At 48.1% G+C, this 71,221-nt stretch overlaps 1 protein-coding gene, 1 long non-coding RNA gene and 1 pseudogene across 2 annotated transcripts; all 3 read right to left on the bottom strand.

The window, feature by feature from the left end:
• Positions 1-15,513: 15,513 nt before the first annotated feature.
• RPL11 (ribosomal protein L11) lies at positions 15,514-20,004 on the bottom strand. Its single transcript, XM_059376618.1, has 6 exons — positions 19,899-20,004; positions 18,974-19,124; positions 17,675-17,781; positions 17,144-17,275; positions 16,029-16,139; positions 15,514-15,592 (listed from the first exon to the last, which is right to left on the bottom strand). Exons 1-6 carry the CDS (start codon positions 19,902-19,904, stop codon positions 15,563-15,565), a joined length of 537 nt encoding a protein of 178 aa, XP_059232601.1. The 5' UTR covers positions 19,905-20,004; the 3' UTR covers positions 15,514-15,562.
• A 2,222-nt stretch (positions 20,005-22,226) lies between these two features.
• LOC132001625 (elongation factor 1-alpha-like) lies at positions 22,227-32,161 on the bottom strand (annotated as a pseudogene).
• Positions 32,162-40,188: 8,027 nt separating this feature from the next.
• On the bottom strand, positions 40,189-45,454 carry LOC132001691 (uncharacterized). The gene is made up of 4 exons (XR_009399651.1): positions 45,412-45,454; positions 42,697-42,834; positions 40,600-40,701; positions 40,189-40,483 (listed from the first exon to the last, which is right to left on the bottom strand). It is a non-coding gene; the product is annotated as an uncharacterized LOC132001691 (long non-coding RNA).
• Between the last annotated feature and the right edge of the window lie 25,767 nt (positions 45,455-71,221).

The following is a 71,221-nucleotide window of genomic DNA, read 5'->3' as shown; positions in this document are numbered from 1 at the left end:
GTGCCAACTCTTGGGTCTGTAGAAGAGGTACTCCCAGGGGGGCAATAAATGGTATGAGCAAGGGATGAGCAGAATGGAAATGAGTTAGAGGAGAACTGCAGCCTCAGAAGCTTCGTGAAGCCGAATTCGGGATGGGAGTTTCAAAAACAGGCAGCCCTGTGACCACCAGGGAGGCGGGGAGAGAAACACAGTATTACAACTGAGAAAAACAGGCGCACCTGGGTGGCTCAGTTGGTTAAGCATCTGCCTTTGGCTCGGATCATGATTCCAGGGTCCTGGAATTGAGAGCTCCCTGCTCAGTGGGGAGTCTGCTTGTCCCTCTCCCACTGCCCTTGCTTGTGCTCTCTTTCTCAAATAAACAAATTGCTAAAACAACAACAACAGAGTAGAGCAGTGGTAGCAACCTGTTGCCTTCCTTCTTGCGTGGTGAAGTCTGTGTTCTAACTCATACACTTATTATGTGACTTTGGGTTAGGGCTCCCCTACTATATGCAGGGCTGGTGGCAGGAGTACAAATGGAGGCCCATACTCCGTATGTCCGAAGAGCTAAAAATTATAAACTAACAAACCATTACATATAGCTTCTATTCTATTCTGCTACTTTAATAAAATTTACCTTCATAATGACCTGGAAGGCTAGGTTTAAATCTGGACTTCTCAGAGTTGTTGGGATTATGATGGCACAAAGAAAATTAGTCCCTAACCTAGCCACTTCTCTTCCCACCTGTGATAGGCAGGATAACGTGCCCTTTGCCCAAGGTATCCACAGCCAAAGCCCTGAGGACTATGAATCTGTTATTTCACACAGCAAAGAGGAATTAAGATTGCTAATCACCCAACCTGGAGATAGGGAGATGATCCTGGGTTATCTGGGTCGGCCCAATGCCATCACAAGGATCCTAACAAGGGAGAGAGCTGAGGCAAAAGAAATCACTGGAAAAGGCAAGTATATGGACTCTTCTATAGAGCCTCCGGGAAGGGGCAGAGCTCTGCCAGCACCTGGATGGCAGCCCACTGAGCCCCACTTCAGACTTCTGACCCCCAGAAATGTGGTTACCTCTGTGATAATTTTTTACAGTAACACTAGGAGACTAGTACATTGCCTGAGGCTCTGTCCTGCACGAGGGCCTCAGGCTCACCTGTGGGGCCATTTCAGCCACAAAACCAAAGTCACACTCCCCCAAACAACTGCCCCTTTGGTACCCCTTGGGCCCGGGGGGACACAAACTAGCGTTCTTGGGAGGAAAGACACACAGAGGAGACTCTGGAAGAGGGCTGAGGCTATTTGAGCAAGGAAAGGTGGCTTTTTGGCACTTAGAGTATGGTCTGGAAGAGGTATGGGCTCTGGGTTGGCACAATTTCTGGACCACTTGGCTTTCTCACCCTGTAGGGAGGGACACAGCTCCTAAAGGGGGTCCAGGGAAGGACCCTGTAACGCACAGAGCCCAAGAGCTCACACACAGCACTGTCATGGGTCAAATGGCTTTGCCTCCCCAAGCCTCATCTGTAAAGCCAACCATTCAGATCATTACTGAGTACCTCCTCTGTGCCACGTGTTACGCTTAGCGACAGCTGAATGGTAGGTCAAGCAGCTAGCCGATACGGAGGAATCCCTTGATAACATTAATTTACTTCCCCTCCTGCTTAATCTCAACTGAGTCGTGGGCTTGCAAATTACAAATAGAAACCCCATGCTCAAACTTTTCAGGGGACTTCATCTGCTCCTGGGAGGAACCTAAAATGCTTTGCAAGGCCCTGCAAACCCAATGTGCCCTCCCCACTCCGCCTCCTCCTGTGCTCCTCTGCACAGACCTTGGGAGTCCCCAACTGCACCAAGGGCCTTCCCTGCTCCTGCCTGGCCTTCCCTTGCTGTTCCTTCTGTCTGCAAGGGTGTGTCCTCCACACATACCCACCCCTCTACCACCAATCTCTTTTAGGGCTTAGTTTAAATACCATTCTCTTGAGGAAGCCCTTCTGTTTCCCCCACCCCACTAACTAGAGCAGCTTTTTTTTTTTTTTTTAAAGATTTTATTTATTTATTTGATAGAGAGATCACAAGTAGGCAGAGAGGCAGGCAGAGAGAGAGAGAGAGGAGGAAGCAGGCTCCCTGCTGAGCAGAGAGCCCGATGCGGGGCTCGATCCCAGGACCCTGAGATCATGACCTGAGCCGAAAGCAGAGGCTCAACCCACTAAGCCACCCAGGTGCCCCAGCAGCAGCTTTACCTGCTATCTTCTCTTCCAGGTCCACGTAGCCCTCTCTGGCCCTTACCATGATAACCATCATATGACCATCTGGGTGACTTTTTGTGGTTAACAGAACATGAATCTATTTTTGTAACTTTTCATTTTTTTCAAGACAGAGTCCCAAGGGCGCCTAGGTGGCTCAGTGGGTTAAGCCGCTGCCTTCGGCTCAGGTCATGATCTCAGGGTCCTGGGATCGAGCCCCGCATCAGCCTCTCTGCTCAGAGGGGAGCCTGCTTCCCTTCCCCTCTCTCTGCCTGCCTCTCTGCCTACTGTGATCTCTCTCTGTCAAATAAATAAATAAAATCTTTAAAAAAAAAAAAAAAGACAGAGTCCCAAATGTATTACTTTTTATTTTTACTGTTTTTTTTTTACCTTTCTCCTGGCAAAATAGACACAACATAAAATTAACCATTTTCGCCATTTTTAAGGGTCCAGTTCAGTGGCATTAAGTACATTCATGGTCAAGGGACCAGCACCTCTAGCCATCTCCAGGACTTTTCCACCAACCCAAACTGAAACGCAACACCCATGAGACAGTAAGTCCCCATTGTCCCCTCCCCTCAGTTCCTGGGGACAATGTCCTACTGTCTCTGTGAATCTGACTAGGGACCTCATATACGTGGAATCATACAATACTTGTCCTTTTGTCACCAGCTTATTTCACATGGCACAATGCCTTCAACGTTCCTCCAACTTGTAACGTGTCAGAATTTTGCTTTATCTTATTTTCTCGCTCCCTCTTAAGGCTGAATACTGTTCTGTCGCTGTGGATGTGCGACATGTGTTTATATACTCATCCGTCGATGGGTACTTGGGCTGCTACCACCTGTTAACGATTGTGGATAGTGCTGCCACGAACATGGGCGTGAAGAGTTCTGTTCCCTTGCTTTCAATTTTTCTGTATCTATATGTGGAAGTGGAATTGCTGGATCAAATGGTAATTCTATGATTAATATAGGTTGTTTTTTATCTGTTCTTCTACTCTCCTGGCTCCCTTCCTCCGCCACAGCCTTTAGCCCCGTGAGGGGAGGAACCATGTCTGTCTTCTGGGACCAGCATGAGCCGGTGCTTCAATCAGTGTTTGTTCAGTGAATGAACAAAAGGCAACTTGACTGATTTGGGGGCAGGAGGCCTGAAGCAGATGGAAACAGAAGATAAGGGGCAGAGGTCCCTGACAGGTTTTCTGTCCCAGAGGGCGCCACACCAAAGACGGTGCCCACAAGGGGGTCCGTTTTGTTCCAGTTTTTGTTTTTGTTTTTTTAAAGTTTCCATGCCTTTTTGTGGGGCTCACCCTCCCTCTGGTCTTAAAGCTTTTAGAAGGAATATAAAAGGGAGTTCAAGTATCTTAGCCTCTCTTTTCTTCTTGAGGCAACAGAGCATAATGTGAAAGCTGTTTTTTGAGTCAGAGGAATGAGCTTAGAATTCAGGCTCCCCCGCTTCCTGGTAGTGACTCTGAGCCTGTCTTTTGTCATCTGTAAAATGGGAATATTATACAATTCATAGTGCAATTTTAAAGATTATCTCAAATATGTAAACAGCCTGGAACAAAGGAGGTGCTGTCAATGCTGGTTCTCCCTTATCTCCTTTTCTAAGAGCCACTACACACATCATGTGTGCTCAGCTGGCCGGCATGATAAGCCCTATTTGAAAGCCTTTATGGTTTTGATCACCATGAGGCGACTTCTAAAACAGAGACCAAAGGAACGTATTCTGGCACAGAGGAGCTCATTATACACCATGCGTTCTCTCCACGGAGGCTGAGCCCACAATTAGAGGTGAACTGGTCCTTACTATTCTCAGGTCAAAAACGTTAGGCACGCTGACAAACACTGAACACATCTGAAACGATGACGATAAGAACACCTCAAGGATGCGCCATGCTGGACTTTGCGTGGCACTTCCTCACAGGTTCTCTTTCAAGCCTGGCAGGAAGCAGATGGAGAGCTGGAGGAGTCGTCTCAGGTTACAAAGGCTGCATATGGCAGTGGGGTATAATGAAAAGCATTCAAAAGATCTGGGTTCAAATTCCAACTCTGCCCTTCATTCATGTTGTGATTTTAGGCAAGATCAAGTAAATGAGACCCAGCTCAGAAATGATCATTACTGAGGCATATGACTTTCAGTCATTTGTCCTACAATGCATGGTATTTTGCTTCTTTGAGAGACAGGAAGGAAAAACTGAATACACAGGGGGAAAGGACAGCAAGTTCTACTCAGAGTATGTTTGGAAGACCATCACCTGTGAAATGCAGATTCTCAACCCCATGGCAAATCTACTGAATCAGAATCCTTGGGAGGTCCGGGATCCATGTTTTCATAAGCGCTAGGAAATTTGCAAGCCTGCTAATGGTGTGAGAAGCGCTTTGCTATGCACAATGCATAAACGAATTCATTTTGTATTCTGGTAACTCCCAACTTTATACTAACTTCCTCCACTTGTAACTGCTTACCTGACATCTTCATATAGACATCTCAAATATAATGTGTCTAAAACCAAACTCTTGATTTCTCTCTTTACACCTGCTCCTTTTGTAGGCCTTCACTGGGAACCGGCTCGGCAGTCACCCAACTGTTTAAACCAAGAACCTAGGTGCCAATCTTGATGTCATCCTCTCTCCAGGGTCCCTTTATCCAATCTGATTCATCAACAAATCCTGTCAATCATCTTTAGGTAGATGCAGAATGAAACATCTAGAATACTTCCCTACTCACCACAGCTGCACCACTACCAAGCTGAAGTCCCTCACACTCGCTGAAGGGTCTCCAATCCATCCTCTGCCCTCAAGGCCTGCGGTCCTCACTGCTAATCTTGGAAAAACATGCATGACGATTGGCTCAATCTAGAGACCCTGAGATCCTGACCTGAGCCGAAATCTAGAGTCGGATGCTTAACCAACTCAATCACTAAGTAGCACTGCTCTCTCTCTCTCTCTCTTTTTTTTTTTTAAATTTGACAGAGAGAGAGATCACAAGTGGGCAGAGAGGCAGGCAGAGAGAGTGGGGGAAGCAGGCTCCTTGCTGAGCAGAGAGCCCGATGCGGGGCTCGATCCCAGGACCCTGAGATCATGACCTAAGCAGAACGCAGAGGCTTAACTCACTGAGCCACCCAGGCATCCCTCTACTATTTTTTAATTGAAAATTCTATGGAGTTAATTGCAGACTCACACACAGTCATAAGAAAATGTATATTTTTCCCAGCTTTCCCCAGTGGAAATGGTTTGCAAAATTATAGTATTACATCACATCAGGATTCTAACATTGATACATCCTCCTCATTTTTGTCGAACTTATTTGTATGTGTATGACTTCTACTTTTTGCAACTCTGTAAGTCTAAAATTATTCCAAAATAAAAAGTTAAAGGGGTGCCTGGCAGACTCAGATAAAGGAGCACACAGCTCTTGGTTTCGGGCTGTGAGTTCAAGGTCCCCCTTGGGGGAAGAGCTTGCTAAAATAAATAAACTTAAAACAATAATAAAAAGTTAAAGAAAAAAGGTAGCTGATGAAACGCCACAGCAGGGGAACCTACATCAGACTTCTTCAATCCCCTTTCCAGACCCACCCTCTGCCACCCTTCCGCCACACAACAAATCCAAAGTCTTGTCTTTTCTTTTATCTTATCTTTTTTTTTTTTTTAAGATTTTATTTATTTACTTGACAGGCAGCACAAACAGAAGGAGCGCGGCAGGCAGAGGCAGAGGGAGAAGGTTCCCTGCTGAGCAGGGAGCCTGCCATAGTGCTCAATCCCAGTATCCCGGCATCATGACCTGAGCTGAAGGCAAACGCTTAACTGACTGAGTCACCCCAGTGCCCTCTGAAGTCTTTTCAACCACAGCCTCTTTTCCTTCCTTTCTCTCACTCTCTTGCTGTGCTTAGCATACTGGCCTTCTTGCTGTTTCTCAAAGCAGCCAAGTCCTTTCTCATGGCAAGATCTCTGTTAGTTACCCAATCGAGAATTAGCGCTGCCCTTGGAGATTCACAAGGCTGCCTCCTTCTCGTCCTTCTTCCGCTGGAATGTAACTCCCCTAACTTCCGAACACCTTCTGTCATTCTCTACCGAGTTACATTTCATACCACTTCATGGTTGTTTGATGTTATACATTTGTTTACTAAATGTAAGCTCCACAAGAGTATGTACACCCAGAGATTAAACAGTGCCTGAAACATAGCAGCCTTTGACAAACATTTGTGAGACGAGTAACGAGACTGATGATATCTGCTCCGTTCTATTTGATTGAATTTGGTTCGAAACAAAGGCTGTTTAGAAGTTGCTGATGCAGGGTGCCTGGGTGGCTCAGTCTGTTAACTGTCTGCCTTTGGCTCAGGTCATGATCTGGGGGTTCTGGGATGGAGCCTTGCATAAGGTTCCCTGCTCAGCAGGGAGTCTGCTTCTCCCTCTCCCCTCTCCCCCTCCTGTTCTCTCAAATACATACATACATACACACATACACACATAAAATCTTTTAAAAAATGTTTACCTTAAAAAAAAGTTGCTGATACTTGTTGGGGACCTACTATATGGCAGACACTATACAGGAATGGTCTTATTTAGTTCTCAATGATCTTGTGCAACAGTATTTTCTCCACTTTTTTGGACAAGGAAACTGAAGCTCAAAGAGGTCAATGCATAAGCTCAAGTTCAACAGTACATGGCAGGTCTGAATTTAAGGTCACTTTATCTTAGTTCTAACTGCTATTACAGCCCAGTAGGAGTCAGTCTTGGCAGAAGCCACCAGTCTGTACAATTATGTGTCTCTAGTTTAGATGAATGAGGCTTATTTAAGATTTCAGATGGTCTAGACACCTTTTATACTTTTTACCTGGAGACCCTCCTTGGATCTTACTCTAATATGTCAACTTCTCTCTTAAAATATAAACCCTCAAACTGACTCGTCTTCCAAATATTCTCTAATTGGGGCGCCTGGGTGGCTCAGTGGGTTAAAGCCTCTGCCTTTGGCTCAGGTCATGATGCCAGGGTCCTGAGATCGAGCCCCACATCGGGCTCTTTGCTCAGCAGGGAGCCTGCTTCCTCCTCTCTCTCTGCCTGCCTCTCTGCCTACTTGTGATCTGTGTCTGTCAAATAAATAAGTAAAATCTTAAAAAAAAAAAAAAAAAACAAAACAAACAAACAAAAAAAAAAACCAAATATTCTCTAATCAGTGGCAAATGCTTTGAAAGACTAGACCAGGGTACTAGGTTAATGTGTCTCAAGCTAAGCTCCCTGGCCTGTAACTGCTTTTCAGAACTACACTCGATGACTTCATTTGTTGTTTCCACTTTGATAACATGAGAAAAATATAGCCTTAAAAATTATAGAACAAAGCCTATCATATCTATAGAGAACTCCTGATATTCTGGAGGGATAGAAGACTTTTGAGAATTCTCCAAATGTATATTTCTATGTAACTGCCTCCAAAACATGAAATAAAGTGTACTGGGAAAAAGGACCATCAGATAACTGCTGATCATGTAAATCCAGGGCTACGGTGCCTTGTAAAGCTAGGAAACTCTCCAACTTTCGCTTGACCTGTTCCATCTCCTCAGATGTGTGATTTTTACACTGGATTAAAAATTTTTTTGAAGATTTTGTTAATTTATTTGACAGTGAGAGACATAGTGAGAGCGGGAACACAAGCAGAGGGAGTGGGAGAGGGAGAGGTAGGCTTCCTGCAGAGCAGGGAGCCCCATGCAGAGCTTGATCCCAGGACCCTGGGATCATGACCTGAACCAAAGGCAGCTGCTTAACAACTGAGCCACCTAGGCACCCCTACACTGGATGAAGATATTGAAAACAAATGGCTTTCCCTCTTTGCTGCAGGGTACACAGCGCTGCCTACACAGAGGCTGAGCCACATCGCAACCCATGTCTTGTTTATTGTCCATCTCTCCTTTAGAATGTAAGCACGAAGGCAGGGATCTTTGTCTCTGTTCATTAATGTATCCTAAGAACCTTAAAACAGTGTCGATCACAGAGGAGGCACTCAAAAAATTATTCAATAAATGACTTTAGGGGCACCTGGGTGGCTCAGTGGGTAAAAGCCTGCCTTCTGTCATGATCCCAGAGTCCTGGGATCGAGCCCCACGTCGGGCTCTCCTCTCAGCAGGGAGCCTGCTTCCTCTTCTCTCTCTGCCTAATTGTAATCTCTATCTGTCAAATAAATAAATAAAATCTTTAAAAAAAAATAAATGACTTTAGAAGGGCACTTTTTTTTTTAGACAGTTATGGATTTATTTTAGCACACTAGAAAGTAATATAATAAGCGTGCAAGCCTGTAGGGTCAGTAGCAACAGGTTCTTTCAGGACCTGTATTAAATAGTATTTCCTTTAAAAAAAAAATGATTTTATTAGACAGAAAGAGAGGGAGCATGAACAAGTTGGGGAGGTGGCCTGGGAGGGGCAGAGGGAGAAGCCAACTCTCTGCTGAGCAGGGAGCCTGACCCAGGGCTTGATCCCAGACCCTGGATCATGACCTGAGCCGAAGGCAGACTCTTATTAACCAACCTGAGCCTTAACTGGTCCTGAGCCACCCAGGAGTCCCAAATAAGAGGATTTCCCAAGTAACCTGAAGATACTATATACAGCAGAGATAGACAAATTTGCTCTCTATACAGCAGACAGGCAAATTCAAATCCTTTGCCAGAGGGACACCAGAGGGACTTCGAGAACAAGAATTGTATCCTAGACTCTTCAGATCTGGCCGTGCATACAAATCATCTAGGAAACTTGCCAAAAGTAGATTCTTGGGTTCTCTAAGCTTTCTGGGTTTGGGGCCCAGACTCTATACTTTAAATGAACGTCTCAGGTGATTTTAACAGTCCAGTATCGGTGAAGGATTAAGTCTTAGGGACTACTGGATCAGATGACCTGGGGGCTTTCCCCCCCTCCAATATTTTATTTATTTGACAAAGAGAGAGAGATCACAAGTAGGCAGAGACGCAAGCAGAGAGAGAGGGGGAAGCAGGCTCCCCACTGAGCAGAGAGCCCAATGGGGGGCTTGATCCCAGGACCCTGAGATCATGACCTGAGCAGAAGGCAGAGGCTTAACCCACTGAGCCACCCAGGTGCCCCTCTGAGGGCTCTCCTAACTAAGAAGTTCTAGCTTTGTTATTGAGACATGACTGACTACACCGCAGAACAATGTTTTTCAGACCGCAGATTTAATGGGTTAGAACCAGCATTAGGAAAAAATTACACACAGACTAAAAATGCGGATGCATGGCATACAGTAAGGGTTATCATTCCTTAAACCATTTTTTCAATGGTGAGTGCATGTACAGTGGTAACACAAAATACATTTAGTTCTTAAGAGAACTGTGGTTAAAAAATATTGGCAAGCCACTGCTGTTGAGAAAAATGAACCTTAACTTTCTATGTAATAAAAATGTGAATTTCTGAGCCCCAATAAGTTCAAGTTTCCGAGTGCAGTTCAGGAATATGTATTTTTAACAGGTAACTGATGCAGATGGCCCTAGACCACATGTGGACTACTGTGTTCTGTGAACTCAAACCTGTCCACAGGACCCAACTCCCCCAGAGCTTTTCAATATTGGGGGCTAGGGTACAGTATGGAATGCCCTCAGGAGGAACAAATCCAACCCTCCTCTTTGTGGTGGCAGTAGGGGATGACCTGGAAAAGCACAGTTAGCATCACTCTGTCATATTGAGCAGGAATCCTATTTTGCTATTTATAACAGGGCAGTGGATTTCTTTTCTACCTGAGAAGCTGGGGAGGTAGGAGGGACATGGGACTTTTTGTCCACTGAGCAGCAGACTGTATCTGTTTGGTTCAAGGCTGTGCTTTTTAAGGTAAGCGCTCAAGCACATGTTGAATGAATGTCAAGAGACAGAAATCCTGAACTGAACAGACAGGAAACTGTAAGTGGTCCCTCTCCAAGTTGCCATCACTCCCAAAACCCAGTTCTTCTTTTTTTTAAATTTTTCTTCTCTTTTTTTTTTTCCAGATTTTATTTATTTATTTGACAGGCAGAGATTACAAGTAGGCTGAGAGGCAGGCAGAGAAGAGGAGGAAGCAGGCTCCCCGCGGAGCAGAGAGCCTGATGTAGGGCTCGATCCCAGGACCCTGGGATCATGACCTGAGCCGAAGGCAGAGGCTTTAACCCACTGATCCACCCAGGCGCCCCTAAATTTTTCTTTTTAAGTAATCTCTACACCCAACATGGGCTCAAACCCACAGCCCTGCCTTTGAAGAATGGCTCCATTACCACCACCGTGACTTTGGACAATTCATTTCCTCCTCTGTGCCTTTCTCTGTGTCTTAATCACTGTTAGCACCTCACAGTGCCATGAAAATGAAATAAGTTAATCGGTGCCTGTCAGAAAGAATCCTGACTGACATCCAAGAAAGCAGAACCCTCCCCTGGAGTTTGCCTCCATGACCTCTCATGGGCCCAACAACCATTGTGTAATCTATCTGCTATCAGTAGAGGTAGAGGAGACACCAGCTGGCAACTAGTGGGGTTCTTCATGGGAAAGGAGCCTATGCTATCCATCAGGGACCTACATGGTATTGGAGATGCTTAGGGGCACCAGGGTGGCTCAGTTCATTAAGCATCTGCCTGTGGCTCGGGTCATGATCCCAGGAGGGAGTCTGTTTCTCCCTCTGCCACTCCACCCACTTGTGCTTGCTCATTTTCTCTCAAATAAATACAAATCTAAAAACAAAAACAAAAACAACAGCTGAGATGCTTTAATTCCAAATTCTGTGCCCTTACACACCATGATATACCACATGTTTAAGCAGAACCAATCTCTAAAAGCAAAAAACCAGAAATACACTATAGGAAAACACTTTCAGAGGCAGTCACCATGGTATTAAAGGGTTAAAAGTCTTGCTATCAAAGCACATTCAACAGGGTAACTGAGGGAGGTCTAGAACAGCACTTTGAATGCCTTTGCCTTCCAAGCTACTTTCACACCCCAGGTTAACTGTGGACATACTTTATCTAAAAGCCAATTAAATTAATAGTGATACATACAATTATGTAACACCTTAAAATCAAATTATAAAAGGTCCTCAACTGATACAATCACAACTCCTCATTTTTGTTCGGATTTGTGAAAACACAAACCTCTGCATCTGTTTCCTGAGCCTTCCTGCACCTGGAGCAGAGTGAAGTTCCGTCCTCCTGGTGGTGCCCCAGGCGCGTTACTCTGGATTCCCCCCTGACAACCACACACTGTGGTTTCCATAACAAGCTGCTTGCAAGTGGTTCTCTACCCCCAGGCACCAGTTAGGTCCCTAGTGAATGGCAGCTTAAACTATCCGTGGGTGGTTCCTGGGCCCTGACCTGGTCACTCACCTGGAAAGCCTGGGCCTTAACCCCTTAGGACTCAGCCACTGGCAGCCTACTACTCACTGTTGTCCTTACCTACGAGTTGGCTGGAGCACCTCAACCGACATGTGGACTTTAACAGACTGCGCCTAGCAGGTGGTTAAACTGCACCAAAAGGCAAAAGCACAAAATCAGAAGATAAAAAGTTCATAAAGTCTCAGACAAAATCTAGCAGGTCAGTCTGCTCTGGAGGGCCAGATGGCTTGCAATTTTTTTTGTTCTTGTCTTTGGGTCATGATGCTAACAGGGCAAGCAAAGCAGAAAACAGAACACAGATGACGTCTCTCCAGCTTAGTGTTCTTTCAACACCACACCATCAGATAACTTGAAGATACTATGCAAGGACCTCACAGATACTGCACAGAGGGCCAAAACAAGAGCTTGTATTAGGGCACGGGGCAGTACTACAGAACTCACTTGGATATTCAGTGCTGGCCACACAGATAACGCAGTATATCCCATACCTCTAAAAGATGGTGTATTATAAAGCCGCCATAATGACACGAGAATATACTTAAGAGGAAAAAAACACAAATTAAAATTATATCTTGGGGGTGCCTGGGTGGCTCAGTGGGTTAAAGCCCCTGCCTTTGGCTCAGGTCATGAACCCAGGGTCCTGGGATCAAGTCCCACATCGGACTCTGCTTGGCAGGGAGTTTGCTTCCCTTCCTCTCTCTACCTGCCTTTCTGCCTACTTGTAATCTGTCAAATAAATAAAATCTTAAAAAAAAAAAAAAAGCCTACAAAGTACAGCTCTGTTTGCTAACTAGTGTTTCTCATAGAGGAGGAGCACCTACTGTCCCTAGACCTGCAATCATCACATATCTTAGTTACTGGGCACACAGTCCTACGGATTGGTATTTCCTACCAACCAGCTCAAAATAGTAACATATCCATGTACACACACTATTCTGAAAAATATTGGATCCCATCTTTAAAAAGAACCCTAGACTACTCTTACCTGGATTGATCTCCCCTTTGCCCAGGGGAAACTTAAGTAGTTTCCCCATTTCCTTTAAAAATCTATCTTACTGCAGAAGCAGTAATGGCAGGTTGTGATGTGGCCTCTCACTAGCCTGATCTGATCTACTCTGGACTTCCACCCTTGCTCTCCAGTTATAATCTCCTGGCCGTTTGTCAACCACACTGGTTCCCTCCAAGCCTTCGCACAGCTAGCTGGCCCCACCTCATTACCTGCTCGAGTATCAGTGACCATCCTGTACCCACGCACACAGCGACTCACTACTTGCGTTATTATCCTGAATCCTAAAATGTTTGACACCCCTGACCTATAGGCACTAATACAAACAGCAGCCCTAGTTAAAGAAAAAATTGAAAGACATCACAAAAAAAATTTTAAATACCCCAGGATCGGGACAGATTATTGCCCCAGACTGAGAACACTGTCATAGAGGATAGTTGAGGAACTAGAACATTCACTCAGCAAAGTAGCATCCAGTATTTTCTGGGCCTGGTACTGGAATAGATGCCTGCTGGAGCACTACTGTATTCTGAAGACAACCATGTGACATGGGGGCAGAGGGTGACCTAACACTGATCTAAGTTTTTTCATGGATAATGCTGAAGTAATGAGAAAAACAGCCACACAGCAAGAACTTCACAAAACTAAATTTATTAAAGAAATCTCCATGGGTATTAGGTCTTCCCTCCCTGTTTTAGCACTAGTATGTAGGTAGTTTTTAGGCATTGGTGTGTGCACACAATTACCTATGGATCTCATTAGAAAGGCAGATTCTAATTCAGTAGACCTGAGGTGAGGCCCAAGAATTTTAGCTAAACCCCAGGGGACTGTATCCACTTAGTAGCAAGTGAATGGATGTAAACTCAAAACGAATGTCCTTTAGAAACCAATGTGAAATGTTTGGAAGTCATGCTTCTAACCAGGACAGGAGGCAAGCTTTCCTGGCCCTGACCCCTCTGAAGTGGTTAGGGAAGTCTCCCATTTGTTCCAGGCTCCAACATGTTTCAGAACTCACCCAGACTATCACTGAGAGGTAGGGCTGAAACCCAGTCAGATCACCAAACTCCCAAGAGTTCCTTTTTCTACTAGGCCAGGAGCCCAGGGAGTTTAATTTTTAAAAATGGGGAGTCAGGGGCACCTGGGTGGCTCAGTCTTTAAGTCTGAGCCTTCAGCTCAGGTCATGATCCCAGAGTCCTGGGATTGAGCCACACACTGGGCTCCCTGCTCTGCAGGAAGCCTGCTTTCCCTCTCCCACTCACCCTGCTTGTGCTCTTGTTCTTGCTGTCTCTGTCAAATAAATAAATAAAATATTTTTTAAAGGTGGGGAAGGGAGTCAACTCAACTGAAACATGACATGGCAGGACCAAATGAAGGATAGGGAGGTTCATATTAAATAGGAACCCAAACAGAAAAAGATACAGATAACAACAAATGGCTGCAGCAGTAGTAAAGGGCCATTCACTTTCTACACTTACTTCTGAAATGCTTTAAACAAAATGAGCATAATGCTACCTGCTCTGTACAATATACTGACTCCCCAAGGCAGCTAGCACCCGCCGGCAGAAGTTATATATATTCACCAACAATTTGTTCTCACGTGTATATTCCAGTTGTAGTTGTTACTGTAATTACAGAGGTTAAGACAAGTCAAGTACCCCCTCCCGCCATGAAGCTGAACCACAAGAATCACTCCCACACAAGTTTCACTCTGTTTATAATGTGATAGTGCTGGCCCTACAGTCAGACTGGAAAGTGAATGCATGCTAATATTTTAAGTGAAACACAAAGTATATGGTAATACATTTTATAATTCTCCCCTTTAACCAACTGTATCTGACCTCTCTGGGTAAGACTTCATTATCACAAAGACAGAAATGTCATATTTCCATAACAATGAAGGCACATCAAAGAGATTTCTGGGTTTTAAAGTAACTACAAAGGCAGGCAAGAAATTAGAGAACCATTTAATGGCAGTGAAAAGGCCGCTTGAGAAAAACTGAACTCATTAGTCACAAGTGAGTAAATTATTGAACTGAATTAAAAGGTGTTCAAAATGTAAACCTTAAATGGAAAACTATGAACCATCAGCCAAGCACTGTGTCCAATGGCCAGAGAAATGGTGACTTTTGAATGTCACTGGTTCAGTGACAAGGAAAAGACAAGAAGTTTTACTTTCACACCAGAGGAAGAGCTAACTATTAAGGGTAACATTTCTCATATACTAAATTAGCCCACAAAATTAGCCCCTTTTGAGCCCTACATGCCTGGCACAAGTCTAAGAATTCTGTAAGTATTAAACTATTTAACCTTCTGAGGGCTATCACTAGTCTCCATGATACAGATGAGAAACTGGGGCAGAGATGAACTTGCTTAAGGTAGCACAGCAGATAAAGAGGAGGACAGGAATCAAATCCAGGAAATCTGCCTCAAACAGCATGCTCTTCTAAGCTTATTTTTGCTTCAACAATCCTATACATTCTCATTTTAAAGGAAAACGGAATCTGAACAGTTAAATCAAAATTTAATCCCAAACATGACACGCTGAAGCCTGTAAAATTCCCTTCCTCAGACACAAGTGCTGGTATAATCTCTAGTGAAAAACAGAATTACTAAATAGAAGGGAGCCTCCTGCAACATGGGAACACTGTACCCCACCTTTAACCAAAGCGCTACATTCAAACCCCAGCACTATATTCATACCCTCCCCTCCTCTACAATCAGTTTCCATGTGACTACTGCACCGCCACAGCCTAACGACAAGAGTGTGGGGAGCACAGGAAACGCTGCAAAGCTCACGCTTCGATCTGCCAGGAAACACTGGCATCCAGAGGACAACAGGGTCGTTACCAGCTATTCCCATTGAAGCTTTAAGTGGCTGGAGGTCCAGGGACTTGAATATGGCCAGGCTCCTTTCACAGAACACACAACGGTAATATACATTTCACTGAAAAGTTTTTATTGGCCTTTTGGATAGAAACGGGAATTTATTTGCCAGGAAGGATGATCCCATCATACTGAAAGAGAAGAAATTTTATTTTTTCACAACAGGAGGCAACAGCAAAGATGGCATCAATGGCTAACATTCGAGAACTCACATCTGATACATAAATTCAGCTCTGAACCCCACATCCCTTCTGAACTAAGCAGGAAACTGGCCAGTTTTAACAACTGCTACACTGTGCTAAACTGCACCACACCTTGAGGAAAGGGGGCTCCTATTAAAGACCTATTCCTCCCCTTCCAGATATCTATATATGTGGGGGTGGGGAGAAACCCTGATTTTGGGTGTCTGAACCGCCAACCCTGGAAGCCCACATTTGCCAAGGTGCCCAAATACTCTATCTTTAAAGAAACTACCCACCAAATGGTGCTAGATTTTGCACCCCCAAATCCCAACTCCATTCACCAACACCACATTCCACCAGTTCACCTGAGATAAATCAGCTTTACCTTCTGCTGGAACCAGCGCATGGCCTCCTCTTTGCTGATTCTGTGTTTGGCCCCAATGCAGCCTGTCCTGCGCTTCTTGTCTGCGATGCTGAAACCTGGCCTACCCAGCACCTGTCCCAGGAATAACCAACAGTCACCTAGCCAGCTCACAGTCAAAAGTAGACGGACAAGACTCACACATTGGAGATTGATCATCAAGAGTCACCTGGTGGCCCAATGATTTCCGGAACAAGAGACCCATGATCTCAGGGTCTAATAAACCAGTTACCAGCATCCTGGACAACACACAACACTAGAGGTCTGCTTTGGAGGCTGGAACTTGCAGTACCCCCCACTTCCCTGCCCAACTTCCGACAGGAGCTGAGGAGTCTCCATCACTGCTCCCCAGTCTCCAAAGCACATTATAAAAGTAACATTTAAAAAGGGGGGAGGAGCTTACTGTAATATGTGCATTACAGAAAACTTAAGATTCTGAGAAGCACAAAGAAATAGTTATTCTTCTCTTCTGCTTCAGCTCAAAAGTGCTTCTTAAAGGCTTGCTGTTCTCAAACCCTATGTGAGGGTGCTGCCATGACTCGGTTCCACACTAGCCAGGACTTCCGGTTTTTGCTGCATGGCTTTACAACTGGGCAAACATGATGCAGTAACACAAATGGTCATTTCTACATTGAAATCCCTATCCTGACTGAGCAGACAGACACCTCACCCAACTCACATCTACGTCCTCTGGATGGAACACACGCTACCCCCAAGGTCTAAGGGAAGGAGCTGGGAAAGGAGCAGCCTCCGTACAGCCAATCCACACACCACATACAGCACCAAACTCTCCAATTTTCAATTCAGTGGGTGGAAAAGTTCTTCCTTCCACTTATTAGCCACACTGGTGCTTGCTAGATCCCAGACATAAGCTTCGTGATAGCAGGATCTTGCTTATCTACTCAGTGCTGCATCCTGCCACCTGCCACAAATGAGGCATATCTTCCCAAGGGGCAGAACACAAAGGCAGACAACACTCCAGGCTTCGATCCAACATCAAGGCAGCACGCACAAAATAAAGGAGTAGCAGATCCCACTCTCCTCACAGATCAGGAGTAGAGAAGACTAAATATTCGTACCACATAGAAGTCCAGGCCGTAGATCCCAATGCTTGGGTCATACTTGATACCCAGATCGATGTGCTCCTGGATCCCAAAGCCAAAGTTTCCAGTATCAGAGAAGTTATTTTTTCTTAACTCATACTCTCGAACCTAAGGAGAAAAATACAGCAATCACACTCATTGTCATCTCAAATAAACCCACATTACTAGCTTAGACCTCAACACTCAGGACCCCAGAGATGCAATTCAGTATAATGGATCCTAAACAGAATCTCATCATTTCCCCAAGACACCAAATCACATCCCAACGATGGATGTCATAGAACTTTCCAAACATCTAAAAGCCATGGAAAAATCCAGAGAAATCATGAAAAACAGTTTAAATCTTGCTGAGTGCAGGAAACACCCTTTAGAGATTAAAAAATAATAAAATAAAAATTAAAAAGCCAAGGCACCAAAGACAGTACATGAAGTATAACCACCACCACCATAACTATCTACTTGTTAAGTCGACACTCTATTATTATCCCAGGATGAGATCAGCCTCACCTTTAGACCTTTCTCCAGGATTTCTTCTGCCTTGGCCCCACGGACTGTGCAGTGGACAGCAATCTTTTCATTTCTCCTGATACCAAAGGATCTAACCGTGTATCTAGCTGCAGGCAGGAGGAAACAAGGAGTCAGGTATCACACTCCGACTGCACTCACCTCTTCCCCGGAACATCATCTCCATAACTCCCAAGAAACATTAAATATCTACCCACATCCCAAGTGATGGCATTCCAACCAGTATCACCCACATCTTGTTTCTTCCATAACACAGAAAACATATTTTTCAACTCCCAAGTCCTCAGTCATACTTAGACAATTAAGAGCTCAAAGGAAACGCTTGGGTGCCTGTCAGTCAAGCTCTTTCTACCTTTGGCTCAGGTCATGATCCCAGGGTCCTGGGACAGAGTTCTGCTTTGGGCTCCCTGCTCGGTGGGGAGCCTGCTTCTCCCTCTCCCTGCACTCTCCCTGCTTGTGCTCTGTCAAATAAATAAATAAAATCTTAAAAAATAAAAAAATGCTTGAAGTCATAATGTCTAAGTCTCAGGATGGGCCAAGTTCACAGCCAGAACAGGCCTCTGGAAAGAAACAGGATGACTGTGTTCTAAAGAAAATAAAACATTAATGAAAACACCTAAGATTCTCTAAAGCGTTATTCTAAGGTTGTCCTCATATTACAGATGAAGTTCTGGGAGGTTAACTTGCCCCAAATCACAGTTGGTAATAAAAGACAGGATCTGAACCCAAGAACTTGCCGTATTCCACTACCATAAAGCAATGGAACTTCAAAAAACAAAAAAAGCAACAAAACAACGCTAATGTCTACACTGAATTTGTATATGGCAGGCACTTCAAAGAATCCGTTTGATCCTTCACAATCTTATTACGTGTTATCATCCCCTCTAGATAAATAAGGAAGCTAAGACCCAGAAAGGCCAAAGTCAGACCAGCAAATGATGGAGCCAGGATCTGCACGCAGCCCGTCCAGGTACACAGCTCTGTCCTTAATGGAGCTTATAAATTCCAAATGTATATCAAGCCAAATACTATTTACGACATTCCCAACATTTCTAACTTTTCCAACTTTCCCTGGAAGAATCTCTACTTGGGACTAGTCCTCCCTTAATTTCTACTAACTTAAAAACCTGGTATTCCAACAACAAACCCCACCCTGATGCTTTTAAGGGACACCAACTGTCACTTTCAAAATGGGCACTAAAGCGGCTGGACGCCAGGTCAATCAGAAAACATGCAGGCATACCGAGACTCCGGTCCTCTCCCCCAGCTGTCACCACTCACCTTTGGAGAACACGGGGGTCTGGCCTGTGAGCTGCTCCAGCACCTTGGCTGCCCGGGTCAGTCTGTCTCCACTCTCCCCCACGCAGATGTTGAGGCAGAGCTTGCGGATGCGAAGTTCCCGCATGGGGTTCTCCTTTTCACCTTGATCCTGCTGCAACAAGGGAAGCGGGGCAGTCAACACACAACCCGACCCCGGACGGCCGCGCGCCCAGCGTCTGTATACACAGCATACCTACTTCCAAAGCCCTAAGAGTTTAGAAAGTATCACGGTGTCCGTGTGGGAGGCACCACGGCAGAAGACAGCTCGGGACTGGCTTCCCTCCTCCACGCACAGAACGGGCTAACAAAAACTTAGGATAGGTATCGGGAGTTAAAGCTACAGGGAGAAGAGGAACCCCAAGGAGCTCAGCGTGTAGGGTGTCGGAGCGCGTCCGCACTATCCGGCCGACCCGGGCGCAAACAGAGTTTAAACGCCGGGGAAACAGGAAACACGTGGTTGTGCGACCTCCCCCATTCCAGCCCGAAGCAGCCCGCCGGCCGCGGCAGGAGGCTAGCGCCTTCCCCAACCTGAGGCAACAGGCTGAGGCTCCCTAGCACCCAGCAAGTCTCAAGTTCCCGGGACCGTTAACAGGTCTGCACACCGTGCGCCAGCCACTTCGTTCGCTCCCCTGGCCCGTCCTGCAGCCGACGGGCCGAGCTTCTGAGCCCTCCCGGCGGCTGCCCTGAGCCCGCTCCTAAGAGGGAGGGAGGGGAAACCACAGGGTTCAGCTCCGCGCCCTCGGCCCGCACGGCTCTGCCAGTTTCGGCACGGCCAGCCCTACGGGCTCCCTTCTTCTCAGGCCGCGGACGAGGCAGCTCCCGCGGCCTCGGTCCGCCGCGGATGAAGGCGGATGAAGGGAAGCAAACCCAGGCCTCAGCTACTCACCGCCATGGTGGAGAACAGGAAGAGAAAGTGAAGCTTCCGGCCCAGGGCCTTATGGGTCGGGAGGCGGGCTCTTTCCCCCGGATACCCGGAGAGCTGCGGCGGAGGAAGAGGGGCGGGAGCGGCGCGGCCTACTGTAGGACTCGGTCTGGTGGCAGCCGCCCACGACCGCGAGCCACCCTCGCGGACCACCGGGACCCCGGCTTTCCAAAAATTCTCTTTTAAAGCTCCCTGAGCCGGCTTTTCCTTGAACTTCGGTCTCGTGGGCGCCCTTCCTTCCCACAGTCTCCGAACCTTGTGGTTCTTGGAGTGATGAGACTTCCAGGACTACGTGAAGTCAGTTGTGCAAACTGTAATGCATATAATTTATTCGGTAACATTGTAAATAAATGGAATTTATACAGTGAGAACAGGGTTGGCTTAAGAGGCCTGAGCTGTGGAGACAGTTTGCTCTTGTCTTGGCTACACGACCCAGAGCAGATTACTAATTAGACCTCGTTCAGCCTCGGTTTTTCTCGGCTTTAATATGGGTACCTATATTATAGAAGATTGTGGTGAAAATTGTGTAGAGTACAAAGTTAAGCTCGCAAGAAGGGTTACTTTTTTTTTTTTTTTTAAGTTTCTATTTATTTGACAGAGAAATCCCAAGTAGGCAGAGAGGCAGGCAGAGAGAGAAGGAGGCAGACTCCCTGCTGAGCAGAGCCAGCAGGATCTGGCTGGATCCCAGGACCCTGAGATCATGACCTGAGCCGAAGACAGAGGCTTTAACCCACTGAGCCACCCAGGCGCCCACAAGAAGGGTTACTCTAAATATAAACTCACTGTATTCAAGCAACCCTTTACCTCCACCCCGCCAAAAAGTGTTAGATATGGTTTATAATCAACAGTCATCCTGCACGCACAAAAATGGCTTGCAGATTAGTTTCTGTCAGGCTCCAGTGGCAAACAATAATAGGGCTTTCTGGTTTATGCTAATCCTCAGCAGCAGGACCCTCATCCCGGGGAGAACTTGGTATTGAATCTGCCAGTTTCTCTAACAAGAATAAATGGGCAAAGGGCTTTGGTGGAAAAGGAGGCAAGCCTCTCGCTTCTGCCATAATTCCCTTCTCCCACTGCTACAGGGGAGGTAAAAGCCCCTCAGGCTCTTCTGGTTTCATCCAGTAGGGATGCAAGGAACTTCTGGAAAGCTGGGCTGGTGGAGGAGAGCAAAGAGATATCCACCTTCTCCCAACCTGCACCTTCGAGCTTCCTCCATCAGGCAGCCAGTCACTAGCCAGGGTCGAGATCTCAGGCCTCAAACAAACCTCTGGGAGGAACAGAGCCAAGGGAGGGGCTGCCCCAAAACTTGGAAGAAAGAGACAAGACTGCTGAATACAACACACGATCCTGGATTTTCTTTTGCTATAAAGCATGTTTTTGGAATAATTGACAAAGTCTGAATCAAGTCTGCAGATTTCAGAGGTGTACCCATGTTAATTTAGTATCTTCATTCTGATTACTTGACCTTGGTTATATCAGAGAATATTGTTGGATTTACAGTGTTTGTTGTAAATGGCCATCGTGTCTTCAGCTTACTTTCAAATCAGGGAAAAAGTGGTAAATAAGATTCGGGGAATCTGGGTGAAATGGCCTCTTGCAACTTTGTGACTCAAATTGTTAAACTGAAGTTATGAGGGAAATATATACCTAGGAAATATAAAACAGCTCATCCTATAAATCTCAGGCTCATTCCCTTCCTCTCAACTTTTCTGCAACGGAAATTTCCTGTAATAATGCTCACTTGCCTCTAGTGTCCACACCATGTGAATGAGAGTAGCTGATTACCATGCCCAGCTGGTGCCAGTTCACTCAAACTTCAGCATCCCTGTGGAGGAAGATACTGTTGTTTTCCTGTTTTAAAGATAAGCATAGCACACAAAAGGATCAGTAACTTTTATAGATACTATTTAAATTAGGCAGTTTAACACCAGAGTCTTGGTGTTCATCTAGGAACTGATGAACTTGGCCTGGGCCAAAAGCTGCCCTAGACTTTCCCCTTTACACCTGTTCCTTCCTGTGACCCTAGCTCTCTGGTTCTTGCACCAGTCAGGCACCAGAAGGAAGATGAGGGGTAGCATTAGACTGAGTACCCCACCTTCTTCCTCCTTGCTTACAACATCAAGGTGAGCAGAGGCAGAGGCAAAAAGTCTTGCTGTGCTTTATTCCCATGCCTCAAACTCATTAGCAAAAAGAAAAGTGCATTAGCAATGCAGATTTAAGACCATTCAGGCAAGAGAAGAGTAAGTCTAAAGCTTCTCCTTGAGCTGTTCTTTTCCAGCTGTGGCTCACTGCTCACTTCCTGGCCGCTTTCATGGCAGATTTGGTGACTTTACCACCAGTCACTGCTTTTTTCTCCACAGCCTTGATGACCCCAACAGCCACTGTTTGCCTCATGTCATGCACAGGGAAGTGACCTAGGACACAGGGCATGAAAAAACAGGTGGAGAATACTACCAGCACATGAGCTATGGGACACTGGCACAGGAGGTCAAGTGAGTGATACTCTGAATTACACATAGGAGTGCATTAACTTCAGCAACTCGTAGATCTCATTATATCTATTTTACACTTGGGGAAACTGGGGCAAAGAAGTAGAAGGTCACTTTGCTGTGATGGTTGAAAACCCAGAAAGTCTCACACCAGTACTTGCATTTTTAGCCACTGGACTGTCCTACTTCCATATGTAAAGGTCACAGGGAAAACTGCTTTTAGTGCACCCACCACATGCTAATACTAATACTCCCAGCCTCCAAGCTGCTAGCACCTTCTCTGTAACCATCACAACCACCCATATGATGGATCTCATATGCATTCAACTGTGAACCTGGCAATTGCTTCTCCTAGAGGTTCCTGAATGCTCCTCTGATTTCAGGTTATGGAGGGCAAGGCTTTGGCATCTGGCTTCAACCTCATAGTATTTTTGGCAGAAGTAGAAAGAACTAAACCAGCTTTGCAAGATTCATGTGGCAACTTCTGTGGCCCGCCTCTAAAATTAGCCTTTTGAAATTCACCCCCTTCCCCATTAACTGGGAGGCCCTGATGGCAAGGACTTGTTTGTTTACAAATATCTTCTAGCACAGAGCAGGCACTAGGTAAAATTGCCTACTCTCTATATATTTGAATTCAGAACATTCTAAGTTAATTGTTCAAACCTAGCCATGCATAATATACTTGAAACAGACTCCTAGGCTGCAGCCTTGACCAGCTGAATCTCTCAGGGTCTGAGCCTCTGGGTTTAATAGGGTCCATCAGTGGTTCTGATTATCCCCCAGGTTTGAAAACCACTACACTGAATAAGAAGGAAAAAGAAAAATCCTTCCTAATTTCTGCTTTATTAACTTCCTCTAAATCAGGGTTTCTCAAACTGATGTGCATCCCAGTTACCTGGGGATCTTGTGAAGCTGAAGATTTGAATTCAGCAGGTCTGGATGGTGCCTGAGGTTCTCCACTTCTAACCCCCTCCCAGGGGATGCCCGTGCTGCTGGTCCACCCACCACACTTTGAGTAACAAGTCTCTAAAGTGGCCCTGCCTTGCTGTGTCACCCTAGGCAAGCCACTTTCCTTTTTTTTTTTTTCTTTATTTTTTTCCCCCTTCTAATGTGGAACTCTGGTCCTTCTGACCAGGTTCTGCAACCTGGCTTGGGAGTGACACGTTGGTTCCCTGGCTCCAGGAGGAGGAAGAGGCCGCTCCTAGGATCCAAGTGCTGTCCAAGGTGCTTATCAAGGGGCAGGTACTCTGAGAAGCTTTCCACACACATGGGCTTTCCTGGAATCACCTGAATGATGGCCAAGTCCCCAGACTTCAGGGCTTTGGGATTGTCTTCCAGCTTCTTGCCCGAGCACCGGTCAGTTTTCTCCCTTAGGTCTGCAAATGTGAGCCATGTGGCAGTCCAGAACTGGTGAGCAGCCAGCTGCCATGCTCTCAGGGTGGTTGAGAGTGATCATCTGGAACCCACGGTGGGATGGGAGCCGGAAGGGTGTCAGCCCAGCATCCTCCAGGCAAAGTAGTCCTAACCAGCTAAGAGGTCAGGTACCTGGAACACTATGTATGTATGTGTGTATGTATGTATGTATGTATGTATCTATCTATCTATCTATCTATGAGAAAGTGAAAAAGTGCACCAGCAGGAGAAGAGGCAGGCAGAGAGAGAAGCAGGCTTCCTGCTGATATGGGACTCTAGACCCCAGGACCCTGGTATCATGACCTGAGCTGAAGGCAGATGCTCAACTGACTGAGCCACCCAGGTGTCCCATCTTGGACACACTTTAAATTACAGTGAGCATTTGAACATTTGTAGAGTATACCAAGTTCTGTGCTAAGCGTGTCTCATGCATTCTAATTTAATTGGCTTAGCACAGGGCCTGGATAATTTACCCATGATGAAATAGCAGGAAGTGGCAGAGCTGGGGATGAGTGATACTGAAACCCACACACATACATGTTATTTATGTACTACTTTTCCCAGCCATTTAGAAAAATGCATTACAGTAGCAACTAACTAACTTGTTAGGTGACCTGTTGGCCCGAGGTCAGCTGTTTTACCTATCATCACCTCGTGTAATGCTCCCAAAGTCACTGCGAGATAGTACCAGCCTCCACCTTCAGAAGCAAGAATGTGCCAGGCGTTGCATTCAGAACAGCCTCCACATTCTAACTCTGGGCCAAAGAAACACCCGAGAGCTCTAACATACAGATTCCCAGTTTCCACCCATGTCTACCAAATCACTCCCTGGAACCACTGGGGAAAATGTTAGGAATCTGCATTTTTGAGTTGCATCCCAGGTGATTCTAATCCACCTGATTTGAAATTGACTACTTTAAGTCTTTAAGACCATACTGTGGAAATAAACAAGAAATTGAACTGCATTGTTTTGTTTAAGGGCAAAGTGACAAAGAAGTTATAGTCAGGATTCTAACCTGAACAGTCTGACTCTACCTACACTGCCGGTCAGTGCTCACTTCCTGAATGACCCAGTGAATCATTCTGCTCATAGGACAGTGTGACTATCTCAGGTGACACCCCTTAAGTGGGCCTCCTCACCTGGGAGATGAGCCTCATTACTTCCAAGGGTGGGTCATTCTTACTGTCTCACACAACGTAGCCCTGCCCGATGTCCTTCACTGACACATTCCTCACATTGAAGCCCACATTATCTCCAGGCAGGACCTCAGCCAGGGCCTCGTGGTGCATCTTTACACACTTGACCTCTGTGGTGATATTGCAGAGGGCAAAGGTCACCACCATGCCTGGCTTGAGGAAGCCTGTTTCCACCCACACCATGGGCAAGGTGCTGATGCCTGAGGGTCGGGGGGACAAAGCAACCAGAGCTGTCAGCAGCCAGATTTCAGTGAGCTCCCAACCCCAAGCACCCCCATATAACATATACTCACCCCCAATCTTGTATACATCCTACAGAGGCAGCCACAGGGGCTTATCTGTAGGCTGGGCAGGGGCCATGATGGAGTCCAGTGTTTCTAGCAGTGTCATGCCCACCATGTTTCCTTCCTTCCTGATGATCTTCTAGCCTTTAAACCAGGACATCTGAAAAAGCCACCAAATGTGCAGCTTGCTTAGCTTGAGGGAACCTGTTCCAGGTGCCAACGTGTATTAAACATGGGACCTCAAGCAATTTTTAATACATTCTGAGCTTCAGCTTCCTCATCTATGAAACAGATATCACCACTTACCTTGCAGGCTCAAGTAAAGGCACAAAAGACCACACACAATCCATCAAGCACAATGTTCGACATGTACTATACACCCACTAAATGGTGGCCATTACTCTAAATCTTACAGGTTTTGCTCCTCACTGGAGCCAATATTTTTAGGAAGCAGAGATTCCTTGAATCTGATTAGCCCTTGGGTCTCATTTCATCTGCTCGTTATACAGGAGGAGCAGAGAAAACATGCAGTACAGTTAAGTAAGACTCAGGAATGAGAATACAAACAAGACTCAAATACTCTAACATTTATACCTTCTAAAGACTAGTTATTCCCCAACATCTTAGGCAAGGGCAGCATTATTGAGCATAAGTCCTTCTAGAAGGATGACCTTAAGGATGACAGTGCATTGTATACAGGCCTTTTAAGTAGATACCATATTTGCTTCTCTAAAAACCTTGGCCAAAGCTCACCAGAGATATCATCTTTGCCTTCAGATATGGATTAACTGGGATTCCAGTTGACACCTTTCTATGGGCCAACTTCCCGCTCAAACACCAGCCTCATTGATAAAGATAAGCTCTTCTGTTAGTTTGAGGAACTTAACAACTAACTTGGCTCTATGCCAACTCAGAGGCCTAACTAAGTCTATGAGGTCAGCATTATCCCCATCTTAAAAATGGGAAAACTGAGGTCTCTGATGTCACAGGTATTTCTTGGAAGTGGAGGCTAAACCCTAAATCTACTATGCAGTCCACTGACTGCATATTTTGTTCTTTTAGCATCTAGAACATACTAGATATGGCACCTGGGTGGCTCAGTCGGTTTGAGTATCTGCCTTCAGTTCAGTCATGACCCTGGGATCAAGCTCCACATCAGGCTTCCTGTTCTAGGGGGGAGCTTACTTCTCCTTCTCCCTCTGCCTCTCCCCGTGCCTAAGCACGTACAGTCTCTCTCTCTGTCATATGAATAAATAAAATCCTTTAGAACATACTAGATGCCTAATAAATACCCAAAGGTACAAAGAATGAAATCCCCTATTTCACTAGCTGAACTATGTGGTAATACTTAGGAAATGAGGAAATGGGCATCAGAGCTTCAGGTTTCAGTTCTACTGTTGCTTAGAAGAGCCCCCCACCGCCCCCTTCACCACCCAATATAGAGGAACAGATCATACCATGCCTCCCTCACCCTTACCTTTTTCTTAGCACTTGTCATCATCCACTGCATTACCACCATCCCCAGAAGACCTTTAGTGTCCCAGCACCGTGTCATCTTGTTTGCGACCACACCTTCAGCACCAAGGACAGTGTCCAGTATGCAAATACCACCGTACCACCCAAAGAAACACACTGCCCAGTGATAACTCTAATCTCTCCTAAGGACAATTGGGCAGTATGTGTCAGAAGACTTGAAGATAATGCCTACCCTTTGTTTCACTAGAAACTTATTCTAATTAAGTTGAGGACACATGCAAGGATTTATTTACGAAGATGCTTATGGCAGTTTTTAATGAAACTAGAAACAATATTCTTAGAAGCTGGTGACCTTGGGCTATTAGTTAACTACACTGTGTCCAAGTTCTCTTATTTTACATGGGAATAAAATGCCTTCTTTACAGGGTTATGTGCATGTAAAGTGTTTAGTCTGGTGTGTGGCACATAGTAATCTCTCAATACCATTTTCCCTTAATAAAGGGTATGACCACACAGTCTAATGCACCTCTGTGATCTACAACATAAAACACCCACTAAGTACTCAACACGTTTAAATGGAATAGGAAATTTTTAAAAATAAGGAGTTTTATAGAAAATTACATACAGTTTTAGTCCAGCTGTGGATATCTAGAAAGAACTGCATGAAAACTAGGTTATCTATAAGCCATGAAGTTTATGCTTCATATCTGCATGAAAGGGTCATTGTAAAAATGTTAGACATTACTTTTATCTTCAGAAAAAGATTATGCTATGTAAACGTGGAAGAAAAAGCTAAGAACCCTCAAGACAGTTGTGGAAAAGGTAGGCTTTAGGCAGTAAAGTAGGAAGGGATAGCAGCTAGTATTTGAGCACTAACTGTATGCATGAGCTGATCTCATTTAATTCTCACAGTCCCATGAAGTGAGTCCATTAGGAATTAATATTAAGAATATTAATTCCTTATGGTGGGCAAGGGAGAAAGCTGGGGTTTGACCCCAGGTCTGATGCCGGAGATAGACTTCCTTTGTAGGGAGACACTCATTTAATAATTTTAAACCCTGCTAGACTCTGGGATCCATGAGCACAGTGACTCTATCTTAGACACACTTATATTGCCCTGACACTTCCCAACCTGCCTAGAGAAGTAGATGCTGTGAGCATGGACTAGAATTCCATACTTTGCCAGGACTGCTCAACAGAGCTTTCTGCAATGATGGAAATATTTTGTAACTTCACTGTCCAATATGGCAGCCACATGTGGTTGTGCTGCCCTTGAAATATAGCTAATACAACTAAGGAACTGAAATGATTTTATGCTACTTAAATTATTAAAGTTAATATCTGGGTGGCTCAGTTAATTGTCTGCCTTCAGCTCAGGTCATAATTCCAAGGTCCTGGGATCAAGCCCTGCATCAGTCTCCCTGCTCAGTGGGGAGTCTGCTTCTCCCTCTCCTCCATCCCTCCCCTCCCCCACTTGTGTTCTCTCACTCACTCTCAAATAAATAAATAAAATCTTAAAAAAAAAAACTTAATAACCCCATGTAACTAAATGCTACATTGCACAATGCAGCTCTATGCTTACTAGTTGTGTAGTCTTGAGTAACCTCTGTTCATCTGTAAAATGGGGATAATTCACAGTGATTGGCCCATTAGCATGCTATAAATTCTCAAAGACATTCAAAGATTTGGGAAGGTTGCATTTGATTAATCCCATCCCAGTCAGTTCTCACCTTGGTGCTGGGTTCTATCATGTTGTCCCCATACCAGCCTGAGATGGGCACAAAGGTGACAGCTTCAGAGTTGTAACCGATCTTCTTGATATAGGCGTTCCCCTCCTTGTTGATCTCCTTAAAGCGTGCGCTACTATAAGGAGGCTCCATGATGTCCATCTTATTGACTGCCACAATGAGCTGCTTCACACTCAGCTTGTAAGCCAGGAGTACATGCTCATGGGTCTGCCCATTCTTGGAAATGTCAGACTCAAATCCACCTACACTGCTTGCCATAATCAGCACAGCGCAGTCTGCCTGGCCCAAGTGACAGAGGGGAGAAGGCTCAACTCAGACTTGGCCAGGGACACCCGCTGCCCACTCCCGAAGCAGAGCCAAGACGTCTCTGGTGGGACACCCACTGCCCACCCCCAAAGCAGAGCCAAGATGACACTGCCCATCCCTGAAGCACAGCCAAGACGACTCAGAGCCAAGATGACAGAGGTGCCTGTGATCATGTTCTTGATGGAGTCACAGTGACCTTGGGCATTGATGATGGTGATGTAGAATTTTCTGGTCTCAAACTCCCACAGGAGATGTCAATGGTGTTGCCACGTCCCCACTCTGCCTTCAGCTTGTCCAGCACCCTGGCATACTTGAAAGAGCCTTTCCCACCTGGGCCTGGAATAAGAGGGAAAGGCCTAGGGTCACCCCTAGATCCAAAGCTGCCCCATCAACCAAGAAGGAAGTTCCAAAATGAGTTGAGAGTCAAAGGGATGGGAACAGGGCAGTGTACGGAGAGACCTTTGAATTTTTCAAACAATAGAATTTATTACTTGTATAATTAAGTTTCTCTTTCAGAGCTGGTTTGAGAGTCACAGCGACCCAGGGCCAAATGATAAAGTGCCTAGGCAGGCATGCGGACCTGGCACAAGGTCAGCAAGCCCTCACATCAGTAATCGCAAACACGTAAGTAATGCTGACCCTGAACTTGGAGCTGTTTTAAGCACTTAACGTGGGTTAGCTCATTTAATCTCACAACAACTTAGTGAAGTATTACCCTTATCTTGCAGATGAAGAAACAGAGAAATTAACTGACTCACCCAAGATCATAGGATTAATAAACAACGGCGGCGTCAGGATTTGAACCGCAAAGCATCAGACTCAAGTTCAAAATCTTAACCCCTACCCTATGTTAGTTAAGTGGTATCTATGACTGATTATTAACCATGGCAGCCTGGGGAATTTGAGCTGCTTTCAACCCTGGTAAAAAGCTACCAGAAGCTGGTAGCATATTCAAGTTAACATGCTGGTCTCGGGTATACTCTACCACTTGCCAGCTCCAGGGTCCTGAGCATCTGTTCATTTTGGCTCTGATTAGAGGGAAGAGTGGAGAAAAGGAAAGACTGGAGACCAGGTGGCTTCCTTAAGAAAACTAATTAGTTTGAAAGATAGAAATAGAACTCACATGTCCTAACTTATGCTACTGTAGGAACTTCTATTTTATGAAGTCCATTAGATAAGCAGCTATCAAAGAGTGGTCAGGGACGCCAAAACCTTTTAGGGTTTGCATGGTCAAAGCTGTTTTAATAATGCTAAGACATTATTTGCCTTTTCCCTCTCTCATTTTCTCATCTTTGTGCAGTGGTGTTTTCTAGAGGCTAAATGACAAGTGAAATCACAACAGGTTGATTGCAGAAACAGATGAGAATCCAGCTGTCTTCTATTAAGCCAGACATTAAAGATATCAGCAAAAACGTCACCCTCCCAAGATTCTTTGTTTTGAAAAACAGTTATTTTTCATACATAAAAAAGTGTCACATTTACATTAATATAAGAAGTTTATTACTACTATTTTTAAACGAACGAAGCATTTTTAAACCTCAGTTTCAATTTTGAATATCATAAATATATAGATCTAATTTACATAAACAAACTAATTGGGGTGCCTTTAAGAATGCAGAGGGTTCCTGAGACCCGAAAGTTTGAGAACCACATCAATTCATTTGTTTTTCCATAGCAAATGGCTAGGCTTCTACCACATTGGCTAGGGACCAGTCTCTTTCTCACGGTTCTAATGATTTCCTTGGCAGCCCCTGCCACATAAGCGCCCCCACAACAATTCTGACTGTATCCGAGGAAGCCAGCTGATGGCACTGATTTATGACCTGTTGCTTTTTCTCCTCTGTCCTATTTCTATCTCTGCAGCAGCTGGTTCTACAGACTACTCCGGTCTTGTCTGATGGTTCACCAACTCTAAGATCTCTCACTCCCCTCCCTGGCTCTCCCTCCTCCTTCCCCTGCATGGGCTCTTGCTCTGCCCATCCCAGGGCTCTGTCCCTCATTCTTTCCAGCTCACTCCCATGGTTTAGTCTCTAGCCTGGGTTTCCGTCTTGAGCTCCAGACTTCAATATTCAGCTGCCCTCCTGGATGTGAGCACAGAAAGCCCCGTGGACACCTCAGATTTCCCACATCTAGAGCAGACCTGTTCGGACTCCAGATCAGCTCTGCCGCTGGTAGTCACTGACTTTCCAATTGCCAAAGCTGGAAACTTGGAAGCCACCCTCAACTCTTCTTCTTCCCTTACCCCCTCTTCTACAGCTAACTCCTAAGTTCTGTGGATTCCCCGCCTCCACATCCTTGGGTTCCACCCATTACTCTCCATGCCCATTGCTGCTGCCTGAGCCCAGCCCACCGTCCTCACTCCTGTGGTCGATGGCAACAACCTCCTGACCTGCTTCCCAGCCCCTAGCATTGGGCTTTAGCCTGTTCTCCCCATGCTGCAGCAGTGTGCTCTTCCTAAAAAGATCTTGCCTGATTCCCATCACTCCCATGCCTAAAACCCTTTAGTTGCTGCAGGGAAAGTGACCAGGCTCTTTGGCAGGACATTCAAGGCCCACGTCTTCTGTCCTACCAGGCAATGACTCTATCTCAGATGCTCTACACCTGCTGTTCCAATCGCCTTGTGGTCACAGACACCTACCCCATTTCCCCAAGGCTCAGAAGAGATCCCTTCCTTTGGGAGTCCTTCAAGGCTTCTCTAAACATGTTCATTGTCCATGACCTGGGCTCCTACAACACCCATGCTGTTACAGAGCTTACTGTGTGATGGAAGGGTGCGTGGCCAGGAGTTTCTGGGGGCAAGGCTTGCCTTTAATACTGTATCCATGGGGGCTACCCTAAGGTCCATGGTAGATGCATGGAAAATAAATCCTTTCCCTGCTTCTAAATGGCAGCTTTAGCTCCTGAGATATGGCATGGCATCTGTGTCACACTGGGATTTAAATCTTGGCACCATCCTCAGGTAAGTTACTTAACCCTTCTGAGCCTCATTTGTCTCACCTAGAAGATGGCAACCACAGCACCTGCCTGGCATGATTGAGAGGGAAAGCGCCTACCAGCCCAGCAGGTGCTCAGCGGAGGTGAGCATTCACCACCCCCACCAGGAGGAGTCCCTCCTAGGGAATCCAAGGCTAGGAAGGAGGGGTGGGGAGGCGCAGGCAGAGCAGCCTCACCTCTGAAGTCTCCTTCTCAAACCTGTCGACGGTCCTCTTGTCAATGCCATCACATTTGTAGATGAGATGCCCTGTCATGGTGGACTTGCTCGAATCCACGTGGTCGATGACCATAATGTTGATGTGGGTCTTCTCTTTGCCCATGCTGGGAGTTGCTCAGAGAGAGGACAGGCATTCTTGGGGCTGGGTCAGCCCAAACAGCAGAGGGTGAGGCAAGAGAAGAAAACAGGTGGCCAGGAGGGCGGAGAGGGGGGTCTCTTCAACACCTCACACCTGCGGATGCTCTGGTCCCTCCGACAGCCCCAAGGAGAATGTGCCTACCTCCAGAGCCAGGAGAAGCTCCTCCGTACCTCCTCCCACCTAGAACAGACCAACACAGCACTGCGCCCCACCCCCTTTTACAGACAAGTTCTCCAGCCCGCCCCTTAGGTCCCTTGTTCCTGTTGGCCTGCTGGCCCTGGGATGCATGGGAAGAACCCAGCACCCATCTCACAGGGGGTGGACTCTCCCCCTCCAGCCTGGGATGAGGGTGAGCCTGCTGCCCACTGAAATGAGGCTCCTTTGGGCTTTCAGATGCTGATTGATACCCCACCACCACCCCTAGTACCAGGCTGGGCATTAGGAAGTGGCCCTAGGAAGGGTGGCCCTAAGTGACCATTAGGAAGGGTCAAAGACGGGCCTGGGGTGGGAGGTGGTCCCCAGACTTGCTGTCCCTGGGTATTCGGGCCTGTGTGTGTTTGTGGGAGGGAGGCGTCTAGGAAAGGGTGGGGAGAGACGGAGCAAGGGGGTCAGAGCTCTAGCCTTTCACATCGGTGCCTCTTGGTCCTGCCTGGGCATCACAGACCGCATGGATTTATCCCTGTCTCCAGTCGCCTGCATACGGCCTGACCCATGGCAAACCCTGAGTTTGGTGAATGATGCAGAATGACTGCTACCGCCTTCAGGGCCCAACTCCTGTACTACTGTCACCTTTATGCGACCGCTAATTCCACCTGAGCGATGAGGGCGTTGAGGGTCTGGAGCAGGTCTGCTGGGGAGAAAGTAGCAGGACTCAAGTTGTCTGACCCCAGAGTCTCCACCAGAGCCCAGCGCTGCCTCTCAGTGAACTCATGCCTGAAGGAAGGCTGTAAGTCCGACCCTACTCATCTCCGTGGTCCCAGCCTCCAGCCCTGGCTTGCTAAATGAATGTTTAGGGTAGGACCTGTGAAGAAGATGAACAGGGACTGGGGGGCGGGGAAGTCTCCCACAGGGAAGGGCTGGCCCCAGAACTGAGGACAAACTACTGGACTGAGGCCAGTACCATCCTGGCAGCCTCCAGAGGTTCTGGAACCCTGTGCCTGGAGACCCGTTTGGTGAAAGGGAAGGTGGCAGAAAGAGCGGGCTTCTGAGAAGGCTGACCCAATCGGATCAGAGTCCTGGCCACGCCACTCCCATTCATTCAGTGGTCCTTTAGCCCCTCCGGGTGTGGGTGTCCACCAGCTTCTTGTTGTGGTGGTGATTCAAGGAGATAAGCCCCTCACTGGTAAATCTTGATGATACTGATAAAGGCTCCTTCCAAGAACTTATGACACAGTGGAAACACACGGGGGCGCTCTAACCACAAACTACAGGGTAACGTGCTCTTAGAACCTGGGCAACAGTTAGGTGGGACATGGGGGCAGCTATTAGCTGGGGGCTATTACATGGGGACTATTAGCACAGCACTGAGCTGATCCCACTGCCCCACCCCTGGCCCTCCCTCTTCCGACACAGGTGGTGGCAGAGAAATGATCTGTGAGTGGTGGGATCCTGAAGCTAATTTCACCTTCGTCTAAGCTTTGTTTGTCACTCATTATTTGGCATCTGGGTGTGTTGATACTTCCTTAGCTGTAAGTCCCACAAGTTATAAGAGGTAAAGTGAGGCCCTTGGGATCGTTGTGTTTATCACCATCCCTGGTCGTTCAGCTTCTGATTCTGAGTATCTGTGGAGCGTTGGGAAGGAAACTGGTTTCAGGATCCAAAGACCTGGCGATACAGCTCTGCCTGTTCATGGCTCGTTCCCCTGGCTTCTGCCTCCTCTTCATTCTCACCAGGCCAGCCTCTTCTTGCAGGATGGAAGGAGGGAGCTCCCTCCCGACACCAGCAGGTTTGCAGCAGCAGCCCCCTCCCCAGTGTGTATAGTCCAGGAGGTTCCCAATGCATGGAGGGGTGCTCGGGAGCTCAGTCTGAGCAACAACCAGAATCTAGAGACCCCACAGAGTCACCAGCATTCTAGAGGCAGGGGAATAAGAAAGGGATGAATGGGGGCAGAAGGGAGAGTGCTAATGGATCCTGAGCCATGTAAAGAAACAGCCCAGAGGAAGGCTTTGGAGACAGAGACCCCTCAGTGTGAATCTTGGCCTCAACCCTTACCCTTAACAGGTGGGCAATTTGGAGCAAGCTGGTTGCCCTCCCTGAGCCACATGTAAAATGGAGATAACAATCCCTGCTCACATGTACTGAGTATGTATCGCGTGCCAGGTACTGTGCTGAGCCCTCTGCATGCAGTTTTCCATTTGACCCTAGAAAACACTCTCTCATGTAGATAGTCATATTAGTAACAGACAAGGAAATGAAGGCTAAGTTGTTTATTCGGGAACACACAGGTCATAAAGGGCGGAGGCATGATTGGCCCAGGCATTCTGAGAACACTCAAAATTATTATTTCACAAGGTTGTTGGGAGATTAGATGGTATAATTTACAGCTGTTAATTATTTTCACCAGTTTGACAGGCAAAAAGGAGAGAGCTTAAGGCAATTTTGTTTTAGATTTCCATGATTACTAAATACTTTTACAAAGTAACAGTTTTCTCCATGTATCTTCTCGCATGAATTCTCTGTTGTTATCTTTTGATTCTTCAACTAGTGGGGATTTGAAGTCTACTCCTTTCCCGAGAGATCAGAAGACTTCAGGTTGTAGGACTATCCTGTCCAATACAGGAGTCACTACCCACATGTGGTGGTTTAAATATAGATTAATTAAAATTAAATAAAACTTAAAATTCAGTTCCTCAACTTCAATGTCCACAAGTGACAAGCTCAAGAGCGGCCATTTTGAACAGCATGGACATGAAACATTTCCATTATTACAGAAATTTCTACCAGACAGCACTGCTCTTGGAGAAATCAAGTCTGGTCTTCTGAAACCTAGAGATGGGGCCATAGTGCCAGGAGCTCTGGTTCCAGCTCAGTCACTGATTGGCTGGACTGCCTCAGACAAACACATACCTCTGGGCCTTGTTCCTTCTCTATAAAATGTGGACAAAGGTTAAACAAGGTAATGCATGAAGGTCTTTTAAGGTCTGACCTTCTGGGGGCAATTCTGGGAGCTCTGGATTCAATTTCTGGTCACCTCTCTCCTAATCCCTCTCAAAGCCTAAGCTTCTGAGCTGGCTCTGCTATAAAGAGGAACTTTGGTGAACTCATTGGCCCTCTGGCAGTTACTTACTATGTATTTAAGGGACAGCATCTGATTGGATGTGGCCAAATCTGGGCCAATCAAAATCTTTCTAACCAGATCCTGGTTTGAGGATCTAGGGTCAGTTAGTGGGTCTCTACCTGCGGTAGAGACTATAACGGAGAGAAGCATTTGGTGATGGCTATACTGGGGGAGAAAGCCAGTCTAGAGCAAGACAGGGAGACAAGGAGAGGGAAACACATCAGACCTTCGGGGAGAAACAGGGAGAAAAATCCCCATTTCAGCAGCTCTTGGAATCTTTGAGACGCCACTGAGTCTTTGTAAGAAATTCTCCCCACTTCCTTCTTTTGTGTGTGTGTTTTTTTTAAATTCTATTTATTTGACAGAGAGAGAGAGAGAGCACTAGCAGAGGGAGTAGCAGAGGGAGAGGGAAAAGAGGGAAAATCAGGCTCCCTGATCAGTGAGGAGCCTGGTGTGGGGCGATCCCAGGACGCTGGGATCATGACCTGAGCTGAAGGTAGACACTTAATGACTGAGCCACCCAGGAGGAGGGTGCCCCTCCTTCTTTTCTGTTAACCTCTAGTTAATTTCTTTTTTTTTTTTTTTCAAGATTTTATTAATTGACAGAGAGAGACACACACAGTGAGAGAAGAAACACAAGCAGGGAGAGAGGGAGAGGGAGAAGCAGGCCCTCTGCCAAGCAGGGATCCCAGTGCGGGCCCAACCCCAGGACCATGGGATCAGGACCCGAGCTGAAAGCAGTCACCCAAACAACTGAGCCACCCAGGTGCCTGAGCTCTAGTTAATTTCTATTGCTTGTCATCAAAAGCTTCAAACCCATGTGGGTTAAGGCAAAAGGGCTTGGTTTATTGCTGTTCTGAAAAGTTGAGTGAGTTTTCAGCTGAAAGAAAGAGAAAGCTAGACAAGGACACCCCTCACACATAGACACCAATAACAAACTGAAAGGAAATCCATCATCAGTTATTAGTGTGATGGATGCTTCTTGAGCACCTATACCGTAGCCAATGCCTTACAGAGATTACTTTATCTAATCTTCACAAAAACACTTGAGAGGTAATGCTTTCCCCATTTCAGAGGGAGCTGAGGCACAGAGAGGTTAGGGGACTCATGCAAGGACACACAGCTGGTGAGTGGCAGAGACATGGTGCATCAGGGTTTGTAAGATGACAATAAGTGGGGTCTTCTCTGCAGAAGCACAGCTTGTGAGTGAGGAGGTTTCCTGGGTGGGGACCTACTTGGCCCAGAGAGTAAAGCAAGCCAGAAAGATCACATGAGGTATGATTCAGTTTTTCTGGCTACAAAGAACACAGCAACCTTTCTACAGCTCGAAGCGGGAAAGGGTAGATTGGAGAGGAAAATCCTCTACAGTAAAAAGCCCTTGTAATCTCAGCATCTTCTGTTCTCTGTCTTAAGATTTCTCTTATGAAAAGCCTTTCCAGAATGAGTAAAAATCATTCCTCTCTTAACTCCGTGGAAAGCATTAAAGGGAATAGGAGAGGGAAAAACAGTCCCCAGACCTGTTCTGGAATCCAAATGTTTCCTTTGTATTTCCATCACCTTCATATTCAAAGGTCTGTTATAAAACAGGGAAAAGAGGCCCTACCAAAGCACAAATAGGCACATAGCCAATAAACCAAGAAAGAACATTCAGCATTTTGAGGAATGAAAGAAAAGCACATTGAAGCAGCGTACCATTTTTTACCTTTCAGGTTTTTGAGCAAAAACTACAAAAAAAAGTTGGAGGGGCGCCTGGGTGGCTCAGTGGGTTAAAGCCTCTGCCTTCGGCCCGGGTCATGATCCCAGGGTCCTGGGACCGAGCCCTGCATCGGGCTCTCTGCTCTGCAGGGAGCCTGCTTCCTCCTCTCTCTCACTCTCTCTGCCTACTTGTGATCTCTGTCTGTCAAATAAATTAAAAAAAAAAAAAGTTAGAGAAGACATGGAAAAATGGCCACTTTCATACTTCGTTGCTGTGAGTTTCAGTCAACATATACTTTCTACAGGGCATTTTGAAAATCTGAATCTGAAACCTTAGAATATGCATTCTTTTTATTGAATTCAATTCTAGGTATTTACCAAAAGGTGGTACAATTATGGGGGTATTCTTTCTAGAATTATTTATGACAATGAAGGGTCTCTGTGGTGGGCTGATGCTACAGGGATGCTGGGGACACTTGCAGGGTTTAGGGCGGCTGTTACATATCAACTGAAGGAGAAATATTTCCACAGTTTATCAGTTGTACACCATCCCGTCTATCTGTAATGCTGGCTTTATTTTGTTTTTAAAGATTTTTATTTATTTATTTGACAGAGAGAGACACAGCGAGAGAGGGAACACAAGCAGGGGCAGTAGCAGAGGGAGAAGCACGTTCTCCACCAAGCAGGGAGCCTGATGCGGGGCTCCATACCAGGACCCTGGGATCATGACCTGAGCCAAAGGCAGACACTTAACGACTGAGCCACCCAGGTGCCCCTGTAATGCTGATTTAAAAAAAAAAATTTTAAATAGTCTCTTTGCCTGCTGTGGGGCTTGAGTTACAACCCTAAGGCAAGAGTCACAGGCTCAAGGGTTGATGGGGGGGGGGGGGGGCTGGAGGGGCGGTAACTGGGTGACTGGCACTAAGTAGGGCATGTACGGTAATGAACACTGGCTGTTATATATTCCTGATGAGTCACTGAACTCTACCTCTGAAACTAATAATGTTAAGTCAAGTAAATTTTACATTTAAGTAAAATATATTTAAAAAAAAGAGAGAGAGATGCGGGCTCTACTGACTGAGCCAGTCAGGTGCCCCTAAAACAATTTTTTTTAAAGATTTGATATTGGGGCGCCTGGGTGGCTCAGTGGGTTGGGCCACTGCCTTCGGCTTGGGTCATGATCTCAGCAGGGTCCTGGGATGGAGCCCTGCATCGGACTCTCTGCTCAGCAGGGAGCCTGCTTCCCCTTCTCTCTCTGCCTGCCTCTCTGCCTACTTGTGATCTCTCTCTCTCTGTAAAATAAATAAATAAAAATCTTAAAAAAAAAGATTTGATATATTTATTTGAGAGAGAGAGGGAGAAAGAGCACAAGCGAGAGGAGGAGCAGAGGGAGAGGGACAGGCAGACTCCATGCTGGGCTCAGAGCCCTACTCAGGGCTCCATCTCAGAACCCTGAGACTGTGACCTGAGCTGAAATCAAGAGTTAGACACTTGGGGCGCCTGGGTGGCTCAGTGGGTTAATGCCTCTGCCTTCGGCTCAGGTCATGATCTCAGGGTCCTGAGATCGAGCCCTGCATCGGGCTCTCTGCTCAGCAGGGAGCCTGCTTCTCCGCCCCCTGCCTGCCTCTCTGCTTCCTTGTGATTTGTCTGTCAAATAAATAAATAAAATCTTAAAAAAAAAAAAAGAGTTAGACACTCAAATGACACCCTCCCAGGCACCCCTCTAACTTTTTTTTTAAAGATTTTATTTATTTATTTGACAGAGAGAAATCACAAGTAGATGGAAAGGCAGGCAGAGAGAGAGAGAGGGAAGTGGGCTCCCTGCTGAGCAGAGAGCCCGATGTGGGACTCGATCCCAGGACCCCGAGATCATGACCTGAGCCGAAGGCAGCGGCTTAACCCACCGAGCCACCCAGGCACCCCTAATTTTTTTTTTTTAAAGGTGGTTTCTGCTTCTTCATAAAGTTGGAGCTGGGATCTAGGATTTTGTTTCTAACTCTTCTGGTCGAGCACAGGTCCTGGGGCAAGATTATATCATTACTCTGATGGGAAATGGAATGTATGTGTGTTCTCAGGGTTTTAGCATGTCTTAGTTCTCATTTTCAGTATGGTAAATACTGAAAGAAATAACACACATAAACAAAAGATCTGTAGGGGCTTCAATAATGCTCAACAGTGTACAGGAGTCTCAGGAAGTCTGAGAATGGCTCATCCATACAGGTGGATGTCAGGGTCATTTTCAAGGTAAAAAAAAAAAAAAAAAAAGTGGGGCATGTGGATTGCCCAGGATCGCCGACTAATGAAGACCGAAGCCTGGATGCAAATACAGGCTTGTCTGATCGGAGTCCTTTCTTTCTCCTGACTTACCAGGGAGACCCTCTTTCAGTATAGTGTGATGTCTGTGTCTGTGTCTCTCCTGGCAGGGACCCACGCACCTTCTCTGCAGCATCCAGCACCCCACCCCGGGCCCCGCCCTTCCTGGGAGAGCAGTGGTTGTTTGTTGAGTGAGTAAATGAATGACCCAGTCCAAAAAGACACGGTTGAAATTCTCCCTGGGAAGAGAGAGAGTGCAAAGTTAACCAAACTCTCTCCTGGCACCCTTGGCCCTGCTCCTTTGCCTCTGTTCTTTGGCCTCAAGTTTTCTGGAAGGGCTGTCAGGGATAAGAAGTTGTGGGAACAGCAGTTGCTGGGGAATACCGTCCCTGTCCTCAAGGAGCTCCTGAACAACAGGTAAGAGAAGCCCAAATGTGCAATGACCTGAGTAACAAGTGCAACAGACAAGAGAGGGAGCCTGGAGGGGCTGTGAGGGCAGGGAAGAGGGGCCCTACCTTGATTGTGCAGGCATGGGGAATGTCAGGGAGGTTTCATTTCCAAGCTGGACTGGAGTTGGCCAGTTGAAGACGCGGAGAGGACAGTCCCCAGGCAGGAGAAGAACGTGTGGAAGAGCCAAGGGAGAGAGAGCTTGGGGAGCACCAGAGACAGGAAAGATGTTCTGGCAATACCCAGAGAGGTAGGTCCCAACCACACAGGGCCACAATGACCAGGGACAGAGCTCAGGGAGTGGGGAACAATATTGGTCTGCTCAGGCTGCTATAACAAAATACCACCAGTTCCATAGCTTAAAGAACAGAAATTAATTTTCTTAGAGTTCTGGAGGCCAAAAGCCCAAGGTCAAGGTGGCAACAGATTCAGTTTCTGGTGATGGTTTCTTCCTGGCCCGTAGATGGTCACCTTTGTCCTGGGTCCTCACATGGTGGTGTGTCCTCTGTGCCTGCGCTGGGCAGAGGGCGGGGCCAGGTCACTGTTTTCTCTTCCTATAAGGACACAAGTCCAATCAGATCAGGACCCCACCCTGTGACCTCATTTAATCTCAATTACCTCTTCAAGGCCCTATTTCCAAATACAGTCACATTGGGGCTTAGGGCTTTACCACGTGAACTTGGGGAGAAACACAGTTCAATCCATTGCAGGTGCCATTGGAGGTGGCTGGGAGGTGCTGGGGTCGGGTTGGCCTGTAGGAAGCTCTGTCTGGCTGCAAAGGGGAAAATGGGCGAGAGCAGGCAAGTCTGGAAGCTGGATCAGCTGTTGTCCGGGGGTGAGAAGTGCTGCCTAGATCAGAGGCATGGCATTTGGGGTGAAGAAGGGGCAGCCATTTAATGAGCTTGAATCCACAGGACTCCATGTATGGGGTGGTGGGGAAGAAGAGGCAAAGACGGCAGTTGGGTTTCCAGTGTGGATAATGGGTGGTTGTAGGGTCAGCTTTCTGGGCAGGTGACCTGCCCCATTCCATACTCAGAAGGGCTCAGTGCCTATTTAATGTCTTGTTGTCACTGTCCTGAAGTTATTAATAACTTTTTTAAAAAAAATTTAAAAATTTATTTGGGAGACGGACAGAGCAAGCAAGGGGAGCGGCAGACAGAGGGAGAAGCACCTGCTGCTCCTTCCCTCTGGAATGCTCTTTCTCCCTCTTTGCCTGTCAAACTCCTATTCATCCTTCAAGACCCCGTTCAGCTTGCAAACATTCATTCTCTTTCAGCTGATCCTTCTGCTTTTGGTCATCCGTTCTAGGGTTTATCTCTCCCTCTTCTGTGCCTCATGGAGGCCCTACCATAGAACCAATCACTTGCTAGGGTGGGTTTTCTTAAAGTGTCTGTCGTCTGCCAGAACCAGACAGGGAGCTCTCTGCTGCCTCCTTTTCTGTCCCACCACAGGGTCTGGCATCAGTGAGTGACCAGCAAATGCTGAACCGGACAAATAACAACGAGGTGAGAATGACGATCATTCCCAATGACAGAGTCACATGAAAACTGCTGACAGCCCGACGATACAAGTATGTGGCGGAGTGGCGAGGAATACCGACTCTGGAGCCAGACAGTCTGGGTCAAACCCCAGCTCCACCCCTTCCCGGCCGTGCCTGGGACCCCCTATCTTTGCTCTCAGTCAGGCACAAGAGGGTACTAGGGCTTAAATGACTTGGTGCAGGTGAAGGGCTACAAACGCGATCTGGCGTATAGTAAGTGCTCAGTAAACATGCAGTATAGATGTTAGCGAGGGATGAAATATGAAGGCGGACTCTTCACTGTTTTGTACTGGTAGTGGTGGCATCTACCATTTCCTAGACGCTCAACTACATTCCAGAACTTTGTGTAACTTTCACGGAAAATTCTGGAATAGCTACTAGTATTACCACCTTTCCGTATGAGGATGCTGAGCCTCACATATCTCTGCCGGGTAAGTAGCAGAGTCCTTCTGAGGCGCTCCCATGCCCTCTTCCCCTGTGTCACTATTTCCAAGCCCTGCTTCTGGATGAGGCCTGCGGATGGGGGTAGGGGGGCTGTGGGGGAGTTTCCTGTTTCTGCTAGCCCTGTTCCCGGGGATGCTGAGGGTGACGGTGTTGAGGGGGGTGTCCAGTGGCAGGGCCTAGCCAGGTGCCTGGTGGGGTGGTCTGGCCTGGCTGTCCTGGGATGGTTTACTTACCCCCCTTGGCTCCTGGAGAAGGAGACGGTGGGACAAGAGGAGCCCAACCACGTGGGACAGCAGTTGGAGGAGGTGGGGGGACACGCCGCCTGTCTTCTTCCTTCCTGTCCCCTCGGTCTGGGCTCAGGGCCCACCTCCCAGGAGATCCAGGAGAAGGGGTCAGAAAACCAGACTTACCCGATTCCTGGCTGAGCCAGGGCCACTGAGGGACAGAGAGAGGCAGGCCTGAACCATCCCCTGGGCAGCTTCCCAGGGGAGGTGACTTCTCAGCCGAGTCAGGAAGGGTGACTCTGAGTCAACCCAGAAATGTGGGGCACAAGAAAGGCCCCTCACCAACCCTGGTCTGCTCAGCCACAGCCCAGCAATTCACCGTGGCTGTTACCAAGACATGACAAGAGATTCTCAGACCCTCTCCCTCCCCATCACACACACACACACACACACACACACACACACACACACACACACACAAGGACAAGCCCCCCCCCCCCCCCCGCAGCAGGACCCCTTTGCTGCAGCCCCACACCCAGTCTGATCTCTGTTCCAATACCTTGTCGCCCCTTTCTCTCTGCTTTCCATCATTCCCTCTCTCCTGGGAGTCTTGCTTCCTGGGTTTAGATGCCAGTTTCGTATCTACTTGCATGTGACCTTGAGCACATTATTCAAATTCCCTCATTTTGCTCCTCACCTGTAAACGAGGGTAATAATCCTTCCTGGTCTGTCGGAATCATTGAGACAGTTAAGGGTCCTAGCTCTGTGAAGTACGTGCCTCAGTGCCTGTCCCTCAGTGGTGGTGACTCAGCTTAGGATCGTGTCTGTCCTTATCACCCATCTTGGCCTTGCTCTGGCCCCACTCTCTCTCCCCTTTCGCAGGGGTCCTGCCTCTCTGTCTCCCAGCTCATTGTCCTCCCTTCTCCCTGGAACTCTTTCCCCCCCCCCCCTTCTTGAACCTGAGCCTCACAATACCTGAAGGGTTATGGAAGGAGAAAGGGCAATCATTTCTCCAAAGAGCAATGCTGCCTGGCTTAGGTTCCCCGGTGGAAAGAGGGGACAGGGCTTCTGCCCAGCCTGAGAACCTAGGACACCACCTGTCGATCCAGAAGGAACCTCTGCAAGCCAAACCCCCACACAGAGACACACCTTGATAGGTCAGGCAACTGCCTGAAGCTGTCTTCCCATCAGTAAAGCAGGAAGAGAAGGACTTGAGCTAGATGCCCCTGGATGCCCTCGGGGACACTGTGGGGCTCTCCATAGGATGTGGAGAGCATCTCATGGACATGGACTTGAATCCTGGGTCCTCCTCTACTTCTCTAGTCATCTTCTCCTCTCTAAGCCTTGGTGTCCTCATTGGTAAATTGAGGCCAGACAATAATCGCTGTCTACTAGCTCTCAGGCCTAGTGGGAGGAAGCAGTGTTGAGAGGGGAAGAAAAAGAGAATTGTGCCAAGTTGGGGAATGAGCACTGCCCATCGCCGGCCAAGCTCCACACCTGGGCCAGCAGATGGCGCCATTGTAGCGCCTGTGTCTCGGCCCCAGGTCTCTTGGCAGTGGGCTCCCAGGATCCAACCCCACTACCTGCGTCTTCTCCGATGGGGCATTTGTTCTATGTGGCAAAACTTGGTCCAGAGTTAATTAAAAGCCCAAACTTCGGAACCAACAGACCTGGACTGAACGGTTCTACTCCTTTAATGAAGGCAAGGTGACTTTGGGTAACTTGCTTAACCTCTCTGAACCTTAGTTTCCCCAACTGTAAAATGAGGATGGCATCATGTTTCTGGGGTTATCCAGAGGATTGATTCAGTCTAAGAAGCAGAGGCTCCCGCACCACCTGCAGGGGGCCAGTGCTCAGTAGCCTGTGAGCAAGGCACTTCCTTCACAGCTGCCCGAATTCAGTCACACCATGTTACATCCCTCCCCCCACCCCTGCCCCCTCCTGTCCCCAGGCCTTCACTCCTGCCCTCTGCCTTCCCTCTGGAATGTTCACCCCCTCCCTGTTTTCATGACTTTTGAGACTTGTTGGGTTTTTTTCCTAGTTGTATTTTTGAACTTAATTGGGATATAATTCATGCAATAAAAATCAGCTCATTTTAAGTGTACAGATCAATGATGTTCAGTAAATTTAACAAATTGTCCTCAAGACTTGATTTTCTAAATCCTGTATCTCAAATGCGCCTCTCTCCCGAGGCCTAGACCCCTTACCCAATGCCCCTTGGATGTTGTCCCATAGCTGTCCCCCACCCCTCCAACTCAGTACCTCCCCAACCAAAGTCATCATTGTCTCTCCCTCCTCCCTTCTTCTCTTCTTGCATTTCCCCCCTCCCTTCTTGGCTTCCTACCAATTTCATCTTTTTTCTCTGGGTTCTCAGTACTTTGCTCTGAACCTGGCGTTCAGTAGGTGCTTGGAAAAGTTTGCTCTATACATGAATAAAATACACAACATCCTCCTGTGACCCAAGTTTGAATCCTCGTCCCTCAAATCCTGCCGGCCAGCCACCCTGTCTGTCTGGAGTCCATCCCTGCCGCGCGGAGCCCCGCTGCTCGTCTCACAGCCTGCCCCTCACTGTTGCGGTGGCCCCTTCCCTGGGCGCCCCCATGCCCTGCCTTAGTCTCATCCCCTCTGGAATTCCATCCCCCCATCTGGTCTCCCTGGTCCCAGAGTGAGTTCTCCAAAAAAAGCCTATCTGACCTCATCACCTCCACCCTAAGAATGTGCTACTCATTCTGCCACAGCCAAGTCCAGACCCCCTAACCTGACGAGGGCAGCCCATCATCCATCAGTGTTCAGGGAACCCATCTCTCCAGCCTCCGCCTCACCCCTCCCACCTTTTCCAGCTCCTCCGGGCTCTTGTCACTGCAAACCACAAGAGCATGACACAAGAGTATGACACCACCGCGAAAAGGCGGGACTGGGCTCAGCCTGGCTGGGATTCACCTCACAGCCTCAATGCCTCTTTGACCCTCAGTTTCCTCCTCTGTAAAATGGGAGTTGTAATAGCACCGATGTCCTAGGATTGTTGTGGGGATTAAATCAGGCGATGAAGGTGCAGCCCTTGGAATAGGGCCTGGCACACAGCCAGGGCTCAACAAACCTCAGTTTCATTTCTCTGCGAGCTCCCCAGGCACACAGAGGACGGTCTTAGCGCAGACTGACTGCGGAGACTGTCTTTCCCCTTTGTCTCCACCGGGGGCGCTGCAGCCCCTTGCACAGCCCCGCAGAGATGCACCCCTCGAGTCAGTTTTAATCAGACCTCCTTCACAGAACTCACCACACTGGGACCCCTCTTGCCACGTCCCCGGGGCGAATCCAATGCCAAGTCTCCAAACAGCTCCCAAATCTCTCCCCCGTCTCTGCCTCCCGCTGCCACCCCCTTACCTCAGCAGCATTGTGCCCTCCCTACCTCCATCCTGCCCCTTCAGCATTCATCCCAGAATGAACAACTGTGCTCCCCGCCCCTCCCCTGCCACGGTTCATCGGTCCGAGCTTGGTCTGGCGGACCCAGCCGGGTGGCAGACCCCGTTCCTTCTGCCTATGGGTTCCAGCCACACTGGCCTCAGGAGTGCTCATCTGCCTCCCACCCAAGCCCTCTGTCCCCACCCCATCACCCCCTATGAAGCCCCTTCAGAGCCTGCTCTCCTCCGAGACAGCATCTCTGACCCTCCTACTCCCATTAAATCAAGATGTCCCATGACATGTCTTCCTAGCACTCTGCTTCCTCCCCGTAACCCTTATCACAGTTTGTAATTATATATTTGAGTGGCTATTTGATGAACAGCTGCCTCCTGGCTTCCTTTGGAAGCTTCCTGAGAGCAGAGGCTGTCTTGTTCCATTGTGTCCCTAGTGACCCAGCATATACCAGTGGGACGGCCGAGTGGAGTTTGCTTGTTTCCTTATGTGTCCCCTCTGCTCTCTTGCCAAGATCCCAAGGGGAGGATGGTAATACAGGTCTGTATTTCCAGACAGAACCCCGATTCCCCCTTGACCTGGAGCAGACATCTCATGGGTGGATGACTACATCTTCTTCTGTTCTTCCTAAGGTTGATAGGTTTTTCTTTTTTTTTTTTTTTTAAGATTTTATTTATTTATTTGACAGAGAGAGATCACACAGACTGAGAGGCAGGCACAGAGAGAGGGGAGGTAGGGTCCCAGCTGAGCAGAAAGCCCGATGTGGGGCTCAATCCCAGGACCCTGAGATCATGACTTGAGCCAAAGGCAGAGGCTTTAACCCACTGAGCCACCCAGGCGCCCCTATTTTTTTTTTTTAAGATTTTATTTATTTGTCAGAGAGAGAGAGGATGAGCAGGGGGAGTGGGAGGCAGAGGCAGAAGCAGGCTGAGCAAGGGATCCCAATGCGAGACTTGATCCCAGGACCCTGGGATGACGACCTGAGCCAAAGGCAGACGCTTAACCAAATGAGTCACCCAGGCGCCCCTAAGGTTGATACATTAACTATGCTTAAAGAATCCAAAATAATATCTGTGGTAGGCATCGGACTGGCTCTCACTATCCAGTTGTTTCCCCAGGAAAGCACATTCTCTGGCCATGAACATCTCTGCAAGCCTTTGTAATGCTCTTTCCCAGCTCTGGTCAACACTGTGCTTCCGCAGGGCAGTGTCCCTCTTTTCTGGCTTTTATAGAAGAGAAGTGAAGGCTTAGGGAGATTAAGTGCTGTGCCCCGAGGAGGCTGAGCCGAGGGCACAAAGCCAGGCAGGCCTTCCTGTCCCAGCCCCATGATTTTTCAGTCCGTATCTCCCCCGCCTGTCCCACGCCATCTCCACAGGAGCAGATACATGTGTCATTGTGCCACTGTCCCCTGTGCTAGAGTGGTGCCTGGCCAGGAGAGGGAGGGCTCACAATGACTGTTGAATGTAAGAATGTGTGAATGAATGCTTTCTTCATGGTGGGGGGGGGGGGAGGCGAACAGACCCCAGACACCCTCCCCGATTCCAGAGACCACCCAGAGATGCTGTCTCTAGCCTGAGCTCCATCTCAGAGCCCAGGAGGGAAGGGCGAAAAAGGGGCTGGATAAGAAGAGTCGCCGACGGCAGCACTCCTGAGTACAGCACTTCACAGTTTGCAAAGCCCTGACGCTCCGTGCGCCTCTTATGGAGATCTCCAAGGAGTTCGACAAGTAGCAGAATAAATAAACAAACAAGAAAAAAGAAAGAAAAGCTCTTTTTTTCCCCCCTCTTTGCAAAGCCACTGTGTGTTCTCTGTAAACAATTCAAACCTCAATGCTCAATGCAGTAAGTAACTACTTTGTGCACACGGCCATTCACATTTATATTAAACATGATTGGGGCGCCTGGGTGGCTCAGTTAAGCCTCTGCCTTCGGCTCAGGTCATGATCTCAGGGTCCTGGGATCAGAGCCCCACATGGGGGCGCTCTGCTCAGCGGGGAGCCTGCTTCCCTGTCTCTCTCTGCCTGCTGCTCTGCCTACTTGTGATCTCTCTCCCTCTGTCAAATAAATAAATCAAATCTTAAAAAAAAAAAAAATTGTTTAAAAATAAATAAACACAGTTAAGTAAAATGTAAAATTCCACTCTTCAGACTCGCTAGCCACATTGAAAGTGCTCCGGAGCCACACGTGGCTAGGCGCTGCCCTACTAGACAGAACAGATACAGATCATTTCCATCACTGCGGAATGTTCTATCGGACAAAACTGATTTATGACATACAAATAAGCAAAAGCAAGGGGGAAACCACCTGCAATGCCATTTCCCAAAGAAAACCACTGCTGACATTTTGGCGTGGATGTTTCCAGTTTTTTCTAGGGGCGGGAATTATATGCTGTTTTTTTTCAAAAACAGGTTAATACTGTATAAACTGTTTTATGGCCTGTTTTTTAACTTATCAAAGTACTACAAATATCTTTTCTGTATCACCTTTTTAAACAGTAGCACAGTATTTGTATGACTACCACAATTAATGTACCCAATTCTCCATTCCCAGGTGTCTGCATTGCCTTCCTCCCCCTGCCCTTTTTTATAATCTCTCAGGGCAACTATTCTTTTTTTTTTTTTTTTAAGATTTTATTTATTTTATTTGAGAGAGAGAGAGAGCAGGAGTAGGGTGAGAGGGAGAGGGAGAAGCAGGTGCCCCACTGAGCAGGGAGTCCGATGCGGAACTTGATCCCAGGACCCCAGGACCATGACCTGAGCCGAAGGCAGACACTTAATGACTAAGCCACCGAGGAGCCCCAACAAAACTGATTTAAACATTTTGTGTAACAAGGGCTCTATTTTAATTTGAAATCACTTAATTATTTTTGTAAAAGTGGTCGTTAGGGTGCCTGGCTCCGGCAGTTAGGCATCTGACTCTTGATCTCAGCTCAGGCCTTGATCTCAGGGTTGTGGGTTCAAGCCCCACAATGGGCTTCATGCTGGGCATAGAGCCTACTTAAAAAAAAAAAAAAGGGTAGAGGCTCATTATAGGAATTTAAATTAAATACATAAAGTACAAAGAAATTTTTAAAAAACCCTCCCCAAATTACTCTACTCAAAAATAACCACATTTTCTTTCAACTTTATAGTGTAAGATTTTTTTCAAACAGACAAAAAGGTTGAAAGAGTAGCATGTAAACACCGATACACCCATCACCTCAATTCAGCAATTGCATCCACCACATTTTAAACATGTGGGGGCCCTATTTCTGAGCTTCTTTGTGATCTAAACAGATACAAATGTGTATATATAAGAATGACGTCACACTTTACATGTTGTTCTGCAATCTGGTTTTTTAAAGTTTTTCACTTATAATGATCATATATTGCAAATATCTTTCCAAGTTTCACTAAATATCCTTGCACAGAATCATGTTTAATGGTCCCTTAGTATCAGTTAGATGAATCTATCATTCTTTTCATAACCAGCCTCCTATGATGGGGCATTGGTGTTTCCAATTTTTCACGATCACGGGGAAAAAAAAGTTCAGTGACAATCCCTGTGTCTTTCTGTCTTTGGGTGGTAACATTCTGAAGGTAATTCCTAGACCGGAGATTCAGTAGCAAAATGACAAGCCATCCACAAAGGTTGTGCCCATTTACAACGGATAAGGCACCAGACTCTCCAATTACCACATCCTCACCAATACTTTTACTCTTAGGGGAATTGTGTATTTAAGTTATTTATTTTCATCTCTCTAGAGATTATCTTATTTTGATCCAACTTTTTGAATTTTAGAACCTAGCACAATAGCTGACACATAATAGATGCTCAACAAACAAATGTGGAATGTATGACTGTTGCATCTTATGGCTGAGCCTAGGGAAGGGCACGGTACAGAGAATTTAGGGGAAATTCATCTTAGCAGGCAGGGTAGGCTTTAAAGTGGACACATAGGTAAAATACCCCATAAAATGTTTGTTGAATCAGCAAATGCTTGAAAATCCTTTAGGGAAGATGCCACCGTGGATACCAAAAAATAACTTCTCAGTTATTCGAACACTTGAATGCATTTCATGTATATTTCCTCAGCACCTACTATGGTGCAGGAACTGTTCTGGGTAATACAGTAGAGTGTGAAACAAAGTCTCTGCCTTTGTGGAACTGACATTCTAATGGGGAGATATGATAAGCAAATTTTTAACAATGCTCAGAATGTCCTTTGATGGTGACGAATGCCAGGAAGTAAAGGAAAGCAGAAGAGGGTCTAGAAAGTGGCAGAAGTGACAGAGGGAGAATGGGGTGCTTCTTTTTGGGGAGTGGCCAGGGAAACCTCCTTAATGATGAGCAGAAGTGAACCCTGCAGATGGATCCGGAGTAGTCTCCTTTAGCAGAGGGGAGAGCAAGTGCAAAAGCCCTGAGGCATGATTATATTTGGCTCCTCCAAGATCAGCAGGGATGCCAGAGTGGCTGAAGGGAGGGAAAGGAAAGCAGGAGGAGAGTAGGTGAGGAGGGACATGCCCAGCTCAGGTAGCACCTCCTAGGTCATGGGAAGGTGCCCAGATGCTCTTAAAGTGACAAGGGAGCCATTGGAGCATTCATTTGAAAAGAGGATGGAAGTAGTTTGACTCATGTTTTTAAAAGATCCTGCTGGCTACTGTATGGAGAATAGAAGGTGAAGCGGGGAGCAAGGGCAAAAGAAAGGAATCCCACCAGAAGGCTTTACACAGATCCGGGCAAGAGAAGATGGTGACTCAGAGTGGTAGCATCAAGGCAGAGAGCATCAGATTCTGAACACCTTTTGAAGGTAGGGCTGGAGGTATTTGTGCCGGGTCAGGTGTGAGTGTGAGAGAGAGGGGTCAGAGATGACCCGCCCCAAGCCATAGGAGGAATGGAGTTGCCTTTCGCTGAGGTGGGAAGACCAAGAGAGGATCAGGTTTGGGGGTAAAAATTAAGACTTCTGTTGGGCTATATTGAGTTTGGGTTTCTTGTTAAATAGCTGAGCAGGGATGTGTGATTCTAGAGTTGATTGGGAAGGTCTGGGTTGGAGAAACAAATCAACAATCATCATCATCAGGATGTGTATAAAGCCTCAGGACCAGAGGGGAGCACCCTGGAATGAGCTGGGGAAGTGGAGAGGACCAAGGGCCAACTTCCAGGGAATGCCAGTACATGGAGATTGGGAAGATGAAGGAGAAGGAGAATGGAAATGGGTCCCAAGAGATGCAAGGGGAACTGAGAGAGGAAGGTCAAGATTCAGGGAGGATGTGTTCAACTAGGAGAGCTCAGTCACCTCGTCAGATGCTGCTGATGAGGACTGGGCATTGACCATTGCATCGGGCAGCATGAAATCATCAATGACCTTGACAAGAGCACTTTTTTTTTTTTTAAAGATTTTATTTATTTATTTGTCAGAGAGAGAGAGCGAGCGAGAGCCAGCATAGGCAGACAGAGTGGAAGGCAGAGTCAGAGGGAGAAGCAGGCTCCCTGCGGAGCAAGGAGCCCGATGCGGGACTCGATCCCAGGACGCTAGGATCATGACCCGAGCCGAAGGCAGCTGCTTAACCAACTGAGCCTCCCAGGCGTCCCAACAAGAGCACTTTCAATGGGTCAGAGTGGATGAAAGCCTAACTAAAAGGCACTGAAGAAAGAAGGGGACAAGCAATTAAGATTGTCAATCGGAAAACTCTTGGAGAACTTCTACTGTAGAGGGAAAGCCAAAGAGCCACTGTGTGTGTGCGTGTGTGTGTGCGTGCGCGCATGTTAAGACTGGGAGAATGACAGCATGATTATGTGCTGATGGGAAAGAGCCAGCAGGAGAGAAGGAAACCTGTTGCTGCAGGAGATGCAGGAGGAATTGCTGGATGAGCTCTGGAGGCAAGAGAGGAGGCAGTATGGTGCCCTTGCGGCGGGGGTGGTCTTGGAAGCACACAAGAGGGCTCCTTGCAACAGGGAGAGGCAGAGAACTGGCCCAGACACTGGCAGGTGAGCACAGGGTGAGGTGGGAGCCAGGGGAAGTTTCCTTCTGATTGCTTCTGCTTTCCCAATGCAAAATGTAGCAGGGTCATCCTTCGGTGGACAGTGGATAGCGCAGGTTCTTTCCCCGGGGTTGCGCAGATAGCAGTGGCTTCTGTAGACCACCAGATGATTATGTTGGCTTGTATTTAGGGCCACACACTCTGAAACACCTTTGAAAGCCTGGATCACACTGGGCATGGTGAGAGCCCACACTCTGCTGGGAGCGGGGGATCTGGGGCCAACTGGGGGCAGGTCCTGTGAGGTCATGTCCCTGTCAAGGTATCTGTGCCTACAGGGCAGGATGGGAGTGTAAATCCCTAATAGTGACTCGTGCATACGGTGGCATCATCTGGTGTAACACTCTTATTTCACAAGTTTACTTCACAACATCATTATTTCATCTTATTTCCCAGCTCAGGGTAGAGACGTTCAATGACTCACCCAAGATCAAGCAGCAGAAATCCCATCGCCCCTGCCATCATCATCTTAGTAGCCACAGCCTGCACTGGCCTCACAGTGCTGCCAAGCTACCTCTCACTTCCTCCTTCCAGCCTCTCTGAGTGGCCACTCTCATTGGACAGGTAGGCAAACATCACAGCACAGGTAAGATGCCACCTGGGGGACCATCCTCTCACCCCTTCTGTAAAATATCTTGAGCAGAGACTGACTGGGGCTGGTAACCCTATGAGACAAGGCAGAAGGGGGCTCCCCTTGAAACCCGAGAGCAGTAAATTTAAGACCAATAAGGGGAAGTTTTGCTTTGCACAGAGGGGGTACTGGCTAAAAATACTAGTGGCTACAAGAAGTATTTAGATGAATTCATAGATAGTTGATCTTCACACAACAGTTGGAGTGATCTTTTAAAAACATAAATCATATCATAACACTTCACTGTTTAAAACCTTCCTCTATACTTAGAGTAAAATCCAGACTCTGCCCCTGGGTGGTTTTCCTGCCCTTTTCTCCTGCCCGTCAGCAACTTGCTTATTTGGGTCCAGCCTTGCTTCTCTCCTTGCAGTCTCTTGAGCATGCCAAGTGCTTCCTGCCTCAGGGCATTTGCATGTGCCCTTCCAGCTGCTGGACTACTCTCCTCTCTGCTCTTTGCCTAGGTGACTTTCTTATCCTCCATGCTTCGTCCTAAATGTTACCTCCTACAGGGGGCTTTCCCTGCATGACCTCTTTCTCATCCTCTGTGCCTCATCCTAAGTGTCACCTCCTACAGGGGGGCTTTCCCTGCATGACCACCCAGCTGACTCAGTACGTGGTCACTTGGTTTTGTCACCTTGTGGTTTTCTTCCTTGCCCTTATCACAAGACACATTACGTTATTTATTTTGTGTCCATTTCCTTCTGTGGAACAGTGGGTTCCATGAGGACAGGATCCTTGTCTGTCATTCCACCCTCATGTCCCCAGAACAAGTACGCTGCTAGCATAGTGCATGGCATGTGCTGGTTATTTATTCAGTACTGACTGTGCCGGACATTGTCCTAAAAACTTTCATTTAAATTAATTCACTCAATCCCCACACATCAACCCTATAGAAGAGGTAGTATTAGTATCATTCTTAATTTATAGATGAAGAAACTAAGGAACAGACTGGTTAGAAATTTACCGAAAGACAGTTAGTGAGTGGCAGAGAAAATATTAAAATCCAGCCAGGGGAGCTCCAGAGTCTACACTCTGAACCACGACTCTGCTCCCTCTTCAGTATTTACTGAGAAGAGCATCAGTGGACATTTCAGGAATGAATGAAGGAAGAAAAGGTAGAGGGATTGGTACAAAGGCCCTTGGAATGTGGGTTTGGGATCCAGCTCTGTCTCCTGTGAACTTGGGTCACCGATCCTAACTCTATTATGAAATAAAAACACAAGTGTCTGGCTGGCTCGATCAGTACAGCATGCAACTCTTGATCTCAGAGTTGCAAGTTTGAGCCCCACATTGGGCATGGAGTTTATTTAAAGAAAAAAGAAAAGAAACAGAAACACAAAATCTCCCTAAGAATGCCTCAAAGTACAAAGAAAAACCTAACAACCTAGTAGGAAAGTGGGCAAAAGGCTTGAACAGGCAATTTACTGAAAAAGAAGCCAGGATGAAAAATGAACAAATAAAAAATGTTTCCTCTGATTAGGGAAATGCAAATGAAGACTGACCTATTAGGAACAACGAAGGAGTCTAATCGTGGGTATTGGTGAGGATGTGGAGCAACTGGAACTCTCCTTCACTGTGTAGACAAAGTGAAGAGTGTTCATTGGGACCAGCACTTAGGAAAACAATTTGGCAGCAGTTGTAAAGCTAACAACGTGCATACTTGATGACCCACGATTTAAATCTTAGGCATGAAGGCTAGAGAAACTCAGGTGTGCCTGCACCAGGAGACACATATTAGAAAACATATTAGACACATATTAGAAAACAATGGGCACCCTACATGCCCATTGACTAGAGGGTAGATGAAGTAATGGAAATCCATGTAGATGATGGAGTACTAGGCAGTGGAGAAAAATGAATCAATGACAGCTGAAATGCAAGGTCATATATTGAGAAACACAGTGACCTTGAAAAAAATCAAGCCACAGAGAAATGCCTATGGGTTGTACTATTCACATAAAGGTAAAAAAGCAAACGAAACAGTATGTTGTATAGGATCCACCCCCATATGAGGACACTATTTTTTTTTTTTTTCAAAGCAAGTGAACTGTAACCACAAAATTCCATACTGTGTTCACTTCTGGAGGGAGGCAGGGAACAGAACTAGGAGAACAGAACAGGGGGCCTCAAAGGTGCTGGTAAAGTGCTAGTTCTTAAGTTGGGCAGTGGGTCCACAGATGCTTATATTCATAAACCAGACACTCAACACACATTTTTTTTTGTAATCATCAAATATTACATAGTAACAAAAATTGAGAACTTCTGTTGTTCTTAAAGTTGTTATATGGATCAAATGGAAATGTTGATAGAGTTGTTCATTCATTCCACGGGCATCTGCCATATGCCAGGCACCCTCTCAGACGCAAAAAGAGAGAACATGATCCAATTAGGAAGAGGTAGCTCAAGGCAGAGCAGTGAAGAGGACCAGCTCTTTGGAACCAGAAAGGCCTGGGTATGAATGCCCAGCTACTGGGCAAGTTACCCAACCTCTCTTGTCCTCAGTTTTCTCATCTGTAAATCCAGGAATAACACTCTTGGCAACGCTATGAGGCTCAGTTAAAGCTCTAGAGATAGTGGCTCGCCTTGGTACTGAGCACTTAGCAAGAGCTCAGTAAATATCCCTGTTTGTACAAATCGCTGAGTGGAGAGGAGTGTTTCACTCTGCCCCCGTGAGCATTGAATGGGAGGAGAAGTTTGCACTGACTATTGACAGCTCCCATGGGTGACAGAAAGTTGGAGGCAAGGCAGAGACTGCATTCTTGTCTCCGAAAGATCCATCTGGGCTAAAGTGAGGGGCTTAGACCAGAACCGGGAAGTCTGTTTAAGAGGCTGTTAAAATAATCCAGGTGAGAGATTATATATTATAGAGTCCTGAACTAGCAGGTCTGGAGTGCACAGGGACAGGAGGAGGGGAAAGGACATATTCTAGAACAACTGGGAAGGCAAACCTAATTGGACTGGAAGACCGTGTATGGGGGCAAAGGAGAGAACTCACCTGGGATAATATCCAGATGTGATACCCCGAGACAGGAACCCAGAAGGCCAAGGATGTCGGAGAGAAAAGCAAGATGATGCCTCCAGAGTTGGTTGAGTTGATTTGGGGTGTAGAGGGGGCACTAAGTGGAGACGTGAGGATATACAGCATTTACTGCACCTGGGCGCTCAAGCAGAGCTCAGCGTGGAGAAGGTAACTGGGAGTGGGTGAGGTTATCCAGGAAGGGTATGGAGGGCACGCAGTAGTGCAAGGTGCTTGTGATCCTAGGGGCAAGGAGGAGGAGGAGCTGGGGAGAGAGGAGAAGAGCTGAGGGTGAGGTGGGAGAACAGTAGGAACGGGGTTTTCCTGAAGCTGAGCGAGGCGAGGGCTTGAAGAAGGGTGTGGCCAACCCCGAAGTCAGAGATCACAGAGAGGCACCCAAGAAGCCACCAGATCTAGCCATCAGGGGTTGTCAGTGCTGTGGGCAGGAACATTTTCCCAGCACGGTAGGATGCAACTTTGGAGGAGCTCCACAATGAAGTACTTTTCTTTCCCAATGTACCTGGAGTGAATTATGGCCCTTCCCATGTCTCCTCTAGAGCTCCCGTTTTCCCTGCACCCCCCCCCCAATCCAGGTCCTCAGCATATTAGATCAGTTTTTATTCCTGCTGGGACTGTAAACTTCAGGAACCACCACCAGGAATCCTGCAAAGCATAGTATCTCATTTGAGCCTGTTTCAGTCCAAGAAGTCGGTATTATTTTCATACCCATGTAACAGATGAGCAGAGGCCCTGGAGTCAGGGACTTCCTTAGCCAATACAGGGGATAGGATCCATCCCTAACTTGCGGGTGGTGGTCAAGAAAAACCCAGGACACGTGAACCTATGACATTGATCTGTGTGGGTCTCAGACTTGAGCCCGCACACAGATCACCAGAGACTAGTACGAATTTGCAGACTCTTGGGCCCTAACTGCAGAGATTCAGGTGCAAAGCAGTGTCTGGGGACCTGTTTGGTGAACCAGCATCCCAGGTGATTCGTGCAGGTGACCAAGGGCCTCTCTGGGGGCAACCCTTAAACCAACCGCGCGCCGCGCACACGGTGGAATTTCAGGCAGCCGAGTGGTCCTGGACCCTGAAGCTACTGGTTTCTGGCCATCGGTTAGGGCCCTGGCTGCAGCTGGGAGCTGGGCTGGGGCTGGGGAAGGCAGAGGGTGGTAATAAAGAAACAACAGGAAGCTCAGCTTTTATTAGCGCTGGGTAGTCGCAGCTGCAGGTGAGTAATCTGATTTCTGCGGCGTCCTGTTTTCTCGGCTGCCTGGCGGTTCCTCGACACCCACTCACCCGCCACCAGCCACGGGAGAAAGGGCGGGCGGGAGGGAGGATGGGCGTGGGGCGCCACCCGCCCGGGTCCCTCGCCCGCGCCCACGCGGGCACAGCCGCCGCGCCGCGGCCACCGGCGCGCACCTGGCGCGTTCCGCTGCGGGAAGCGGGGCCCGCGCGGCCCGCGGGGGAGGTGGCGCGCACGCGCACTCGCGGCCCCATCTCGCCTCCCCACCGCGCGCCTCCCCCGCGCCCCTCCTGCTCTAGCTGCGCTCTTGGCCCGCGCTTAGGGGAGTCGGAAGGCCTTGTGCCCTCCTGGCGTCGGGCTGGTGAGACGGGGAAAGTGATGTGAAAGTAAGCGCTGGACCAAATACCCAGACGTCAGGAAGACCCTAAGAGAGGCAATTCTCAACTGCTCTGTGCCTCAGTTTCCTCATTTATAAAATGAGAATGATGAACTCTTCCTCATGAGCCCGTAATGCTAGCGAAGCGCCTAGAACACTTGTGCACAATAAGGACAGTAGCTGTCGTCGTGGTCATTGGTGTTGCTGTTAGCCCTATACAGAAGCCGCATTCTCTCTTCTTACCCAGGGACGCTGGCCTTCCGTGCTTCACAGCCCTCATCTGGGAAATGGGGAGGTCGGGGAGGGCTTGGATGGGAAAGTCTGAGGGTCTGAGAGACCCTAAGAGGCCCTCAGACTTGCCCAAGACTGGGGGTGGGTTCTGTCCTTAACTAAATCAAGTTTTCCATTGTGAAATGGGGTTAATAACACCTTCCCCGACACTCCATAGGGATGTAAAGACCAAATGAGAAACCCAGAAACACTTTGTAAATTCTGAAGTGCTGTCCACATGAAAAGAACTGAAATTATGATTTTTTCCAGGTGCCTCTTTGTCCTAAAGGGTCAAGGATTAATCAAGAACCAAACTAGATTTAGCCAGTGAGCTTCCAAGGATCCGCAAGAGAAGGGCCACCTGGCATTCACCTTCTCTGGCAGAGGGCACCGCATCCTGCCTCATCAGCGGCAGGGTGGAGAAGGAGGGAGATCCACCCTCAGGCGGTTCATGGTCTAGTTCATGGTCTAGTTAGCCAAGAGGTAAAGGAGTCATGGGGGCTCTGAAGGTGGGGGGAGTGGACCTCCCACCCCCTGGGAAGGATACAGGGAAGAGGACTTCTCAGGGGAGTCGGTCTTGAGAAGACTCTCTGAAGAATGGTTGTAGTTCCGGTGGGGAGAAGGGGAGGCACATTCCAAGCAGAGACAGTTCCGGGAGAAAATCTGAGGACAAGAAAGGATGTAATGTGTTCAGGGAAGGGCATGAAATGTGTCAGAAGTGCTGGATGGGGAGAAGAGAGGGGTGCAGGGTGAAGATAATTGGGCAGGGCTTCCAATGTCACTGTAGGGAGCTTGACCTTGTACTGGGGTTGATGGGGAGGCTTGCAGGGTTCGAAGCCGGGGAGGCGTGTGGTCAGCTGTGGGTTCTGTGGGTTCACAGTGAGATCACTGTGGCAACAAGGATGGAGGATGGATAAAACGAAGAGGAAAGAGAGGATGGATTGAAGCTGTTGCAGTGAGTTAAAGGTGATGTGAACCAAGGCAAGGGCAAGGGGGCAGGAGAGGGGGATGGATGGCAAGAAACTTTCCGAAGCAGAACAGCAGGACGTAGGGCAGAACAATTTGCAGGAGAGAAGGTAAGGACAACTGGATTTTCTGTCTCTGGAACCTAGGAAAGGAGCAGGGGGAGGTCACTTTCAGGGTACATGTGAGACATCCATTTCTTCAAGAGCCATCTGTGCCAGACCCCCAGATGTGGGAGTAGATAAAATCCAACATCATCCATGAGAAATTAGAGAGAGAGAAGAGAATACTGTATTAAGAATCTTTGGTTCTAAGTGACCCAAACTCAATTCAAACCAAGTTAAGGGGGAAATTTTTTTTTTTTTTTAAGATTTATTTATTTGTCTGAGAGAGAGAGAGCGAGAGAGAGCACGAGCACAGGCAGACAGAATGGCAGGCAGAGGCTGAGGGAAGCAGGCTTCCTTGCTGAGCAAGGAGCCCAATGTGGGACTCGATCCCAGGACGCTGGGGTCATGACCTGAGCCGAAGGCAGCTGCTTAACCAACTGAGCCACCCAGGCGTCCCAAGGGGGAAAATTTTAAAGGAAAAGGAGAGATTGAGAATGAAGTGGGTCCTTTACCTTTAAGTTTCAAAGCATGTGTCAGTTTCAGGCACTGTTGGATCCTGGGTTCCTAATGATGTCGCACCCCATCAGTCAGTTTTGTTTGTTTCTGTCTGTCTTGAAGAATGGACCTCCTTCTCTCCCATGGCAGATGGACCATCTCCAGCCCCAGGAAAGATGCTCACAGGTTCACATTCTGTCAACTCGCACTCCAGAAGGAAAGGCCAGTGGTCCCTACTAGCTGTATTGATGGTCCCAGGAAGGGCTCCGATTGATCCAGCCAGCATCACATGCCCCAGCCCAGTCATTGTACCCAGGAGAATGTGGCATCCTGGTTGGCCTCCTTCCCCTTCCCAGCATGTGGGAGCCCGTGATGGGTTAGCCCACATGGACGGGAAATGAGAGGGGTTGGAAATATGACAGATAGGCTCAATAAACTACAACCCCACTCAGTTCAGTCCAAGGCTTGAGAACGGAACTCAGAGAACTCTAACGTCTATAAGTTGGCAGAACTTAAGAAGGTGACCGAGGAGTATGAGAGAGGTTCTGGGTCTTCCAGGGAGGAGAGAAGTTCTGCAAGAAGGGAGTGGACAGAGGCAAATTCCAGAAGGGGTGACAGTTTCCTACTCTTCTGGGCTCTACCCAGCCACCCTCACCTGGGTGGAAAGGCTGTGGACCTTGGACCAGCCAATATAGGTGCTCCCCCTCCTCCAGTAGAGCCTGATTCCTTATTTGTGAAATGGTGATTCCAACAGAAAACCCACCCTAGAGGGTGACCAAAAGGTATGAGCAAGATAGCGCTGGGAAATGCTTCTCTCGATGCCTGGCACATAGTAAGTGCTCAATAAATGGGAACTGTGTACAGAGCTGGTGGAAGAAATCACAGCAGGAACAGCACCTGGATTCCTCCTAGCCTGATAGGGTGGAAAGTACAGCCAATAAATTCAGCACAACAGAGGCGTCATTCATTCATTCATTCGTTCACCAGTCCTTAACTGAGCACCTGATGTATAGCAGTCTCTGACAGACACAGCAGATGTCACAAAGGCTAGTACACAAGAGTCTATGATAGTGTGGGATAGAGACATGGTGGCCGACAGTTAGGACCTAAAGTGATAAGCTGTAGGGACTGGGCTTTAGGAGCCCAGAGAAACTTAGTCCTAGGGAGGCACCCAGGCAGCCCCCTAAGAAGTCCGAATTTGAGCTGGGTGAAGACAAAGACAGCTGGCATTGCCTGTGTGCTCACAGTGGGTCAGGGACTGGGTGTGCCAAGCATATGAGGTGGGAACTGTTGTCCCCATTACGTGGATGAAGAAATGGAGGCCCAGAGAGGGTAGGTAGCTTGCTCAGAGTCACCATGCCTATAAGTGGGGGCACTGGGGCTGGCCAGGGGCCTGACTCCCCTGGATGAGTTTAGCAGGTGGAGAGAAGAGAGCCAGGGTGGCAGGCAGAGGGGGAAAAGACCATGTGACCCAGCCATTTGGGATGGCTGGGTTCCCATCCCAGAGAGGGAGTCAGGATTCCCACACAGGAAAGGCCACGCCTCTGAGAGTGTGGGGCAGGGACAGTAGGACAGCACAAGTTGGGACTGGGCACCTCCAGCAAGTCTGGTGCCTCTTGGAACCTAATTCTCCTTATCGGTAAAATGAGGGTAAGGAAGTCTGCTATCTTCATCCTCATTTCACAGATGAGGAAGCAGATTAGATCAAGGCCATCTGGCTGCAGGGCCCCCACACTGAGCCACAAGACCGTGTTTCTGTTGGAGCAGATGAGTTGTGGAAGTTCACTGCCAACCCTCCTCTCTGTCTCAAGGGTAGCCATGGAGAGCACCCCAAGGGCAGTGGGGAGACTCCACAGGAGCGGCCCTTAGAGGGCCCCAGAAGACAGTCCCGTGCTCATATACAGAAATCCAATCTCTTAATGCCCTGAGAGGCAATGTCATGCATGCACAGGGGGTACAGTGCCTGTAACTTGCGAATGTAGAAACTGAGCCCAGAAAGAGGGAAGTGACTTATCTAAGGCCACACAACCCCCTGGTGGGGGAGATCCATCTACAATGCAGGTTGCCTGACACCTGGTCCTGTGCTCTTTCTCCATTCCAAAATCCATTCCTCACAAACGACCTCTCCCCTGCCTAGATGCCCGCAGTCTCTACCGGTGCTGAACAATTGGTATGGACCAGGGGTTTCATCTGCCTTTATCTCTGGTCCTCCCAATTACCCTGAGAATATTATTATCCAGGGTAGCCATAAGGGCTAGAAATAGAGATAACACATGGTTTACTGATAGTACGTTACAAAACGTGTATTAACCGTCGGCCCAGACTCTGCCACCCTAGAAGTGATAAAATCCCATTTTACAGCAGACAGAACTGAGGCTGGAGATGTGACCAGATTGCCTCAGGGCCTCACAGCTAGGAAACAACAGGGTGAGGATTAGTGTGAGGACATTTCTGACTCCAAAGCCGGGGTGTCCTGTCCCCACCCCGAGCAGCTGTCAGGTAAGGGATGAGAGGACCTGCTGCCATGGGGGGTGAGGAGTGCCGGCTGGAGGCGCTGATCCCCAGGGACGAGCGAGGTAACGATTCTTATATTGGCTCAACCAACAGTCCTCAAAGTCAGGCTGCCTGGGTTCAAGTCTCCTTCTGCTACTCCCTCGTGCTGTGCCCTCAGGTAAGCCACTGGGCCTCTCTGAACCTCAATTTCCTCATCTGTAAAATGGGCATGATAATAACATTACCTGCCTCAGTGGGTTGTTGGAGGGTTAAATTAGAAGAGTGTGCAGCGGGGCACCTGGGTGGCTCCGTGGGTTAAAGCCTCTGCCTTCGGCTCAAATCATGAGCCCAGGGTCCTGGGATCGAGTCCCACATGGGACTCTCAGCTCAGCAGGGAGCCTGTTTCTTCTCTCTCTCTCTCTGCCTGCCTCTCTGCCCACTTGTGATCTCTGTCTGTCAAATAAATTAAATAAAAATCTTAAAAAAAAAAAGAAGAAGAAGAAGAAGAGTGTGTGGCACACACCGAGGGCAGTGGAAATCTGGCCTCTTGTTGCTGGTACCCTGTACGCATGGCATGTGGTTGGGGTGTTCTGTCCTATCTACCATGAACAGTGCTCTCACAGCACTTCTGTGTTCTAGAGCTGGCCGCCGGGGCTCTGCCAAGTGCTAGCTGTGTGGTCTAAAACTTAGAGGGAGGGGCCCCTGGGAGGCTCAGTTGTTAAGCGTCTGCCTTTGGCTCAGGTCATGATCCCAGGGTCCAGGGATGGAGCCCCGCATCGCATTGGCCTCCTTTCTTGGCGGGAAGCCTGCCTCTCCCTCTCCCACGTCCCCTGCTTGTGTTTCCTCTCTCACTGTGTCTCTCTCTGTCAAATAAATTTTTAAAAATCTTTTAAAAAATAAAATAAAATAAAATGAAGCTTAGAGGGAGACCAAGGTCAGGCTCATGGAGTTTAAGCCCCGGGTCGCTCACTTACATGGCCTTACACGTCATTTTGTATTCATAATTTCATATAGTTTTCTTAAGGGTGTTTCCCAATATCGTATAGTCTACTAACATCCTGCAGAATGTGGATCCGCCCCTGTGAGTGCATCGTACTTGGTCTCTCCGGTGCCTCAGTTTTCTCATCTGTTAAATGGAAAGAGAGTTATCGCGCTGAGTAGAGGCAGTCATACGTGTAGGCTGCTTAAAAAGGGACTGGCACATAGTCAATGCCCAAGAGCCGTTGGCTTCTCAAGTGAATCTCCAGCTAGTGAATATGCTAAGTGCTAGTGAATGTGCTACATGGTTTCCATTGGTCATGTTCTTTAATTGTGTTTAGTCGTCACAGCCACCCTGCCCATTTTATAGGTGAGAAAACAGAGGCTCGGAGAGGCGAGGTCACAGAGCTTGGAAGCCAAGTGGCTCTGATGCCAGAGCCATGCCCCTACCCATTGCCCTATACCTCCCTGCACTTGATCTTAGCCCAAGAAGTGATGCCCTGATACCTCCCTGTTTATGAGGGGGTCCCTGGCAGCTGGACCTGGAAGACTGAGGTCACACTGCAGGCAGGCACTGGCCCCTTGCAGGGAGTCCGTGAGACCTCTGTCGGGGAAGAGCCACCCCCTCCCACCCCAGGCCAGCTGGGCCCCGGGCTCTGCCACACCTAGTACCCTTGTCCCTCCTGCTCTTCTAGAGCTTCCTCTTGAGCCCCTGTCACCAGAGGCCCTGGCCCAGGTGGGGCGGGGGCCAACGGGTGACAATGACCGATTTAGAAAGTAAAGTTGCTTCTCAAACAAATAAGAAAGAAGAGGAAAGAAAGAAATGGCCTGCCCGCTTCCTGCCCCACTCTCTCTCCCAGCACCTGGGGCCCAGCTGCGAGCTTTTCACTGCGTGTTTGTTCATCCTGCCTCGAGGAGCTTCTTCTTAAAGCTCCAGGGCCCCCTCCGCTTGGGTGGAGGGATGATCGCTGGAGCCAATGGAAATAAGCAGCCTCCGTGATTGCTGCATTGTCCCTGTCTAGAGGATTGTGTGGGACAACAATACCAATAATCCTAACAATCTGGGTTTCCTGCACTTGGCAGAAGGGGGCTATGGGCTTACTTGGGTGTGGCCATCCTGGCTGTGATTTCTGAGGTGTGAAGGCCTGGGCAGGTCATTATGTCTCTCTGGGCCTCAGTTTCCTCGCCTGCAAAGTGGGGACGGGGAAGGCTGGTGGAGGCAAGCATGAGCACCTAACACGCAGTGCACGGCCGAGTGGCAGCTACTTGATGCATCACTAAAGCTGTGGTAGCCCAGGAGCACAATTTTAAGAGCCTTCCCAGACGTGGTGGCAGAGCTCAGTGGAATGGGAGGTGGAATGATAAGATCTGCTAGGTTCTAGCCTCTGTTGTAAGGGCTTTATGTACAATCGCTCATTCCAGCCTTACCGCCCCATGTGGAGTAGACACTGTCATCCCTGTTCACAGATGAGAGCGAGATACCAAAAAGTGACCTGGCCAAGGTCACTACCTCCAGCAGGTGCAGAGCCAGGATGAACCCAGCCTGTCCGGGTCCAAAACCAGTGCTCTCAGCTGCATCCTCGGCCCTCGGGGCTGCTCTGGCTGCACGGCGTCTGCTTTGCCCGGTCTCCGCGAACAAACCATTTCCTTCTTGGACTCAGTGCTTGACCTGCAAACCCGTAATACCTGGCTACAAGACATTATACAGTCCTAAGGGAGAGGCATGGTCAAATTAACCGAGCATGCAGAGAAAGACCTCGAGTAAAGGTACTCTTTACAAACACGGCTCTGGAAGCCGTGGCCATCACTCCTGCAGTTATTAGTTTCAGAGCCACAGGCGAGAGCCAGCCGAGAGGATGCTGAGGGCCCTGCCCAGCTCTGAAAATCTAAATCCTGTGGTTGCAGCTGGGGAGTGACTCCAGGAGGCACCTGCTGAGAGGTGGCTCCACCCGTTGGGGCTAAATAAATCCCCAAGGCTGCCACCCTGCAATCTGCCTGTCATCTGCAGTAATTAATGGCAAAGTCACCAACCCTGCTTCTCTGCCTCCCTTCCATCCCCCACGAGCTGTGTGGCTCTGGAGAAATCGCTCAACCTCTCTGAGATAGGAAAAGGACACAACCTTGCAGAGTTTTGATGGATTAGAGATAATGTAGACAAAGTGCTCAGTATAGCGCGGGTGGTGATGAGGACCCGAACTCAGGGCCCAGCTGGGTCCCATTCCTGACTGCACCATTTCCTATGTGCCTGGGTGGGTCACTTGGACTCTCTGAGCCTGGAAAACGGACAGGCACAGCACCTGGCGTACAGTTGTTTACTTAAAGACTGTGCTTGGCTGTGGCCATATTTTGCACTTTATAAGGATGTCCAGAGACCCTGAAAGATCCTGAGGGTATAATGTTCCCTCCGGCACAGGATTTCTCTGTTTGCCCCTCTAGAACGAACTCCCCATGGCCCTTCTCCATCCTGTTCTGTTCCCTGGTAGGTGAATTTCATGGGTGACATCAACAGCCTCCTTTGCCCTTTAGCTTCTGGTTGGGAAGCCTGAGGCCAGAGGGTGTGTGATTACTCCCCCAGCCCTTCATCTAAGGACTCTGGTCCCTACAGGGGGTGCCGTGCGTGTCTACCTCTCTGGGCCCAGGTCTGGGTAACTTCTCCCTCTCCATCCTTCGGGCTAGAGGTGGTAACAGCTCCTCTTTGTTGCCAAGCTTAGGATACTGCACCATCCCCCCTGATTGCCTTGAATCCTGACCACCTCTTTGTTAATAGCCTCTTAATTAAACTCTCTGCAAATGACTCCACTCGAGCGCACCATCTGTTTCCTGCCAAGGCCCTGATCATGGTTTTAGCGTGACATGTATCCTGCGGTATTTGTCAAGAACTCCAGGTATGGCAGAATCATAAAAACCCACAGTGCTTTCCCATATACGTATTTATCCACTCGAGCAACTGCTGTGTGTCAGGCTCTATACAGGGAGCTGGGAGCAGAGATGACCTCAATCTAGCTCCTGACCCCCAGGAGCTCCTGGACTAGCTGGGGAGACAGACACCTTAACAGATGACCACAATATTTGCCAAAAGCCATTTCAGAAGCACATACAAAGCCTGAGGCTCGGCAGGGGAGGGACAGTCATACTGTGGGGAGGCTGGGAAGGCGGAGGGACTTCTGAGTGGCAGCATTAAAAGATCGTTAATAACATTTTATTTAACTGAGTATTTAAAAATATTATCAATGTATAATTACATTAATTAAAAGTGATATAAAGATTCTTAAGGATTTTTGCATTTTGGGGGCACCTGGGGGGCTCAGTCATTAAGCGTCTGCCTTCCTTTCAGGTCCTGATCCCGGGGTCCTGGGTTCGAGCCCCGCATCAGGCTCCCTGCTCAGCGGGAAGCCTGCTTTCCCTCTCCCATTCCCCCTGCTTGTGTTTCTGCTCTCGCTGTCTTTGTCTCTGTCAAATAAATAAATAAAATCTTTTTTTTTTTTTAAGTGGGGGTTGCATTTTTTCTAGGTCTTCAAAATCCAATAATGATCTTACACCTGTGCCACATCTCCGTTGAGCCAGACCCTGTTTCCGGTGTTGAGCCGGACCCCGTTTCCGGTGCTCAGCAACCACACTGGTCTTGGACGGCATCTCATGGAGCAGCATGGATCAGGGTCTGCGGAGCCTCACAACAGATCTGCCAGCTGGATGGTGCTGTTTCTCCCATTTTAAGATGAGGAAGCAGACTTATAGGGACTCAGAGAGGGGTCACACTCCCTGATGGGATGTGACTTGAACCTACATCTCTGGTGGTTCCAAGGCCTGTTTCCTGCTGCTCTGTTCTGCCTCTGGGCCAATCCCCGCTCCCCAGAGTGAAGTAGCTGACAAGGGCTGAGAAGACAAAACTTCAACTGACGTCCTCTGACCCCAAATCCTGTAATGTTTCTACATCAGTTGATTCTATGGGACAGATTGGGGGAAGGTAACAGGCCTCCAAACTGGCCTCTGACCTCTGTTCATCTAGTATCCCTGAGGATATGGCGGCTGAAGAGAACCAGGGACTCCTCGAAAGTTGTACAATTCTCTTTTGGAGGGAGCTGTGATTGGGTGGAAGGCCTGGGCTGTGCCAGAGGGGAGGTCTGCAGTGGTAATGGGCTAGGTACGCTGGACAGCAGCCAGCAGATCACCTCGGCATCTTGGCCTCCACAGCCCAGCGGAAACACTGGATTGTCCGGAAACACCCACTCCCGAGCCTAGTGGGGTACTCGGAGTTCACAATGAATTGGTCACGGTCATTTTCACCCTCATACAGGGAAATTTAGATGGGATGATAAGGGTGAGGCCTCCTGATGGGCAGCTTACCCAGGCTCCCATGTGCAGAGACCTGAGAGGATTCTTAGACCCACATCCAGGATTCAGAGGAGAAACCAGAACCGTGGAATAAAGGCTGGGAGCAAGGGTGAGGGGGTGTCCCTGGCAAGTCCAGAGTGTGTGTCCGGTGGCTCCAGAGTGTGTGCAGTATTAAAAATCATGATTAATAGCTGAGCATACACCCACCTGTTCACGGCCATCCACTGTCCATCTGCCTATGGAATCATCTCGCCATCCAACCGACCATCCACACCCCATCCACCTGTCCACTCCTCCAGCATCCCTCTCTCGATGCCTTCATTCTTCCCTTCAGCTGTTCACTCATCTCCCCCGATCCTGTCCTCCACCCAGTCTGGGCTGGATGCTGAGTGTACAGCAATGAGGAACACTCCGATCTTCCTTCAAACCCAGTGAGGGAGACGGACACTTCGTCTAAATGGGGGAGGTCACTGTGGTGATGGAGGGTTCTAGGAGGGGCAGTGGGAGCTCTGAGGAGGAGCTGCCCAGGTGTCCCTGAGAGTGTCAGGGAAGGATTCCTGAGGAAGGAACACCCAACCTGGTCTCGAAAGAAGAACAGAGGCTTGTGAAACCAGAAGAAGACAGCCTGGTGGATGAGTTGGGCAAGTGATGCTGGCTGGCCAGGGACACGGACAGAAGCTGGTGGGAGGAAATAAAGGAAGACTGGCCCCCTGCCGGGATCTCACCCCAGGGTTTACAGAGTGGCTGAAAAATGACTTCTGACAACTCAGAAGTCTGTGCCAGCCTTCCCCGGCCATGCCTTCACGTAGCACAGCACGAGATTTCAGACCTGGAAGACCTAGAGAGCATCGGCGTTAGTCCTGCTGCTGTAAGTCAGGGAAACTGAGGCCTCGAGAGGAGAAAGGACATGTCAAGTCATGGAGTCGGGAGTGAGGGGGCGAGCTCCCATGCCCATGTTCTTTCGGCTAGAGTCTAGGCTCCCCTCCCCCATACTCAGGATCACTGGGGACCAAACACTTGCAACCCCTCAATGCCAGACACGGTGCTGTGCCTGGAGAAGGGGACCTTCCCCGTGGCCCCTGCACTCCCGCCCTGTCCCCACAAACAGAGTGGTAGAGCTTATTCATGCTCTAGCCGTTGTCCCATGTAATTTCCACAACAGTCTCAGAGGACTGGCATTACTACTCCCTTTTACAGAAAAGGAGGCTCAGAGAGGGAAGGGGTTTTGCCCAGAGTCACACAGCCCGAACGCGGTAGAGCCAGCATCATGTCTCCCCATCCTGTACCTGGCCCCAGACATCAGGCAACACCCCATATAGCCTTGAATGTCCTGGCCCCAGACTGGTGTTGAGCCATGGAAGTCAGGGGCTGTGGACAGTTCAGCAGGGACAGGACACGGGGTAAGGACCCCAAAAAGGAACCCCCAGAGATTGTTTTCACCTGGAACCTGCTCTACCCCACCCAGCAATGGAAAATGTGTGTCAGAGGAAGCTGCTGGTTGGGGATGGGGTAGGTGTGCGTGGGTGACAGCGTTTGGAGGGGCGCCACAGCAGGGGGGTGTGGGCAGGATGTGCTGGGGCTGGGGGCAAGGTCAGGGTGCAGGAGCAGGGTGCAGTTTCTGCCCCCTGCCTGCTGCCTTTTTCTCTCTGGTTCTCACTTTCTTTCTCGTGCTCTCAGAACTAAGAGTACAACTTTCACTTCCAGGCGGATGGGCAGACTGTCCTGTGAAAGCTATCCCCATGCTCTGCCTTCCAGATCTCCTTGGTTAATTCTCGGCTCAATAGTTCGGTCAACAAGCATTTATTGAGCACCTGCTGTGTGCTCAGATGCATGGATACAGCATGGCCCCTTCCTGGAGAAGTGCATAATCCGGTGGAGACAGAAATATGACAAGACAGGTACAACACCTGGGTGACACAATCCCTTGGGGGGGGTGGGCCTAGTAGGCAGAAAGACCTTCTGCAAGACAGCACCAAGCATAAGGGAGGTCATAGTAACTGCTCTTCCATGTGCCAGATTAAAAGGCTAAGCCCTTTAAAGGCTTTTATATCTTTCCATCCTCAACTCTCAGATAGGAGCTTCTAGTATTCCCATTTTACAAGTGAGAAAGTTGAGGTATTAGAATAAAAACTTACCCAAGGTTTCACTGCTAGATGCTAGGAAATGGGGGAGCCAGGATTCAAAACCAGGCAGTCTGCTCTTCACTGCCCTACCAAAGAGAGGGAAGAGGGAACAGGTGTTGGGGGCAAAAAGAGGGAGGTCCCCCTAGGAGGTGATGTATTGGCGTTGATAGTGGAGGGCAAAGTGCTGAGAGGAGAGTCTGGGGAACATTCAGGGTCCAGGGAAGGAGTGCCTCCAAGCATCACCTGTGCACTGGGGAGCTGGGGACCAGTTTTGAACAAAGGAGTGACATGGGCGTGTCTGTTCTAAAAAGGGACCCCTTTTAAAGTGGCAACCAGAGCAGGCAATGGATAAAAGTTAAATGTGATTGATTTCAATGTGTTATTAGTTTCCTGATGCTACTATAACAAGGTACCACAAACCTTTGGTTAAGGAAACAGATTTATTCTCTCTCTGTTCTGGAGGCTAGAGGATTAAAAACAAGCTGTCATCAGGTCGTGTTGTCCAAGACTCTGGGTAGAGTCCTTTCTTGCCTCTATCTATCTTCTGGGGGTGCCCATCGATCCTTGGCATTTCTTGGTTTTTAGCTGCATCACTCCCATCTCTGCCTCTCTCAGCAATGGTGTTTCCCTTGTGCTGCTCTCTCTTCTTAGGATACCAGTCCTACTGGGCTAAGGGACAACCCCACTCCCATATGACCTCATCTTAATTAATTATATCTGCAGCAATTTTAGTCCGAAATAAGGTCCCATTCTGAAATTCTGGGAGTCAGGACTTCAACATAATTTTTGGTGGGGGGGGGGACATAATTCAACCCATAACAGATGTCATTTAAGTGCTTGTCATATAGATAAATGTCAAATCTGAAAAAGAAAAATCTTAGGTACATCTCACATCACAGCTTGAGATTCAAGTGACCTGGCCTCACCATATTTGTCTCTCACACTAGTACTTTGCCCTAGTGAGCACTAAATAAATGTTTGAGAAATACTTTCCTTGTGGTCCCCTAAGGCTCTCAGGTCTGTCCTTAAGAAGTTAGAGAAATAAACTAAAAGTCCCCAGAGAACAAAGTCAAGCTGCCGTCTGTCCCAGATTCCTGGCAGGCAGCTGTTCCCCTGACCCGGGCACCCTCCTCCCCACTGCCTGGGCACCAGCTTGGGGAAGTAGCCAGTCATGAGGAGGATGGAGAGGACAGAACTCAGCTCCCTTCCTCTCCTAATTAAGCAACCCCACTGTGCTCAGCCCTCTCCCTTGCTTCCCTCTCCAGACAGGCTCAGACTGTTCCATTCAGACAAATGGCCGTGCATCGTGCTTGCTTCCCTGAGCTGGTTCAGGCCTTCCCCTTACCACTGGGATGATTGCTCCAGTCTTTGAACTGATTTCTTTGCTGCCAGTGCCAATAGGGTCATCCTAAACATGAATCAGGTGATTTCTCTCATTGCTCTAAAACCTTCGATGGCTCTCTATTGCTCTCAGAATAAAGTCCAGATTCCCTAGCTTTCCATTTCTGGCCTTGGGCCTGTCGGTCCCCAGGTAGCTACCCAGACTTGTTCTTCATTATTTCCCTACATGTGCACCATCCTACAGGCAGGGAAGGCTCCATAATTTCCATTTAAAAGAGATTGTGGGGTGCATTCGGGTTAGCAGGGGACACTTTGGGGACTTGTCTCCAAGTTGTCTTTGTAAGCAGGGACACCTGCGCATGGCAGTGCTCTCCTGTTATCTGTATCCTTGGTGTATGCTGTCGCCTCCACATGGGATGATCTCCCCACATCCCAATTTTTCAACATGGAAGTCAAAGGACATCTTCACTCTGATCATATAACAGAAGGACCTCTCCCTGATCTGCATACAGAGTACTTTGGTTGAATTTCCTAATGAAGTTTATTCTAGCCCCCACTTGTGCTGCCTCTGTTCCCTTCAAGCTAGGTGCTAGCCCCAGGCCTGTGGCTGAAGGGCAGGAAGGGCAGGTGAGAAAAGTGCCAGAATGGACACCTGGCTGCTACTCTACCCTGGCAGGGTCTTGCTGCATGACCGTGGGCAAGGGGGAGACATCCAAGCAAGGTGACAGCATGAGCTAAGTTTCTGGCCAGACCTTGGTTTTATGGACAGGAGCTTTGGGGGAGGGGGTCCTTTATTTTGCATTAATTTACATATTAATTTGCATTTATTTGCATAAGTGTTCTAAGAGGCACTGACTACATTTCATTCATAGAAAGAGCGGGTGTCATCTAATGGATGTCCAGGGGTGGAAAAAACCACTGGCTCGTGGTTCCATCCAAATCTTAGCAGCCAGAGGTCTTTAGTAATTGGCCCTCCCTCCCCCTCCCTTTACAGAGGAGTAACTGAGGCTCAGAAAGGGTATGTGAGGAGGCCAGTGTCACACAGCAAGTGAAGAGAGCGCCGGGCTTCCTCCAGGCTTCCCACCATCCGCCAGGAGATTGCACTACGCACCTGGCTTCTCTCTCTACGCAGGGTCAAGGGTTCGAGGCGAGACTCGGTTTTCTCTGCAGGCCCTTCTCTATGGCCCAGAGTAACAAAGCCTGTCGGCTTGGCAGCGTCTGTAACCACCACAGGAAACCAAATTGTAGTAGAAAGTCAGATGCGAGTGGAAAATCCTCTCAGAA

Source organism: Mustela nigripes, chromosome 14 (genome assembly GCF_022355385.1).
Source record: "Mustela nigripes isolate SB6536 chromosome 14, MUSNIG.SB6536, whole genome shotgun sequence".
Classification (NCBI taxonomy): domain Eukaryota; kingdom Metazoa; phylum Chordata; class Mammalia; order Carnivora; family Mustelidae; genus Mustela; species Mustela nigripes.
Note: the sequence above shows the minus strand (reverse complement) of the source record. Positions and strands in the feature narration are given on the sequence as shown.

What these genes read in the sequence shown, in the direction of transcription:
- RPL11 (XM_059376618.1), bottom strand. An exon ending in GACCCCCGTGTTCTCCAAAG is followed by an intron (nt 17,782 to 18,973) that starts GTGAGTGGTGAC and finishes TCCTGCCTGCAG; the next exon opens with CTAGATACACGGTTAGATCC. An exon ending in ACGGCCTGGACTTCTATGTG is followed by an intron (nt 16,140 to 17,143) that starts GTACGAATATTT and finishes TTCCTGGGACAG; the next exon opens with GTGCTGGGTAGGCCAGGTTT.